The sequence below is a fragment of the Cupressus sempervirens genome, chromosome 8, assembly GCF_028749045.1.
Source record: "Cupressus sempervirens isolate cs-2001-9-10 chromosome 8, ASM2874904v1, whole genome shotgun sequence".
Classification (NCBI taxonomy): Eukaryota; Viridiplantae; Streptophyta; class Pinopsida; order Cupressales; family Cupressaceae; genus Cupressus; species Cupressus sempervirens.
This window is the reverse complement of record NC_143125.1, coordinates 236,418,187-236,490,275: the sequence shown is the minus strand read 5'-3', so window position 1 is coordinate 236,490,275 and position 72,089 is coordinate 236,418,187. Positions and strand designations below refer to the sequence as shown.

General features: G+C 33.6%; 1 protein-coding gene and 1 long non-coding RNA gene across 3 annotated transcripts; one reads left to right on the top strand and one right to left on the bottom strand.

Annotated features, from left to right (window-relative positions):
* The first annotated feature begins 23,077 nt into the window (after positions 1-23,077).
* LOC149542368 (uncharacterized) lies at positions 23,078-38,801 on the top strand. Of its 2 annotated transcripts, XR_016355458.1 has the most exons (3): positions 23,078-23,306; positions 37,772-37,952; positions 38,188-38,801. It is a non-coding gene; the product is annotated as an uncharacterized LOC149542368 (long non-coding RNA). The 2 variants fall into 2 exon arrangements; XR_016355459.1 differs by lacking the exon at positions 37,772-37,952.
* On the bottom strand, positions 24,133-64,874 carry LOC149542367 (putative E3 ubiquitin-protein ligase LIN-1). Its single transcript, XM_089797332.1, has 17 exons — positions 63,634-64,874; positions 44,297-44,765; positions 43,167-43,463; positions 42,952-43,046; positions 41,563-42,849; positions 41,125-41,269; positions 40,678-40,929; positions 39,207-39,513; positions 38,885-39,009; positions 38,503-38,625; positions 38,168-38,299; positions 37,807-37,929; positions 25,463-25,573; positions 25,066-25,212; positions 24,720-24,842; positions 24,412-24,528; positions 24,133-24,291 (listed from the first exon to the last, which is right to left on the bottom strand). Exons 1-17 carry the CDS (start codon positions 64,836-64,838, stop codon positions 24,274-24,276), a joined length of 5,076 nt encoding a protein of 1,691 aa, XP_089653458.1. The 5' UTR covers positions 64,839-64,874; the 3' UTR covers positions 24,133-24,273.
* Between the last annotated feature and the right edge of the window lie 7,215 nt (positions 64,875-72,089).

Sequence of the window (72,089 nt, the reverse complement as noted above, 5' to 3'; positions counted from 1 at the left end):
AATACAATATCACAGGTTTTGTTACTTCTTCTTTCATTCCACTCAATAAATGTGTGAGCCATACAATGTTTGTGCAATTGACTGCAGCTGCCACATATTCTGACTCTGCAGTGGACTGTGATGTACATGTTTGTTTCTTGCTAGTCCAGGTAACCAGCCTTTTGCCTAGAAATAATGCACCTCCACTTGTGCTTTTTCCATCATCAATGTTTCCTCCTCAATCTACATCTGTGTATGCATTGAGCTCAAATTTTCCATTCTTTTTGTAGTATAGACCAAAGTCATCAGTTCCTTTGAGATATCTCATTATTCTTTTTACTGCTATGAGATGATTTTCTTTAGGATTAGCAGAGAACCTAGCCACTATTCCAACTGCTAATGCTATGTCTGATCTACTGTGTACAACATATTGTAGTTTTCCAATCATGGATCTGTACATTGTTTGATTGACTTCAGCTGACTCATCATTTTTGGATAGCTTATTTCCTGTGGCCATTGGTGTGTTGACTGGTTTGGATTCCTCCAATCCAAATGTTTTAAGAATTTCTTTGATGTACTTTGATTGTGTAACAAATATTCCATGTTTGAGTTGATGTACTTGCAATCCAACAAAAAATTTGATTTCTCCAAACATAGACATCTCAAATTCATGTTTCATTTTGTCAGCAAAGCCTTTGCAAAGTACTTCCTTACCTCCAAACACTATGTCATCCACAAAGATTTCAGATACAATAATGTCTTTACCTTCTTCTGCTTTGATGTACATGTTGCTATTATCATCAGTTCTTTCAAATCCAATTTGCACTAGATACTTGTGAAGTCTCTCATACCATGCTCTAGGTGCTTGTTTCAAATCATAGAGTGCTTTATGTAACTTACACACCATATCCCTATTGTTTTCATCAACAAATCCTTCTGGTTGTTCAATGTAGACTTCTTCTTCTAGTATACCATTTAGGAAAGTAGATTTTTCATCCATCTGATAGACTTTAAAATCTTTGTAAGCAGCATATTCAAGTAAAGTTCTTACTCCTTCCATTCTAGCAACAGGAGTGAATGTTTCTCCATAGTCTATTCCTTCTTCTTGAGCATAACCCTTACATACCAGTCTAGCTTTATTTCTGGTTATCTCACCATTCTCATCTAGTTTGTTTCTGAATACCCATTTGGTGTCAATCACATTCTTGTCAGTTGGTCTAGGAACCAAACTCCAGGTTTTGTTTTTTCTTATTTGATCAATTTCTTCTTCCATAGCTTTATACCAGTCATCATTTTGTAATGCACCATATACTGTCTTGGGTTCAGATTTACTGATCAGACATGATTCATATCTTAGTTTGTTCCTTGTCATTGGTCTTGCATCTTTGTCACCAATTATTTGTTCAGCAGGGTGATGTCTTTTTACATATTTGGATAACCTTGGCTCTGTCCTTATTTCCATGTTTGACCTTTTAGATTCAGGATCACTATGCACTTCGTTGTCAGGTTGTTCTTCATCATGTATGTTGTCTTCAGAATCAGATTGTGCATTTTCTTCATTTTGCAACTCGGCTTCTGAATGCAACTCGACATTCACTGGTTGTGAAACGGCTAAAACTGATACTTGTTGTTGATTTCCAATTTGATTGACATCATTTTCATCAACAGTCATTCCTTCATAAGAATACACAAAGGTTCTATACTCTTCCATTTTCTTTGGTTTTTCAGCTTGGACTTCTGTGTGCTCATCAAAATTTACATTTGCACTTTCCACAATTTTGTTAGTGTTATTATTCAAACACTTATATGCCTTACTTCTAGTGGAGTAACCAAGAAATATGTCTTCATCACTTTTTGCATCAAATTTTTCATTTTTAACATCTTTAAGGATAAAGCATTTGCAACCAAACACTTTGAAATGTTTTACATTGGGTGAGTGACCATACCATAATTCAAAAGGTGTTGTATTTGTACCTTTCTTGACTTGTACTCAGTTCAGTGTATGAATAGCTACACTTACAGCTTCTCTCCAATATTTTAGAGCAACATTCTTTTCCATCATTAATGTTCTGGCATAGTCAATCACAGATCTGTTTCTTCTTTCAGCAATTCCATTATGTGGGGGAGTTCTAGGAGCTAACATTTGTCTTTTGATTCCATTTTCATTACAGAATATCTCGAATTCATTTGATGTAAATTCACCACCTCTATCCGATCTTAGGCATTTCAAGCTTTTTCCAGTTTCCTTTTCAACTCTAGCCACATACCACTTAAACATTTGAAAAGCATCAGATTTTTGTTTTAAGAACATAACAGTCATCATCCTAGAATAGTCATCAAAAAATAACATTATGTATTTATCTCCTCTATAGCTTTGTATTTCCATTGGACCACATAAGTTAGTGTGAACTAACTCAAGTATCTCTTTAGATGTATAGTTTTTGCTTTTGAAACTTGATTTTGTCATCTTTCCTAGCTGACATTGTTTGCACATGATATTATCAGGCCTCTTCAATTTTGGTAAACCTCTGAATTTTTTCATTTTACTAATGTTGACTAGATTGTCAAAGTTGACATGACATAATCTTCTATGCCATAACCATTCATCATCAAATTTTGCAAATAAACAAGAAACATTATCCATATCAAGGTAAAACAAATTTCTCTTTGTTTGATCTCCTTTTCCTATCAGTTTTCCATCAGTATTATAGATTTTTGCAGTTTTGTTTCCAAATTCCACTTTGCAACCTATATTGCCTAACTGTGAGACACTCAGTAAATTGTAGTTTAATCCTTCAACATAGTATGCATTGTCACATGAAATTTGTTGTGTGAGCTTAATGGAACCTTTTCCTTTGATTTGACATGGAGCATCATTACCAAATCTAACACTATTTCCATCATATTGAATAAAGTTAACAAACTTACTTTTGTCTCTTGTCATGTGATGTGAGCATCCACTGTCTATGATCCATCTGTCATTCTTGTTTATACATGTTACCAATGTTGTGGTCTCTTCTTCATCAGATTAGTCCTTCATGGCTACATAAACAACTTCATCATCATTATCATCAGAATTTTCTTCAACAATATAACACTTCTTACCTTTTTCTTTGTAATCTCTCCTGTCATCATCTCTTCTATTATTTTATTTGTTGCCTTCCTTGGAATCCTTTTTCTGTGGACATCTTGCAGCAATATGACCTACTTCATTGCAATTGAAACAAATGATAGGCATCTTACCTTTGAATTTTCCTTTCCCCCTATGAAATCTTCTAGCAAGCAATGCTTCCAATTGTTCCACATCTTCCTCATCAGTGCTACTATCACTAGATACATACTTCATTTTTCTTCCTTTCTTTGATTTCACCTGTTCGGCATCTTTCAGTGATAACTTGGCCTTAAAAGCAGATTCAACATTTTCAGGTTTGTAGTTGTCAAAGTTGGATAACTCAAATGCAGTGAGTCTACCTATTATACCTTCAAAACTTAGATTATTTTCTAGTATACATCTTAGCTCTTGTATTGCTGATACTCTAATAGCATAGATAGGGAGAAAGGTTCTTAAGAACTTACTATTAACAGTATCTTCATCCAGTTAACCACTCAAGCATCTTATTGCACTTACCACTTCCTTTATTCTTGCACCATATTGAGCAGCATTCTCATTTTCTTCCATTTTCATGTCATCAAACTTTCCTCTGAGACTTTCTCTTTTTGCTCTTTGTACATTCTGATCTCCTCCATAGATGTCTGATAGGGCTTTCCACATTTTGTATGCAGTGTCACATCCTTTGATGTCATCAAATTCAGCATAGCTGAGTGCAGAGGCAATTTCCAGCATTGTCTGGTTGTATTCTTGCTTGTTTTTCATGTCTTCTGCAATAGGAGCACCTGTTGGATCTACATGTTTAGTAACAATTGAATTTTGGGCATAATCTCCTATGGATCCAAGATGTAGCTTCATCAAACTTTGCCATGCAACAAAGTTGTCTTTGTTGAGCTTGGAAACTTCTCTCTTTGCCATTTTGATCTTTTCTACTTGTAGTCCTTTTAAACTGAATCAGCAGTTGGGTTTGATACCAATTGTTAGAATTCTTTAGAATAATTGAGAGGGGGGGTGAATCAGTTATTCAAGGTCCAAAATTGCCTATTAATACCTTTTTACTATTTTTAATGAATCCATATAATTAAATCAATCATATAAGCAAGTTACTGTAAATCAATATGCAATGACAAAACATCCAAAATCAACACATGACACAATGATTTACGTGGAAACCCAATTTGGGAAAAACCACCAATAACATGCTACTTGATTTTTACTCTTCTGAAGTGATGCCCTGTTAAAAGCCTGCCATGTTAAAGGCTTACAACACACTATTAAATGTGACCTTGTTAGAGGATTTCACCAAACTATTAGGAATGGGCTTGGTTAAAGGTCTTTAGAACATTCACTTGGAATGTCACCCTGTTAAAGGATTTATCTAATGGCTATTAAACCAACCTAAGTCCATTGGATTTAAACTTACTGTTACAATTGCTAGAAAGTAACGATAATGGTCTTTTGATCTGATATGACTTACAACATACTTTGCAGATTTTAGATCACACTTTCAGTTCAATCCTTATGCTTGGCTTTAATCACTTCAGCTCTGACTGCTTGTCTTCCTCTCAGGTTTCGTCTCCTTGAGTCTTTTTACTCATTCTACCAATGCAATCATCCTTGTGGTCGTCTATCCAAACAGAGTTTCTGTGCCTTCTTCTCCTTAGCACATTCTTCAGCACTTCATGCTTTTATGCTTGACCACCTCTCTTTCCCTCGCTCACTCTCTTCTTCTCCTTAACTTATGTCTTCTTATATAGGAGTCTGATTTGCCTTTTTCGCTCAATTTTCCCTCTCCAATTTTAGGGTTTCAAAATGGATTAGGTAGGATACAATCTATCTACCCCATATCTTGTTTTCTTCTAGAAACTTTGCCAATTTTATTCTTAAAAGAAAAATGTTCTACATGGTGTTCTGTGCCACCAGCTCATCATTCTTATCTTCCTTTTAATTCACAAATTTCTAGATAACAACCTTGTCGGCTTAGATCTGGCGAATCTTCGATTTCCAAAATAATGCAGTAGCTCAACATTATTGAGTTACTAGTGCTCGGCACCTCTATGTTACTCGGCACCTATACCTACTCGACACTTGGTTCTGCTCGGCACTTGGTTCTGCTTGGCACTTGGTTATGCTCGGTACTTGGTTCTGTTTGGCACTTGGTTCTGTTCGGCACTTGGTTCTGCTCGACACTTGGTTCTGTTCGGTACTTGGTTCTGTTCGGCACTTGGTTCTGCTCGACACTTGGTTCTGCTCGACACCTTGATAAACTCTGTGTCAGTCGGCATTTGAACTTGCTCGGCATCTAAAGTTTACTTGGCATTAACTAGAAATTTGCTCGACTCTTACTAGCTTGCTCGGCTCCTTCGCTCTAATGAACTTAGTTTGAGCTTTACAAAAGACTTAGCTAAAACCTTAAATCTTTGATATGTTTCAGTGTGCCCATTCTTTGTAGTATGTCATCAAATACACTTTTTCATCAATGGCTTAGCTGATCCTTGTACTTCATTACAACATCATAACTTCAACCTTTCTCTAGGTGTTCTAGTTACATCTTATTGATTGCCTCCTCCTTGACAATCAACTAATTGATAGTATTTGGATCACTAAAGCAATTGTCATTCCTGCAAGTAGCAAGTTTGACATCAATGACAAAACAATGATTGAGGACATTCTTTTACCAGTTTCATATATTATTCCAACAACTCTTCTTATGATCATTTCAATCATTTCCAACATAAATAATGTTTATGATTATGTCTTAGCATTTACGATTAAGGTTCAATATTAACAATTAGGATTTAACATTTAAGATTGTGGTTTGGGTTAGGATTCAGGATTATCCATTTGTAATTAGGGTAGTGTACAAAATTAACATTATGATCGGGGCACAAAATATAATCTTTTTATGATTATGGCTAGTATTTGGCTTATCATTTAAGATTAGGCTTTAGAATTTAGAATTGCATAGGTTTAGGTTAAGATTTAGGATAAATATGGATGATAATTTAAGAAATTAAAGTTTAGCACTTAGAATTAGTGTGTTTAAAAATTTGGATTAGAATTACAATGTACATTTTAGGATCATGTGCTAGCTTTAAGGATTAAGATTTTTTATTATGGTTAGGATTAAAATTACTTTCCATTATGGCTACTGTTATGGTTAGGGCTAGGGTTTAAGTGTTAGGTTTAAGATTTGAAGTTACAATTAGAATTAGGGTTTAACATTTAGGATTGGGTTTATCATTTAAGAAATGGGCTAGGATACTTGTATTAGGGTTTGGAATTAATCATTAGGGTTAGGTTTCTCATCTGTAATATAATGGTTAAAATTTTAATTAGTGTTAGGTGTAGGCTTAGAATTATGGTGAGAGTGAGATTTTACATCAAGGTTAATACTATGTTTAGGGTTAGAGTGTAGTTTTATAAATAAAGATATGGCCATCAAATTATTGAAAATTTTATTGTAAAATTTGTCTAACTAAATAATGAAATGATAAATGGATACATATGATGACACATAATTTGGAGTAGGGGATTTAAAATTTTACATTTGATTTGGAAGTGAAAAATGACTTATTAAAAATCACAAATTGAATTTAAGAGAGTCTAGGTTTATGTCATAATTAGGGCTAAGGTTGTGTTAAGTCCATTTAGTTATGATAATTGTTTAGGATAAGGATTTTAGTTAATGTTAGGATTAGAGTTGGGCTTAGGATTAGGGTTTAGAGTTTAAATTATGGTTTTAAGGTAAGGGACCACATTAAATACTTAGTTTTATGTTTAGGATTTAGATTAAATTATTGTATAGTTATGGTTAGGTTGCTCAATTAGACTTAGGAATATAGTTAGTTTCATGGTTGAAGTTATGATTTTTTATAGGGTTAGGCTTAGGATAATGGTTTAGGTCTATGTCATGATTAGTATTAAGATTTTGTATATGTTGTTTCCCATTATGATTTAATAAATTTGTGATCACTTGAACATTTGATATATAGGTAAATAAGTTAAATTAACTAATATTTTATATATTGAATTTCAAATTAATTTTAATACATAAAGATTGATTATTTATTGTTTAAAAATTAAACTAAATTCTAATTTTATTTTTTCATATTTATCAAAATTCATACATGTCAACATATGTGAATAATTGAGAGACTGCAAAACTCACAATTTTTTATAAATTTAATACATATACATAAAATATTAAACTTACATTCAATTCAAACATACATATACATCACCTTAAACTACAAGATTAGGGTTACATGGTTAAGTTTTAGAAATAACAAATTTTAGGGTATGAGTTCATTAATCTTGCTTAGGTTTAATGTTAGGGTATGGATGTGGGTAGCTAACATTATGGTTTACATTTACGTTTATAATTTAGTGTCCAACTAAATAGTTTACATTTACATTTACTTTTTTTGTTATATGGTTTGCAAACTAATTTACAATTAAGTAAGTTATTTAATTGAAATAAATCTAAAACACCAATGTAATTACATGTTTAAACAATCTAAACATCTATCTAATCATTCATCACTTTACCTTTTTATTAAATACATCGAAACATCTAAAATAATAAATTTTAAATAAACATCTAGAAAACTAAATTTAAATGAACAGATATAAAACTATTAACTATGGAAATGTAAAATTTTACATTGTCAAAACTATTAAACATAAAAAAAAAACAATAAATTGATAGAATTATAAAGAGTAAAATTGAAAACAATATAATACAATAATATAAAACAAAATAAAATACCTGGCACACTAAAAAACAACAACCGAGGGTTAGTAGAAAACCAAAAATGGGCTTTCATTTCCAAGCTAAAATCAGGCTCCCGTTTACAATGACATTAAAATGAGCAAAAATGCACAAAAAATTGATTTATATGCATTTTCCAAATTGTGTACCTAATTTTAGAAATCGGGTACCCAATTTGTTCTAAATCGAGTACCCAATTTTTTAATATGGATCGGGTATCCGAACCATAATGGGTACCTAATTTGTTAAAATCGGGTACCCATTTCAGGAGAGGTCTCTTTCTATGGGAATTGACTTTATGATTGATAAACCATATAACTCCAACTTTGTGCATTCACCCTTAGGTAGTTTTGGATATTAGGATTCCTTGTCTAGGATTTTTTTTATGATTGATAAACCATATAGGGATCGTTAATTATCTTCCCTCGATGGTGGGAGTGAAAGCCTGACTAGATGATCACACAGTCAAGAGGTAGTGACTTCTTACCATTTGGGTCCCCCTCAGTTTGATAGATGTTAGATGTTCAGTGATGCAATTATACCATTATTGTTCTTATTCTTATCTTGGAGACTTCTATTGACTTTATGTATATATGATATCATGTATCTCGTATTTTGATGTATTTATATCTATTCTTGCATGGCCTGCAACATGTGCAGTGGATGTTATTCATTAGATGTGTTTGTTGGAAACAATTGTTCAATTGTATATTACCTTGGATGTTATACAAAATGCCAAGTCTTTACCATTCAATGCTTGTCGAGCTCACCCAGGTGATGAAGACAACTTCTAGTGTCTACTGAGCATTCCAGAGTAAACCAAGTTTAGAGACAATATGTTTCGAGCTTCACCCGAGCACCAAAGGAATTTTGCAGGAAGACAGTGTCTACCAAGTTCAGTTAGGCACCAAAGAGAAGTTGACATGGAGCCAGCGTTAACCGAACTCACTTGGTTACCAAAGGAATTCAATCTAGGATGTAGTGTTAACTGAGTTCACGCAGTTAACAAAGGAAGTTTGAAGAAAGTCTTTTCTGAGTTAAGGTTGATTGAGTTGGGTTGACTAACAAAAGATTTTCTTCAATTGACACATTTAGTTTGATGAATTTAATTGTTAAGTCTAGCTGACTTAAGGGATGAATGTTGAATATTTGTAAGTGTATTCAAGCTAACTTGACTATACAAAAGATATAAGTATAAGGTCAAGTTGTGGGATTGAATATGAGAAGGATGGGATTGTAATGATAAACCAAGGAAGCAAATTGGAAGGATAGTAGAGTATCCTGAGTTGACTGAGCCGCAAAGTTTTATCTAAATCAAGGAGGATCAAGTATTCAAGCCAGAACAAAGATCTGAAATCAGCCATACAGTTGCATCAGCAATCAGGTTGTATCATTGTTACTCTCTAATAATTGTAGCAATGTATCAAATCTCTTAACAGAGTTAGCTTAACAACTATTTTCCAAATCCTCTAACAAGGTGGTATTTCTAGATTGAAGTGTCTACAGACCTCTAACAAGGCCACTCCTAATAGGGTGATTAAATCCTTTAACAAGGTCATGCCTAACATTATGTTTTGTAAACTTTAATAGGGTTGGCTCCTAACAAGGCTCACTTTAGAAAAGTGAAAAATAGTAACTAGTTGCAATTGGTGGTTTTTCCCAAATTGGGTTTCCACGTTAAATCTTGGTGTCATATGTGTTCATGTTATTTTCTTTTTGTTTTGTAATTGAGTTAATTAAGGTTAATCACATCAAACATATAAAGAAGTAATATTTTGGTGTTTACTAAGTTATAATAATTCATAGTGTTTGCCGAGTGATTCAATGCTAACCAAGTTACAATAGTATATTTAGTTTCAAAAGAGTTTTGTTTTGATTTGTATTGACATCTAAGGGATCTAGGATTTATTTTTGTGGTAACTAATTCACCCCTTCACTCTTAATTAATCCTCTTATATTTCCAACAATTGGTATCAGAACTTCAGTGCTTATAGAGAAGGTTTCAAGGACCTAAGCTAAAGATCAGGATGTCTTATAGAAGGGACATCCCTAAGCTGAAAAAATATAACTTCAATGCATGGCAACAACTCATGATATTGCATTTGGAAACCATTGGAGACTTCATCCTAAATAACCTAGATGCCAAGCATGTGGGACCTTTTGGAACTATGACTGTTGAAGAAATTATAGAAAAGAATAATCATAATATTATGATGATTGGTATTGCTTCAAATCTCAGGTATGTTGAATTTGATGAAGTCAAAGACTATGATACTTCTCATGAGATGTGGATCAAGCTAAAATCCATCTATGGAGTAAATAATAATGTAAGAAGAGCCAAGGCAAAAATCTTAGAGGTCAATTTTATCAAATGAGAATGAGAGAAGATGAGAATATTGTAAAATATAGTGAAGGAATAAAATCCAGTGTGTGTGCAATTAGAGTTTCAGGAGGAAATATTGAAGATGAGATAGTGGTAACCAAGGTTCTCAGAACACTTCTTCTATATATGAAATCAGAGTGTCACCAATTCAAAAGATGAGATGCAACCCCAAGAATGATATAACATTGGATGAAATAGTGGGAAGATTGACAATATTTGATTTAGATAACTATGACACTAGCAATCTTAAGTCTGCATTTCAAGCCAAGCTATCACTAAAGGAGAAAGCTACAAAATCTAAAGGGCAATCTAACAATGAGGATGAAGATGGTTCTAATGAAGATCTTGAAGTCATTGAAGCATTACTTTCAAGAAGATTTACCAAGGGAAAAGGGAAGTACAAAGGAAAAATTCCTTTGATCTAGTTTTCTTGTGAAGAGGTTAGTCACATTGCTACAAGGTGTCCAAAAAAAGAAGGCAAAGAAGAAAAGAAGAATGACAACTACAAGGGCAAGAAGGAATTCAAAAGCTACAAGAACTACAAAGACAAAGGTAAGAAATCTTGTTACATTGCTAAAGATTCTGAAGGTAGTGAAGAAGAAGATGAAATGACCATCTACATTGTTGTTAAGGATGAATTAGATGATGAGAATGATAAAATGGCACTTATCTCTCATATTAGTAAGAATGATACATGGATTATTGATAGTGGTTATTCTCACCATATGACTAGTTACAAATCTAAATTTGAGAACTTAGTACACTATGATGGTGGAAGTGTTAGATTTGGAAATGATGAACCATGTTATGCAAAAGGTAAAGGTTGTATTACACTAACCAATGATCTTAGATGTGATAATGCTTATTGGATTGAAGGACTGAAGCATAATCTACTTAGTGTGGCTTAATTGAATAACATTAGATTCAAGGTAGAATTCATGAGTGGAAAGACCAATATGTTGGATGAAAAGGGAAATTTGGTTGGGACTAGCAAGCAAACAAAAGGTAACCTATTCTACCTAGATGTTAATGGAAGTTCATGTTTCATTGCTCAAGTAGAAGAAACTTGGGTATGGCATAAGAGGTTATGTCATGTGAATTTTGACAACTTGATAAACATAAGAAAGAACAAAGGGGTTAGAGGCATTCCAAGCCTAAAGAAACCTGACATGGGCATGTGTAAGAATTGTCAAATTGGTAAGATGGGAAAGACAAGTTTTAAAAGAAAGAACTATCATTCTAAAGAAGTATTGGATTTGGTTCATACAAACCTTTGTGGACCTATTGGCATAGAAAGCTACACAGAAGATCTAAGTACTTTATTTTATTTGTTGATGATTATTCTAGAATGATGATTGTTATGTATTTGAAGTACAAATCAAAAGCTTTTCAAAAGTTCAAATGGTATTTAGCTAGAGTGGAGAAAGAAATAGGAAAGAAACTGAAATGTTTGAGATCAGAAAGAGGATGAGAATTCATTTCTAATGAATTCAATGAATTCTAAAATGAGAGAGGAATAAAAGTCAAGTGTTTGTACCTAGCACGCCTCAGTAGAATGACATTGCTAAAAGAAGGAATAGGTCAACCATAGATTGTGCAAGGACTCTTATGATAGAAAAAAGAATGTTGCTATCAAATAATGGAAGGAAGAAATTAACACTGCATTTCATACCTTACACCAAGTTTAGTTGATGAAGGATTCAAATCAAACACCTTTTAAATTATGGTATGGCTATAAACCTAATGTATGTTACTCCAATATATTTGGCAGTAAATGTTATATTCTGAAGGAGTCTAGAAAAGGAAAATTTGATGTTAAAAGTGATGAAGGAATATTTATAGTATATTCCAATAATAGCAAAGCATATAAATGTCTGAATCTATCTACTCAAATTTATAGAAAGTGCACATGTGATGAGTTTTTAGAAAAGAGTGAAGGAAAAAGTAGTAAGGAACTTGTAGACTTTGTTTACTATGAGCCTAATATTGTTCCTAATGTTCAAGCAAGTGGTAATCAACATCCTTCACCACTCAAGTCCCCAAAATCTCCAGTTCAACCCAAGTTGCAGCAAGTGCAACCTGAGTCATCAGAAGGACCCAAGTTTCAGCAAGAGGAAACTAAGTCATAGTCTAAAGGACCCAAGTCATAGACAGTGGGATTCGAGCATGATTCAAAAGATTATGATGAACCTAGTTATTTTAGAAAGAAGAAGCCCAAACTTGCTGGATATGTCAGAAGGCATCATGCACCTAAGAAAATCATTGGAGATCATTCAATTGGTACAATGACAAGGAAACAATTAAAAGGTACATGTTTGCTTACTGAATTTGAGCCCAAATCTATAAAAGATGCATTAGAGAATGAAAGTTAGATTGAAGCTAGGGATTAAGAAATTGATTATATTGAAAGGAAAAAGACTTTGACTCTTGTTCCTAGACCCAAGGATAAGATTGTAGTTGGCACAACATGGGTATTCAAAAATAAATTGAATGATTATGGAGAAGTTTCCATAAACAAGGCAAGACTAGTTTGTAAGGGCTATGCTCAAAAGGAAGGTATTGACTATGGAGAAACTTTTTCTCCTTTTGCTAGACTTGAAGGTGTTAGAACACTCCTTGCATATGTAGCACACAAATGATTCAAAGTGTAGCAGATGGATGTGAAATCAACATTCCTGAATGGAATCCTAGAGGAGGAAGTATACATAGAGAAACCTGAAGGTTTCATTGATCCTAGCAAAAGGGACATGGTTTGCAGACTACACAAAGCTTTCTATGGTCTAAAACAAGCCCCCAAAGCCTAGTATGAGAGATTGCACAAGTATCTCATAAATATTAGTTTTCAAAGAACCGATGATAACAACAACCTATACATCAAAGGAGGACTAGATAATAACGTTATGTTGGCAAAAATCTTTGTGGATGATACATTAAATTTACTGGAAATGATGATTTTTGTAAAATCTTTTTTTGAGGAAATGAGTAAGGAATTTGAGATGTCAATGTTTGGAGAGATCAAATTCTTTGTTGGATTGTAGATTCAATAGAAGAAGGATGATATCTATATTACTCAATCAAAATACATCAAGGAGATATTGAAGAAGTTTGGAATGGAAGATTCTAGACCATTTGGAACACCTATAGCTACTAGACATAAGCTTTCTAAAGATGATGATTCAAAAGAAGTAGATCAGACTACACACAGATCAATGATTGGAAAGCTTCAGTATGTGGTGCATACAAGACCTGATATAGCATCAGTAGTTGGAATGGTGGCAAGATTCTCTACTAATCCAAAAGAAAATCATATGATGGAAATAAAAAAAATCATGAGGTAACTAAAGGGTACTGAAGATTATGGTTTGTGGTATAAGAAAGGAGGCAACTTTGAATTGAAAGCATTCACTTATGTTGATTGGGCAGGAAGCATTGATGATAGGAAGAGCACTAGTGGTGGAACATTCTTTCTTGGAAAGAGGCTAGTATCTTGGATGTAAGTAAGAAGCAAAATTGTATCTCTCAATCAACAACATAAGCATAATATGTTACTGCATCAGTAAAATATTCAAATATTGTCTGGTTCAAACAATTGTTCACATGTATGAAGGAAGAGATCAAGGATCTAGTTGTTGTTTTTTGAGATAACACTAGTGCAATTAACATTTCCAAGAATCTTGTGATGCATACCAAAATCAAGCACGTTGCAATTAAGTATCATTTCTTAAGAAAATTGGTGCAAGATAAGGAAGTAAGATTGGAATATGTGAATACAAAAGAACAGATTGCAGAAAAATTCACCAAGCCATTACTTAAGGATGTATTTTTGTATCTAAGAGGTTAGCTAGGGGTGATTCCCCTATCTGAAGCTCACTAATTAGATTTTAGTAATGCATCAATCAAGTATGTTGAAGATCAGTCAAGTTGATGCAATATTGTAAAGGGTAGATTATATATGAATCAATACATCAGGTGCATGGAAGTTCACTGAATGCTCTCTTTAGCATAAGATGTCAAAGAGGGAGATTTTTGTCATACATAGAGAAATTTTAAGAGTTTACTGTAAAATTTATGTTTTTGCATGAGATGTCAAAGTTTATTATCAAGTCAGATAAAGAGGGAGAATGAACTTGAGTTGACATCAAAGAGGGAGATTTTGATATTGTAGTCATGTAATTAGATTAATTAGAAAATCATTCTAGAGGGAGAGATTGATGTCAGAGGGAGCTCTCATGGATGATAATCAAAATGAAACTAAGGATATTATCCTTTTATTTTTCTATAAAATTTCATTGTATTATGACATGTTGTTTTTCCATCAATGCCAAAGAGGGAGATTGTTGAAAACAATTGTTCAATTGCATTTTTTCTTTGATGTTACACAAAATGTCAACTATTTACCAGTCAGTGTCTATCGAGCTCACTTGGGTGATGAAGACAGTTTCTAGTGTTTTTCAAACATTCTAGAGTAAACCAATTTTAGAGACAGCATGTGTCAAGCTTCACTCGGGCACCAAAGAGAAGTTGACATGGAACTAGTGTTAACCGAGCTCACTCAGTTACCAAAGAAATTTAGTCTAGGATGCAATGTTAATCAAGTTCACGTAGTTAACAAAGGAAGTCTAAAGAAAATCTTTTCTAAGTTAGTGTTGACCGAGTTGGGTCGACTAATAAAGGATTTTCTTGAATCAACATATTTAGTTTGATGAATTTAATTGTTAAGTCTACCCAACTGAAGAGATGAATATTGAATATTTGTAAGTGTATTCAAGCTGACTTGACTATACAAAAGATATAAGTATAAGGTCAAGTTGTGGGATTGAATATGAGGAGCATGGGATTGTAATGATAAACCAAGGAAGTGAATTGGAAGGATAGTAGAGTATCCTGAGTTGACCGTGTTGAAAAGTTTTATCTAATCCAAGAGGATCAAGTTTTCAAGCCAAAACAAAAGGCTTGAAATTAACAATACAGTTGCATCAGCAATTAGGTCGTATCATTGTTACTCTCTAATAATTGTAGCAGCGTATCAAATCTCTTAATAGAGTTAGCTTAAAAGTTATTTGCCAAATCTACTAACAAGGTGGTATTTCTAGATTGAAGTGTCTAAAGACCTCTAACAAGGCCACTCCTAACAGGGTGATTAAATCCTTTAACAAGGTCACACCTAATAGTGTATTTTGTAACCTTTAACAGGGTTGGCTCCTAACAGGGATCTCTTCAGAAGAGTGAAAAATAGTAATTAGTTGCAATTGGTATTTTTTCCAAAATTGGGTTTCCATGTTAAATCCTGGCGTTGTATGTATTCATGTTATTTGTTTTATGTTATAAAACTAAGTTAATTGTGGTTAATCACATTAAACATCTAAAGAAGTAATATTTTAGTGCTTACCAAGTTACAGTAATTCTTAGTGTTTGCCGAGTGATTCAGTGCTAACCGAGTTAGAATAATACTTTTTGTTTCAAACAGAGTTTTGTTTTGATTTGTATTGACATATAAGGGATTTGGGATTTATTTTTGTGGTAACTGATTCAACCCCCCTCTTAGTAACTCCTCTTATATTTTTGACAATATTGTATCAGTTATAATTATGCATTTTCTTATGAGATGATGTATCTATTATTTCCTTATGCTCATGAAATTGTACTTAAGATTTAAACTAATCAACATAAACTTCTTAAACATGACTCAACGTGAAGGAACCCTTGAGGAATAGAAATTGTATTTGTAATTGCTAAAACCTAGTTTAGTAAACATTGTAGCATGTTAGGTTTATTTCTCTTGGATTCTCGAGTAGGGCATTTTAGGTGATGCCTAGACTAAGGGAAAAAATTATGTTATGCTAAGGGTGAAATAACATTGTCTAATAAGAAAACATTAGGTAAAGGCTAGCAAAAATTTTAAAATAACAATGTACATCGGCGATTGAACCGAGATGTGGGACCAACTACATGTAAACTAATGGGTGATTGGCCTGGACTTTGGTCCCAAATTATGTGATATCTCAACGATGCAGTTGACCCCATATGTAGGTTTTATTCACCAAATAACGATTGCTTGAGGAGATGGAATTTCCAATTGACAAAGATTCACCACTAAAAAAATTGTTGTTGCACATAGTTGGGTTCCTCAACAAGATATAGTATTTGTAAAGTAATGAAATATGTATTTAGGTTGCAGCTATGAGGGATATTATAAATATACTTATTAAAATCAAATGGAGTTAAAAGGTGATAGGAAATTTTTGGTGGTCTATTTTTTAAGTTGGATAGGATAATAGAACTAATATTGATATAACAGTAGAATGAGTTCACTATAAAGACTTATGCAATTTGACTTTCTTATTAATGAAATTATCATTTATTATCGATAAAAAAAATTTAAATAAATATATTTTTTAGTAAATTTAATTTTTTTTAAAGTTCATTTAAATTAAAAAATATAAAAAAATGAATTACATAAAATTATATTTTTAAAAATAAATTTATCATCAAACGTCTATTGACTAATTATTAGAAGCACAAAAATGCAAACTACTAGTACTTTAACTCTAAATAGATATCATAAAATAACAAGAGCTCCGAAGGAGCTAGAGTCCCTACCTTTTGTTTGAAATAGAATATTGATTTATGTCTAGAATATAATGTGTAAACATTTGTGTCATGTTTAGTTAGAATAGGGTTATACCTAATTATATATCAAGTTGTGATATTGCTATCAGGATTTAACTGTGTGATTTTGAGTCAAACTCATTGACCCATGTTTCATGAGTAGCGATTCAAAATGATCCATATCTCGTGAGAATAAATGGAACACTTGGCATTCATTGGATCTAGGTGATGCTCATAGGGGTGAAGCGCTGAGACTTCCTAGGAGGTCACACATCTCCTACTTATCTATATAACAAGTTTTCAACATTAGTTTCTTCAATATTCTAGTACTCGGAGATTGAAGTTGAAGATTAAAACTATATTAAAAAATCATAAATTTGAAATCTACCAATTTAAAATATTTTTAAAATCTCAAAGATACATTTATTATATAGATTTAATTTAAGATATTATATGTTAATTACTAGATTTATACAATTTAGTTACTATTTACAATTTTCTTTCTTTAAAAAATTTCGTTGATTATTTTATATTTAGTATTATAGATTTTTATTTTATTATTTTAAAATTGACATAAGAAGTAATTTTATTTAAAATTGATTACTGATTTTACATTTAAAATTGTTTATTAATTTTATGTGTAAATGAAATATTTAATAAAGCTAATGGTTTTAAATATGTTTGACACTATTTTGATATTTAATATTTTAAGTTTAATTTTTAAAATTAACATTACATTTAACCTAATTGTATTTAAAATTAATTATTAATTTTATAGTTAAAAAAATTAACATATTTTAATTTTAAAATTGACAAGATTAATATTTATTTTTATATTGTATAGTATATATTGAAAAGGAGGTGAAACTTTTTAAAATGTAAAATTAGTTAAAAATTTATAGACATAGTTTTGTGTTATATTAATTAGTGACAAAATTGTTCAATGCTAATTTATGTAGTCAACTAAAATATTTAATAGTTTAAGAATGAATAGAATAGATTTTTGTAAGGTTAGAAGGAGGTATAATTTGGAGTGAATGTTTCACGCCTGAGAGTACGGCATGTAGAAACTTCAAATTAAGGGAAAAATTATGCCATTGTTTTATGTTTTTTTCTCCTACATACTTCCACTAGATTAAAAACAAGAGCTCTGGGTGAGCAAAAGTCCTTGCCTTGTGCAAGGTTGGAAAATATGGAATCAAGGTGCAAGGTGCAAGGTTTTGTTCTAAGTAAAAGATGGAATTAAAAGAAAGAGTGAATAAGTTAGGAATAGAAATTTATTAAATTTTACAATTTTTTCATATCTACAATTTTAAAAAATTCATATGGAAGCACCATATCAATGTAGCCTCAGATTGAGAGATAGAGGCATAGTAAATGTATTCTTCATAAATTGCTATCTTGGTTGATGTCAAACATAGGCATTTTTTATTTTTCAAAGCATTTGATCTTCATCTTCCTTTTAAAAATTTAAAGCTTCCATTTTGTGGCAAAAAGTCATCTTAAGAGGGCGCATACAAGAAATCTACTCTTATCTTAATAACCTATATAGTTCTCAAAACTTTGTAACACATATAAACATGTAGAAGCAAAAATTATTCTAATAAGAATATTAAACTTAGAATCAACCAACTCTCAAAAGTTAAATACATTGAGAAACATTGGAAGTCAGAGCCTTGCAAGTGAGTGTCATAGATTATGCTACATCTAAGACACAACATATTCAAAAAATAGGAAGATAATGTTGTACACAATTGTTGCTTTAGCCTTAGGAGTGTATAACTAAAATATTCAAGAGCATAGTTTGAGAAGTAATTAGAACATATAAGTGTTCGTTGAGGTCACATACCATGTTTTAGTCTAGTTGATGCAGTTGACTTTCATTGTTTATTTAGTTAATAAATTTGATAAGATCTAGTATACTCTAGAATAAAAACATTAAGCAACTCTTAAAAAAATGGACAATTTATAACTTTTGGTGACTCCTAAAAAAATGGAATCAATTAAGATGGCTTCTAGTTCTCATCTTCCAAAGACTTGAAATTATGGATACGATATCAAATATCAAATATCATTATGTCGTCATTAAACATTAGAAAGAAGAAAATAAATTGTTAGAATGACTAATTCACATAGAGTGGACAATACATGGATTTAAATGTTTTGTTGTTTAGTGTTGTTAATATTATATTATGATTGTATAATAACAATTTAATGATTTTATAAACGAATTATTTATTTAATCATAATATTACTATCTTGAACTATAATTTTTTTTAATTTTTAATGTTGTATTAGTATATAATATAGTATCACATTTAAGTAACATGATATTACATTATTAATCAAAAATATAATTATAATAATTAGTGGTGCATGTCCACGGGATGTACTCACAGTTTGCTGGCATAAACAATAGAACTAAACTTATGTGTGTAGAGGACAATTGTAGTGGAGAATGCCACATTTTAATCTCTGTGTTCATGTTGCCACATTTGACCATTGAGAAGTCTATGTAGAGAATGGAGGCCAACTATCTTAGGTTGGTTACCTCAAAGTAACAATACTTCCTTTTTTAACAAATTGCAGACATAATTTTGGGTGAAGAATATTTGAAGTTGGAGCTTCTTTATCATTGAAATTAGTTGAGCTTTTGTGAGCTATGTTTTGGATTTGGGTTCCAAAGAGAAAGTGCATTTGGTGACGAGGGAATGCGTGAGGCTAGAGTGTTGTGGCAGAATGAAGGTCATTTTAGAAACAACTAAGAATGAAGATTAGTAGCAACTTAGTTATGTGAATGCATTGGTGCAATTGTTTTTGAAGAATTATTTGGGAGAACATAAAGGGTCTAATCAAACATTTTAGGCATGACATGATTCTTATGACATTAAAAAAATCATTTTATGTGCATACTCACACTTTGTTTGTTAATTATTTCATTGTACAAAATGTATTTTAAAAATATCAAATTACAATGAAATTTCTTTTCTTTCAAATTTCAGCATATGATCTTCCTTATCTGCATGCCTTGTTGTAAATTCAAACAAAAAGGTGAAGAAAACAGTGGGTTTTCCAAAAAAAAAAAATTGGGAAAAAAAAACAAGATGTATAATTCACCAGTACACATGTCAATTGCATTAGCTTGAAGATTTTCAACAATCTCAACAAATAAATTTGTGCAAATCTTGTTATTAATATGTTCATATATTATGCTTCTAATAGCCTGTTCTAGGGCTCCTGATCTACACATAGGCAGAGGGAATTCTGGCAAAGGTTATAATGTAATTGCAAAATCCTAATAAATGTCTTAAGGAACTAATAAAAGGAATGGAAACAAATGTTGCAAAATGTATATGCTTTTGAAAATCCTAAGCGTAATTTGCAGAGGATATTTGTGCATGAGAAGCCTAATTTGCAGAGGATGTCATGTCTAAACCTTTAGCTTTGTCTTTTATCCTGCACTCTTGGACTACTCATATTGAGTCCCTTAGTTCCAAAGTGTTCTTTGAAGAATGAGTCATTTAGCTCCAAAGGCTTCCAGAATCTTTGTGTTGGTGGTGGTGGTTGATTTTTTATTTTATTTTATTTTTTCCAACGCCTTAACCCGTAGCAAAAATAGCATTGGCCAATCATAAAATTGAAATTTGTGTATAGAAAATACTTTTTTAAATAATAACAACACCGACTTTATGATTCTTGATTTTTTAATACAACAAAATTAATGCCCATTGGCATCTAGGGACATTAGTTCCTTGCCTTATAAATAAGGCAGGGACTAATAAATAAAAGCTCAATTTTCCAATCACAAAGCGAAGGGCACATATCCTCACGACATTCAACAATAGAAAGAATGGCTTTAGAAAGTTCACTATGACTATTCTTACAAACCATATAGGGTGATCCCACAATAATGGGTTCCACTTTTTGACCAATTTTGACACTGAAATCAATATTTTTGCAACAAACGTCAGGTTCAAGTGACTATATCTCCAAAACTATAAATAATTTCAAGATGACATAAACTAGTGATTTTGAGTACTTTGTTCCTACTTTGTAACCATATTTTTTAATCTAAAAAAAAAAATTATTTATGTCAATTTTTTTTATCTCCTTCGAAAAGTGGTACATAATAAAATTCAATATTTTAAAAAGTGACAGTCCGTTTGACACAACTTTTTTTTTCTAGAAATGATAATGAAGTAATTCTTTCGACGTTAGATTTGTAACATCAATATCCAGAGGATGCATTTGGTTTGATTTATTTTGGTTGAATATTGTATAGCTTATGAAGTTTTGAAGTGACATGAATCATAATTCAGACATACGTTCCGTTTGACACAGATAATTTGAAGTCAATTTATCATAAACCCCCTTTTTTTTTTTTGAATAGAAAGGTATCTCAATAAGCTAGTTCCTCCATGTTTTTCAAAAAAAATTTGACCTAATTTACTAATTTTTCCGAGGTGTCAAAGTTAGTTGATGTTCAATCGGTAATGAACCTATAATGAGTTAAACTCATATTTGAAAGTCTTAATGATTAAATTATGTATTAAAATTATAGTCGTTGGAAAGCTTGCTCCAAGCAGCACATTTTGACATTTTTTATTTTACATTAGGAGATCATTCTCTTGCAATTATGGAAGTCAAAAGAGCAAAAAAAATAAAATGAAAAAAAGGTTAAATTTTTTGTGATTTTGCATGTTCGTGCGAACACGTTTACCATGTTTGCGTGAACGTATGTTCGCGCGAACATACAAATCATGTTTGCACGAACATATTTATCACATATGTTCACGCGAACATACGAAATATGTTCGCACAAACATGATTTAAAAAAAGGTTCGCACGAACACAATAAGTGTGTTCACGCGAACATATGGTAAACCCAGTTTCCCATTTTGCAATTTTTTTCATTTTTGTTCATCCCACTAAAGTGAAACCCATTATTGTGGGTTCACACCATATCAAAGTTCGATGCATGTGGTCCAGTAAAGATCAACAGACCCCTTTCATTTATTTGTAATTTTTTTATTTTTTAAAAGACTAAAGTTTTGAAGACATTATTTTTAAAATCATTTATAACTTTGAAAATTATTAATTCTAATTGGCTCGTTACCAATTTCTTGGTCAAAATTGACATTTTTGAAGGTCAAAAAAAGTGGAAACTAGCTATAAGAGTGTACAACCCAAAAAAGTTGCCAATAAGATGCAATTAATTGTTTGTCAAAATGTCTTAATTGAGTGTCAAAAACTTTCGAAAATTGTAGCAATGTGTCCAAACTAAGAAGGTGAAAATAACAATCTATTGCATTAATTAATTTTTCCTTTGTTGAAGCATTGTGAGAAGCGGGAGATAGTAGTAGGCCATAAAGATTACAAGGTTTTCATCTGAAGGAGTTTCAAAATTAGGCGTGAATGTTGGCATTTTCCTACCATTTCTTACTATTTTAAGCTGAATACCATCAGTGGGGTTTAGTGTGAGTGCATGCCAGATCTGAGCTTTAATCAAATGTAATTTCTTCTGTCTTTGTCTATTTTCAAACTTGTTTTTGATAATGCTTGTCATTTGCTTCAAAATGATTTCAGGGACCCAACTTTCTATTAATGCACATCAACTATTCTTTGTGAGGATGCAACCTTCGTTGTAAATTTCTAAAACAAACCACAACAAAGTTAATAGTAGATAAAACCCCCACCACCAGGTAGTTCAATCACCACTGTGGCTTTGGAATTGCACTATCACTAATGTAAATGTTGCCACTTGTTGCGTCACATCGACCACACGCTTTGCCTTGCGCCATTCAAAACCCTATACTCCATTACACACGTGGCCATGGCCAAACCCTTATTAGGCAGTCTGACTTCTAAAGATTCCAACATGATGCAGAAGTAGTCTACTATGGCACTGACGTGGGCATTGTCAATTGCAGGTGATGTTGACGTCAAAATTTCCGATAGAACTAGTACGAACATTCTAGACATTTTATTTTCTAATTTTGTGTTCAAAAATTGATTTTACCCCTAGCAAAATTCTTATGAACCGATCAAAAATAGTAATTAGTAATTGAAAAATATTTTAAAAATAAAGTAACCTTTTAACTTTACAAACTCAGTTGTTACGGTTATAAAAATTAATTGCGACACCCCACTGAAAACATTAGGCAGGACTAACAAATGTAACACCCCTCTTCTTCATGACCTATCTTTTTAGGTTCCTCCCCCACCTTTCGTCTTTACCCATTTACCAATTTTCGTTCCTCCTATCCAAACCAACAAAGAGCTTCCTATTCCCTCAAGACTCGGCGCTCGGCGTTTCTTGTTTTAGACATCGTCTCTCCAGTTTGACAGAGGTATACACCGTATAAAACCTCCTGAAGAGGCAAACAAAATGCAAGGCTCGGCGTCTACTTCTATAATTACCTGTAGACACGATTCCGATTTTTTTTTGCATGGTAAAGGATTCAAAATCAAAGGATATAAATATGATACCAGATGTTTTTGTTGCCAGTATAAATTTTCACTCCTCTTCTAGGCAATGTGTGTTTCTAAGATTGCTGTTACTTTTTCTTTATTAAATTTAAGAACTGTCGTATTTCCATTATTATAAAACATCATTTTGTATACCTGCCTGAATTCTCGTATTCTCACCCTGTCCTCTCTGCGTTGTTTCAATTTGAAGTCCCTTTTAGCTGTTTTACAGTTAAATTCATACCAAGAATTTGTTTTGCATTGCGTTGACGAGTGCGACTGGGTAGGAATGTCTATGAAACGATGATGATAACCTCGATGCCAGAGTGTTGTAAATGACATTGATTAGAAGGAATGACCACAACTCAACCCCAGGAAGAGTCAGAAGCGCTTCACCAGCCAGAAGAGAAGTAGAATGCATCATGTGATAAAAACAACATGCCTGTCATTCTTTGCTTGATGCAAAAAATTAGCATTGGCTATCCATTTTGACTTGGTGCAGTTCTACACTTTAGCTGAATGTTGTTTATCCTACTAAATATATTTCACTGTTAAGTTTTAACAATTAAATGTGTAAATGATCACTGCTGTACTTCTTTCTTTAGTAATTTGAAATTTTATATTTTTAGGTTCTCGTAGGATCTTCTGATAACTTATGAAGAGAACTGCATGTGATACGCCAATAACCTCAATCGGGCTAAGAACCCACCTCAGTCATTTACAAAAAAATATGTTGGCTCGAGCCTCTTGCTATTACTCTGTAAAACGAGCAATGGAGATAAATAAGAAATGCCCTTCAGACATTCAAGCTCGACGCGCAATACAGACAAAATTTTATTCACAAAATATTAATCATTAGCTTTAACAAGCCATTTATATACATCCTACTTCTTCCCTTTTATTTTCCACCTTCTCTCTTGGGTCATCAGTACAAGATCTTCATGTTGTGTTCTAAATAGGAGCCCAAGCCTGACACATTAGATAAAAGATCAATAAGCAATGAGCATTATAACAAACTGAACATTTCTAAACAGGGACTATAGCCACTAAGATCATTGTTAACAGAGTCTGTTTTGGCAGTTCTTTTACCCTGATTTTCCCGTCTTCAGAAGCACTGTAAAGAACATCTTCTCCAAATGTTAATGCGGAAAGCCTGCTTTCTGTATATATCACTGCTACTTTCTGCAACTTCTCCCTCAGCCATACCTTCAATAATATGCGTCAACAACTTCAATGTCAAAAAACTATGCTACCAATATTGCACTGTCCATGAAGTTTTGATTATGCATAAAATTAATACTTCTAAAGCCATATATATAGTGAAAATGAACCTGGATTTCTTTTGTTTTTAGATTATGAAAGTAATTGAAGTTAACATAATATTGACTCACACTTACCTCAATCAGCCCAGTAGATGCATTACATCCAAGGTAAATGAAATCCTCATTCACTGCCATTGCTATAACATCTGTAATTGTGGATATTTTGGCAGCAAGGTTCTTGTTTTTCAAATTCCATACCTTCAATGCATGTGTGTACTTATCAATATAAAATCAGTCCCTATAATATAAAGGTAATGCTGATAAAAATGGCAATGGATAAGGAAGATTTATTCTAATTGGGCCATAAAGGATCTTATCCTCCAAATGCTTATGAGTGGAGTTGAGTCCTCGTGCTGATAAAAAACAAGTAGATATAATTTCTTCAACTTAAATGCAATTTTGGTAAGTTACACATACTTACTTCTGTAGATACACCTTCAACAGAGTTACCAGAAATATATAAGCAATCTTTGAACACTTGTAACTCACAACTTGTTGATCGTCTTCCTTGTAAAATACCCTGCCCTGGCTGTAAGCTCATTACTTCTCCAGTTCGTAGGTCCACCTCCTGCACACAATCATTTTGTCAACTTCAGGCATTTTCTAGTTTGTAATTCAGATTTGAAATTTATAATATAGACATCAGATTTGTTTTGACTGATTGATTTGAAATTTTGTGTCTGCCCTGGCACATGCATGACTTTTAGATTACCATCATTGGGGTTCACTGTCAAGATACGGAGTGTGTGTAAATAGATTACTATTAGTATTAATAATTGAATGATTCATTATTATTTGATAAATAGCCAACTTTCTACCTGTATGCTCCAATCTGAACAGCCACAGTAGACTTTATTCTCAGCAACTGCAACACCATGAACATGTTTGTTTCCTTGTAACATCTTTTCCAATCCAGAGTTGTCCACTGCCTGTCAGTATGAACAATATTTAAGTTGATTATAAATAACAGTAATCCTATTATCACAACATGGAACGTGTGATATTTCAATTGTTTATAAGTTATAACTGTATATCATGTTTCTTACATTCTTTCAATGATTACACTAGGAAACTGACACAAGATAAGGTTTACATGCATGTTGAGTTTTCCTTCTTGAAGTGTCCAAGAAACTTAGTATGGTTTTCCCTTCTCAATTCACAGATGGATTGGACTAGATCCGTCTTGCATGGAAGAAAAAGACTTGCTCGTTGGGCAAAGGTTTTGTTAGTTTGTGGTGACTGATTAGCAAAGTACTGTACATACTTCATAAATTCTTTGGGGTAAAATTTTTGGGCTACTATTCGCCAGTGGCTAATATTCACCAATATATGGTCAACAAGGCTAATTGGACCTCCAGAAAGATTTTCTCCTTTTTTGTATTCTATTTTACATACTGATGCTGGTGAACCTGAATGTTATGATGTAATTGTGCAGGTGGATACTAAAATTCAGTGAGTGTCTACAATGAAAGACGAAATGGACTCCTTGTTGAAAAATAAGACATGGGATTTATGCAAGTTGCCTGCAAGTAAAAGGGCTTTACAAAATAAATGGGTTTACAGGTTGAAAGAAGAGGATGGAGGTAAGAAAAGATTTAAAGCCAAGTTGTAAAAGGATTTGCACAGAAAAAAGATATTGATTTTGATGATTTATTTTCTCTTGTTGTTAAAATGACTTCTATTCGCACTGTTTTAAACATTGTGGCTACTAAAGATTTGCATTTGGAGCAGCTTGATGTTAAAACAGCCTTCTTTCATGGTGATTTGGATGAAGAGATATATATGGCTCAGCCACAGGGATTTGAGGTCAAAGGTAAGGAGAACTTAGTGTGTAGATTGAAGAAAAGTTTATATGGCTTGAAGCAAGCACTTCGACAATGGTATCTAAAATTTGACAGGTTTATGCATGAGCATGGATACAATAGGTGTCATTCAGATCATTGTGTTTACTTTAAGAGGTTGAATGATGATAGCTACATTATTTTATATTTATATGTTGATGATATGCTTGTAGCTGGATCTAACATGGATCATATTAAGGGGCTAAAATGTTAGTTAGCACATGCATTTGCTATGAAGGATTTGGGGGCAGCAAAACAAATCCTTGGTATGAAGATTTGCAGAGAGAGGAAGAACAAGAAATTGATGCTATCTCAGACTGATTATGTTGAGAAGGTGTTGCAACGTTTCTCTATGGAGAATACTAAAGCTATCAGCACACCTTTACCTGGTCATTTGAAGTTAACTAAGGAGATGTGTCCCAAGACACAAGAGGAGGAGGATAAAATGTCCAAGGTACCCTATGCTTCAGCTGTAGGAAGCTTGATGTGTGTTATGGTATGTACAAGGCCAAATATTATACATGCAATGGGAGTCGTTAGTAGGTATATGAGTCATCAAAGAATTGAGCATTGGAATGTAGTCAAATGGATTCTTAGATATTTGAGAGGAACATCTAATAAGTGTTACACTTTGGGGGCTCTACTACTGATTTATAGGGATATGTTGACTCTGATTTGGTAAAGGGTATTGATACTAGGCAGAGTACTACAGGTTATGTATTTATGGTTGGTGGGGGAGCCGTGAGATGGGTTTCTAGGTTATAGAAGGTTAATGCTTTATCTAACTACAGAGGCAAAGTATGTTGTTGCTATAGAGGCAGCCAGTGAGATGATATGGCTTCAGTTCTTCTTGGAAGAATTAGGACACCCTTAGAGCAATAATTATTTGTTTACAGATAGTTAAAGTGTCATTCATCTTGCGTTGGATAAGATACATACAGATGCCAATCCAGTAGATATGTTTACAAAGGTAGTGACAAGGGAAAAGCTAAATTCCTCTTCAACTTTGGTTGGTCTTCTAGACTGAACATGAATAAAAGAACAGCAAAGTCCAAAGCTGTTTGATCTAGTGGGAGTCCCATGTGGTCACGGTATTGCTACAAGATCAGTTTACAAGTGGGAGATTGTTGTTTAGTGTGGACTCTGATCAATCCCCAAGTGGGAGATTGTTAGTTTGTAGTGACTGATCAGGGAAAAACTGTACATACTATTTGCCAATGGTTGGCTACTATTCACCAATTGGCTATTGTTTATATTTGCCAATTTATGGCCGACATGTTGTAACTAATTTTAACCCTAAAGCGGAAAAAATACTTGTTTAAAAGGGCTTAGGGTTAGGGATTGTTTCATAAGGTGTGATGCGAAAATTGGTTCTTGCGGCAGTATTGAGCTGTAAAGGATTATGGATTGTAATCAGGTTGTAAACACTGGATCGTAATAATATTGGACTTGTTGTTTGGTGGATGTAGCCCAGGGATTGGGTGAACCATGTTAAATCTTGGTGTCGTGTTTTTTCTGTGTGATCTATTATTTTTTTGATATTGTTTATATTTGCATGTAATTGTTATTTCTGTCCTGGTTAAATCCGAATAGGGTTTGTTGAAGAATTGGCAAAAGTTTTGACAAAAAATGTGCAAACTTCTGGTTTTACTTTTTTCCTTTTCTCAAATGATTTTCTTTCCAAGATTGTTGTATGTTTTGCACATGACTTCATATCTAAATATTATTATGCATCTGTGACCAGTGTGCAATGTTGTTGATCAATTATTTATTTATAGGCTTTGTAATTTTGAACAAATATTGAAATGGTTTATTTTTTAGAGCTGAACTTAATCATGATTACAATGCTAAGTTTGATTTTATGGCATTTAATTATTGCATGGTTTACTAGCAATTGTTGATTTTAAGCTTAAAGAATTTAGGTTTGTGGTTAATTTAAGAGATGAAGTACAGTAACCCTTAGCGAGTGAAGAATGATACCATGTTCTTGGAATACATATTGGGAATGACAGGGTACATGAGGCCTTCTTTTGGGAGGGCAGAGGAGAACAATTCTAAAAGAAAGAAATATATGCTATCGATCTGCTATCCATATAATAAGCCATTCAAAATATTGATTTATATAAGAATATTACATAAAATTAGATTTGAGTCCAGGATTCACACGAATCAACATACAAATTAACACAATTTCATTTTTTTATTGTCAATATGCATATGCAACAAAAGTCTGATATACTGCAACTTAAAAAATGACAAATGTAAAAAATATGATAAATAATTTATTGTGTTACTGTTCCACCAGCTGTTTGGGACAGGGGACATGGGGATGGAGGGATAGGTTTTGGGGTAGGGGGTCAAAGGGCCTAAGTTCGGGGACAGCAAAGGGTGATGGAGGGGGGTGGCAGGGGGTGGCGCTGATATAATAGTAGGAAAACTAGTAATGAAAATATGTATTAGAATTTCATGTCAAATGAAACTTTGGCAAATTAGTAAAGTAGCAAAATTGCAAATACTAAATACTAAGATATGAATTATATGTCAATATATGACTGCTGAATATGACTGATATTCTATGGATTGTTACTGTCATCCACTGCAGATTATATGAAACCCTCATACATTGAAATTAACCATATATGAAAATGAAATTGGATAATAAATTGTTGTATAAATATGATAGTAGCCCCACATGAATAGCAAACATGGAAACCCCAACATAGAAACCCTGGGTCTGATTTTTATTTAGGGCAGCCAGCACAATCAGCTGTAATGTATGCAAAAGCGGCTACAAACCTTCATAAATTGCCCATATTAGGGTTGAAAATGATCTGAAAATGTCCTTGAATCAGCCAAAACTATATGTATATATCTGGTTGTTCTTGCTATATATATATATAATGTAAATTAAAAAAAGAAAACAACACTTTGGAGACATTTATGTGATGATCCCAAATTAGAAAGAGGCCATGGGGTCTGCATGGTGCACCATAAAATTTTTGCTAGTGTCTACTTTTTAAAATAAATAAACTTTATTTTGGTGAGTCGGCCTTAGCCGACTTAGCAAGTTTAAAAGCTATTTTATTTGAAAGTTTCTATGTTTCCTAGGCCAACCTAGCTAGCCTTGCCGAGCACCTATTTATAGGTGATTGGTGGTTTATTTTGTGATGTTTCGTCAAAAGGGATCTGCCTGTGTGCACGATTGAGACTTGGACAATCATCTCAGGCCTCAAACAAGGTGGGGTGCTAACCCCATCAATGACATTCATTTTGCCAAGCTAGGGAAATTGCATATCTTGAACTCTAAGTACTGTTATTTCAGCTGCAAAATCACAAAAAAGTAATCACAGAGGACTCACAATGATTGCAGGAGCAACAATATGGAGTGATAAGTGCACAAGGAGGAAGTGGTGGTTTGCAGACGGAACTAGAGAGATTTGCATCATTACCAGTTGACACAATCAGAATCAATTGCAGCTGAAGACTCATCTCCCACTGAAGGAAATTATCTATAGATACAAATCGTCTACATTTGCCATCTGAAGGGAAGCAATACACAAATACCTTGCTTGGCAGTGTGTCTATGACACCTGCAAGCAAGCAACAAAAATGATATTTATTGAAGACTAGTTGTAACAGGGGATGTCACATTCCACTAAGATTATATTTACCAGTCAGTATAAACAAAATAGCGAACAAATATGTATGCTGGTGAACATTTGAAATTGATTGTGATTTTGTTTTATTTATAAATCTAGAAGTGATTCCATGGATGTTATAAGATCTGAACTGTATAAATTTGTCTGACATTATAGTTCATCTCTCTACTTTATGTGTTTCTTCAGTTTGGATTCTTTCAGTGGTATTAGAGCTACATTTCTGCTAGCCAATGGGTATTGTTGACGAGTGAAAGAGAGCAAAGGTACTTGTACAAGGAAAGGAAAAAGGGCACCATGAGTGACACAGTTGATCATGCAGCAAGGATATTCTTTAAGAGGTCAGAGGAGTTTCACCTTAGCATGTTTGAAACATTAAAAGAAGTGGTCCAAGAATTGAGAGGGTTACACTAGAATCATGGTGGTGATAAATTAGAAACAAATAGGACCTGAAGCACTGCTATGAACAAAGAATGGTTTGCTAATAATCGTGAAAACAATAATTCCAAGGGATAGATCTCAATGAAGACATCCAGGGCTAAACTTTTGACTATCCCTGGTATGGACATGGACATGGAAATAGTTTTTGGGGTGCCAATGGCTGCATAAAATTGATAAATATGAAACCAACCACTAAAAGAAGGAAATCTCCTTGGTACATAATGGGAAAAAGATAGTATTACATGGATTGAACAACAAAGGGACGATTACGATAGTTTTTTTCGTAAAGGGCAGGTAGCATGGGTAACTGAATGTGTAATCACTAGCAAAAATGCTGCTAAGAAAGAAGATATTGTTGACATGTAGATTCAATTTATTTTAGATAAATATAGTGGGCTAATCAAGGATATACCACTGGGATTGCCCTCTAACAGAGGTTTCAAACATATCAGTGAGCTTGAAGGAGGGGCAATAAAAGAATTGTTGGAAATGGGGCATATCAGACCTAGTTCTAGCTCTTTTGTATCTTTAGTAGTGCTGGTCAAGAAGAGATGGATCTATGAGGATGTGTATAGATTATTGGGCTCTCAACAAGAGAACTATCAAGAACCACTATCCAATTCCACAAATTGACAAACTAATTCATGACTTCCATAGGGCAAGGTACTTCTCTAAGATTGATTTGTTAAGAATACCATCAAATCAAAGTCAGGGATGAATATGTACATAAGACAGCTTTGTGGTGCCACTATGGGCACTATGATTTTTTGGTAATGCCCTTTGGTTTAACAAATGCACCAACAACTTTCCATTCATTTATGAATCAGGTCTTCATCTTACAATTTAGGAAGTTGCTTTAATTTTATTTGATATATCATAGTTTATAGCAAGACATGGGAAGACCATTTTAAAATATTTGGACAAAGCGTTGGGTATCTTAGAGAAGCAATACTTTTGTGCCAAAGCATCTAGGCATGAATTTGGGTTGCAAGAAATCTTGTATCTGAGTTTTAAAATTGGTGAGAAAAGTGTAAGTGTTGATGGAGAGAAGATTAAAGCCATCCAAGATTGGCCTAGGCCCAACAACTTAACACAGCTGAGAGGGTTTATAGGATTATGTAACTATTATAAGAGGTTTGTAATTTGGTTTTCATAGCTAGCTACCCCCTTGGCCAACCTGACCAAGAACGGAGCATTTGCAGGGACTCCATTAGCTCAACAAGCCTTTGATAAGCTGAAGGAGATAGTAAGTTCAACCCCTATTTTGGCAATTCCAGACTTTTCACATCCTTTTGTTTTAGAATGTAATGCCTCCAACAAAGTAATATTAGTTGCTTTTATTTAAAATAAACACCTTATAGCATATGGATGTAGGAAGCTCAAAGAGGCTAAGCGTAAACTCTCTATTATAATAAAGAGATGCTAGCTATACTACACACTTTGATCAAGTTTAGCCAATATTTGGTATACAACAAATTTTCGGTTAAGATTGTTCATAATAGTCTGAAATACTTCCTTAGTCAAATGAAATTGAATATCTGAAAACAAAAACGGGTAAGTAAAATCCAAGCCAATGATTTTGTGATTGAGCTTGGTAATGGAAACAACAATGTGATGGTGGATGCATTGTCTCAAAAACCTCAATTACACTCTATTTCAGATATGTTTTGTTGAATGGAAATCATTAATCATTATGTTAAAAACCAGTTTGCTAACGATATTGTGGAAGGCAAGGTGCAGGATGAGAGGTTTAAGGTGGTTGACGAGTTGATTTTATACAAAGGACGAGTCTATCTCATAGCTGATTCCAAGATGAAGAAAAGGATCTTGAATGCTTGCCATGACAATCCACTAGTAGACCATCCAGGTTTCTACAAAACACACAAACAAGTAAGAGAGCATTTCCCCTGGAAAGGGCTAAAGAAGCATGTAATTCAGTATGTAAGGGAATGCAAAGAGTGTCAACAAAACAAAGTGGAGCATGTTTTTCCAGTGGGTTTTCTACAACCTTTACCCATCCCAAATCAGAAATGGGAAAGTATATCAATGGATTTCATTCGGGCTTGTGTAAAGTGCAAGGTAAAGATTGTCTATATGTTGTGGTAGATATGCTTACAAAATATGCTCACTTTTATGCTACATCTTCAAAGTTCAAAGCACCATAGGCAGCGGGTTTATTCTTCAAAGAGACATTTTAAAACTTCATGGCTTACCAAAGACAATTGTGAGTGATAGAGACAACAAATTTCATATTTTTTTTTGGTAAAGAACTTGGCATAGAATTAACACCCAGCACAAGCTACCATCCACAAATAGATGGACAAACGAAAATAGTGAATAAGTGGTCTGAGGGTTATTTGAGGAATTATGTTACATGATGATAAACAACATGGATTAAATGGCTACATTTGGGGTTGTATTGTTATAACACCACTCACCACATATCCATTGTAATGTCTCCTTTCAAGGAACTCTATGGTTATGAGTCATGATGTTACTTCTTTTGTGGATTTAATCTTCACTAAAAGTACAGTTCCTAGTGCAAAAGATATGGTCCAATAGAGTAAGGATATGTTGGTATCTCTTAAAGAGAACTTGCAGCATGCTCAGGGTCAACAAAAATATGACATCGAATACAAATGTCTTTTGAGGAGGGTGATTTGGTATTTCTGAGGTTGCAATCATATAGATAGTCATCCATTAAGGAGAATGTAGAAAAGTTGAAACCACATTTTTGTGGCCCTTATCTGATGATAAGGAAGGTCGGGCAGGTTGTGTATGAGCTAGAATTACCACCCTACAACAAAACTCACCACACCTTTCATGTTTCTTTCCTTAAAAAGGAACTTGGACAGAAGATTATGCCTTTTGTGGAGTTGCCACAGTTAGATTATGAGAGCAAGTTGATATTAGAACCCAAACAAGTGCTAGTAGTAAGAGAAGAAACTGAAAAATAAGATAATTCCCAAATATTTAGTGAAATGGAAAGTATTTCCAATAGAAGATGCTACTTGGGAAGGGATATAGATTTTTGAACACCCAAGTCTGCAATGCTTGAGGTCAAGCAATTATAGGACAGGAGGACTGCAATCATCTTGAATTAGAAAGAAGCCACGGGGCCCACATGGTGCTCCATACCACCCATTTAATTTTTGCTAGTGTCTACTTTTTTTATACAAACAGATTAATTAATAAATAAACTTTTTTTGGGAGAGTCAGCCTCAGCCAACTTAGCAAGTTTAAAAGCTATTTTATTTTTAAATTTCTTTGTTTCTTGGTCTGATCTAGCCAGCCTTGTTGAGTACCTATTTATAGGTGATTGGTGGTTTATTTTGGGACCTACAAATTTACCTATGTGCACAATTGAGACTGAGACGATCATCGTAGGCCTCAAACAAGGTGGGATGCTAACCCCATTGTTGACGTTGATTTTTCCGAGCTTTGGAATTTGCATATCTCTATTTCTGAGAATTATTATTTCAGCCACAAAATCACAGATAAGGAATCGTAGAGGTCTCATAGTGATTACAGGAGAAGCAATAAGGAGTGGTGAGCGCACAAGGAGGAAGTGGCGGTTTACATAAGGAACTAGAGATATTTGCACCATTTTCAGGTGACACAATCAGAACTAATAGCAGCTCAATACTCATCTCCCATCGAAGGAAATTTTCTCCAAATACAAATCGTCTACATTTGCCAGCTGAAGGGAAGCCATACACAAATACCTTCCTTGGCACTGTGTCTACAACACCTGAAAGCAAGTAAAAATTGGTATTGATTGAAGACTGGTTGTAATGGGGGCTCTCACTTTCCACAAAACTCAGATATCTTGTATAAGTTTATATTTACCAGTCACAGTATAAATATATAAAGAATATGTATCTATGTTGGTGAACATTTGAAATAGATTGTGGTATTGTTTTGTTTATAAATCTGGAAATGCTTCCATGAATGTCATAAGATTCTGAATTGGATAAATTTGTTTGACAGTATAGTTTTTCTCTCTACTTTATGTGTTTCTTGAGTTTGGATTCTTTCAATTTAGGGACAGGACTCAGGAGTTCTAGAACTCCCCTAGACACTTAGGCGACTTGTGGGCATCTCTAAGTTGTCCCAAAGACTGGCCATTTCTAGCTGTCCCAGGGGTGGTTGTGGGATGGCAAGGGGATGCCTAACTTCAGTCCCTAACTCCCCGAGATGTCCTCGTTTCAAAATGCGGGGTTCTGGGGGAAAATGCACTCTCTTGTCTTGTACTCCTAGTTTAGGATACTTTTCTTGATTAGGCATTTTTTAAGTTGGCAACCATACCTTTCGCTTTGAGTCACTTCTAATTTTTATTGAAATAAAGTTTTTTAATCCTGAAGCAACTGATAACCATGAATTACCTACTTTGGTAATGCAATATCATTGGCCTAAAATCCTCCATAATGTACTCCACCGGTAATGAAGAGTAGCAAAGCAGTAGAGTTTGCTTCAGATCTTTATAAAGTCATATTAATGAACCAGCTGTACATGAATGAACCAGAGAACTCTGGTATACCATGCAGAGTGAAACATTGTAAATTGGTTTATGGACCTTTATCTGCTACACAATAAAACTCAACTTTTAGCCATGATGACATCACATTCACAGCCATTATTAGGAGTATGATGGCAACAACAGGAACAGCAAATTAAGCTAGGTGGCATATGGATATGTATCTAAATAAAGGCAGTCAACAATTTTCCATTACTTCATATAGTGGTTAAATTGTGGTACATAGCATACTAGTATACTATATAGTATATAGTATTGTCAAATTGATCAAAAACTCATTTAAGGACATTAGTCTGTTTTATGTTTTAGTAAACATTGATTGCTTTCCAAGGATGACTGGCTTTCTTGAACATGCCTCGATGGCTGTGTTGTTTCTGGGATATTTCCAGACAGTAAGAGAATATTGGGAATGGTATGTTCCCCTGTCTTTTAAACTTGAGAGGTATAGGGATGACCAAAAAGCCCTGGAACTTGCCCCCATGTATACTTGTTTATGTCATTCATTTTATTCCTTATGAATATGGTCATGAACCCTACCTATGGATCAATTTTCACACATTATTTTAAGCTGTACAAGCCTAGGGTGTTCTTGGTGAGTTGACAATATTTTAAGTGGCAGGACTATGCTGTGGTTACTTAACATTAATATGATATACTAAATGCCCTTTTCATTACCAAAGTAGCATTTATTTGGATATACTACAGCACACATTCAAGGCCTTGAATCATTCTTTCCTTGTTTTACACCTATCTTTTAGACATAGAGACTTTATGCATTTGCTACTGGCTCTATGCATATTATCATATGCTCACTCTGTGCAAGTTATGAGCTATATAAGAATTGTACTTGAGAAAACTCTCTCACAAATCACTAGACGCATACTTATAGTGTTATACAATGTAACCCCTTACAATTTCACACACTTTTGTGTCCTTTCCTTATTGTGCCCCCTCTTTGCTCTTTCAAAGACTATTTCTTGCCCCTTCATTGTCAAACTGTTATCATATGCTAGTGTGGAGATTAAATCTTCTGTCCAGAAATAAGCATGCATCATTTGTCAGTCGCAGCCCATTTTGGGTGGACTAGGGCATTAGGTGCCATAGTCTCAATGGCATCATTGTTCCCCCAAAATAGGCCCATATTTGAATATGTTGGTATGTTCGTTCCCGCCAGCTGTTATTTCATCTCAATATTTTTATGTGACCGTTGGAGGTCAGCCTAATTTATGAAATACCTTGGGACTTGGGAACCCTCTATAAGAGCATCCTTTCCTTATTCATTTTTATCCTCAAGCATCTCATTCACTTCTTAGAGCAAGCATTGTGTACAAAATTCTTAAGATTCAAGCAATAAAGAGCAACAAGTTGCAATAAGCTTCATGCCAGGGAGCTTTTATAATTGATCTTATTTTGAGGTGTCATGTTGTTGCATCAGCACTTGAGGGTGTTATTCAAAGAGCATAGCAGTCATCAACATATCAAGTTTGAGGTATAATCTTGTGATACTCAGCATTATGCTTCAGATTAAGCTTTATTCCTAGTCATCATTGTTGTAGGGAAGGTTGAATGCTCCCGAGGCTTGACTAAGGCAAGCCTATATACAACACAGGCACCATTTTTCTTCTTATTATGTCCAGGCTTTCAAATCTAGGAGGGGAAGGTTGCAGATCCAAGATGAGCAAACTGAGACAAGGAAATTTAGATCCTGTTAAAGTCTTAATTATTGACATAGTCCATGGTTACTGAAATAGTTTGGTAAATTCTCTCTCAAACGTTAAGGGAAGGATTAGAGCAGCATCTTGAGTTTGAATCTGTTTAGAATATCAGCTTCAGACATCACTTTGACTGCCACCTACTGACACTGTCTAGCACTTTTAGGCCCAATTTCTGTGACAGGCTCCTCTATGATTCCTCTTTCCATACCTGTATTCAAAGTTGGCATATTTGATATACAGCTTACTGTTTATGCTGATTATAGTCAATTTTACATCATTTACCTTTGTTCTCTATTCTAATCAATTCAATCAATCAAATCAACACAAAAGAAAGATAATTCCCACCAATAGCCCCCAACTCTTTGCAATGGGATTAAATTTGGGCCTCTTTAATTATCCTTCAATGCGAGTTGATGTGCTTGATTCCTAGTATAGACTAGTGGATCCTATTCCTTACCACATGATACTAGACCTCTACCCTTATGAATGTAATGCATGTCGAATATGAAGAAAAATAAAATGTGGAACCAATTAAAATCTAAGAATTCATGGCATGCTAAGAAAAGAGTGTTTATATTGCACAACTTTGTTTTTGAAAGGACACAATCAGTGTTGAAAATCTTGAGACCTGCTAATCACTTCTGTATGTGTAAGAAAGTCCTAGGTTGATGAGATGGAACAAAATTTAACTTTTAAATTTATTGGAGCATCTAGGGTTAATAACTTTCTGTATTTGATCACTTCATTTGTTGATTTTTAGCATATTCTGCTGTTATCTACATAGTTTGATATCATGATCAAGAAGTTGAGACTGTGCTTAGTTGCTACCAACCAGATTTTTTGGCTTTCACAGAAAATTCTCTTGTGCCAATATACGTGTCAATGGTATGATTTAAGTATTTACTCATCAGTACTCAAAAGGAAATTTTTTGTGCAGGTCATGCAAAGCTTTCTAATTTCAGTCTTACTGACCTTTATGCCATACCCTTCTGAAATTATGAATGTCAAAAGAGCATTTACAGATATTCTTTGCACTACTTCGTTTGTTTGCACTACTTGCATACAAACAATGTCTTCAGAACCCAATTTCCAAACCTGTCCATTAACAAAGATAGATGGTGAGTGCCGATGAAGTTACAGTACTTTCCAAAAAATGAATTCTTTCCATCATTTATATGAAATGAAGATTTTAAACTTTAGGAAATGAGAGCCCATTGTTTGGATAATCACCCTAGTATAACCTGCTGTAAGCTCGTTCTCAGTAACCTATTTTTTGTAATAATTATTGCCATCTATAATTCTTTCCACGTTTCTTGGGAAAAATGCTTCTTACCATGATTGATTTGTCTGCAGATGCACTGAAAAGTTTCTCTGATGATTCTGAGATAGCCAGACACATAACTGCATTTTTGTTCTTCCTGACCTCAGTAATCAACTTTGGTTGCTGGTTCCTGACATCCCAAACCTTTAAAAGAAAAAAATTGCAGAAACAGTGAAACATCAGGGCACATGACACACTGAAAAGTGATGTTTGTGATACATGCAATCTTGCTGAATGATTTTCTGTAAGCACAAAGAAATATTAATTGTACTATTTGTGTGAATCTCAAGAAATGTTAAGGTAGTACTTTAGGAGAGGTCTAAGTGATGACAAGGGTGCTAAACAACCTTGATTGTGCCATCTGAATGTCCACTATATAATTTTCTTTTTCCATATGTTAGCGCTTCAGTTCTTCCATTAGCAGAAGCATCCATTTGTGCTACTTCACCATGTACAAAAATTTCTGCATTCTGATATATTTCCATTCAACAGTTTTCTGTAAGATTCAAAAACTATCATTCTTTTCTATGTGTAACCTGAATGACTCCTAGTCAAGAAAACATATATACTATATTTAATACTATTTACAATTCACTCAAAAGAAGTTTGAATCTATTAAGGAATTTAACTGTAGTTCTTTCAAGCATTTCATGTTATCTTTGTATTTTAGCTCCTAGTGTGTGATAGGTCAATTTATATTACATTCCTTTTCTTGTGGCATCAACGTACTGATTTCAGAATAGAATCATTTGCAATGACATCAAGAAGCTCTTTTGCTGTCCATGTAAGCCATTTGAGTCTTCGTAGAGGACCGATTATTTCTTGTGCAAAAGTTGAAATCAATTGAAGGCATTCTGTATAGAATTTTTGGGTTATCAAACAAGGTCTGTATAAGTACCATGCTTCCACATATAGAACTGTACACTGCTTTCATATTATGGAGAAAAATGAGATAAAACTTCAATCTTAAATGTATATGCTGATCATATGCAATTAAAATATAATCGTTCCAACTTTGATTACATATTATGCATTGTGGTCCATCACTCACCTGGATTTTGCATGTAACTATGAAGTGAAAGGGTGGCCAATATCCTCTCTTCAACTTGTCTGTCATACCGTAAGCATCCTACAAGCTGAGGAAGTAAAATTGAGCATGCAACAAGTTGCATACCAGTATTAGGCATTGATGCAAGTGCACAGTTGAGCCATGTGGCAGTCACAAGGCAAGGTTTTGCCAATTCAGGTACTCGACCTGATAAAGACTTGGCCAAGGCTTCAAATAGTGGCTTGCCTTTAGTCAATAGAACACTAGTAATTTTCCTTTCCCATTCATCTGTGGCCGTCTTCTCTTCATCCTGAACTTGCAAGTAGTCATTAAGTGATTAAATAATTTATTCGTAGAAAATAATCATTAATCAACTATCTACGACATTTCAAATACAGCTAATTAGCAATTGGAGTGCAATATTTTTAATAGATAATAATATTAGGAAAACAGTCTGGACCAAACCGTGAAAGACCAGTAAACAGATAAAGTAGACTGAAACACATCAAGCAAATGCAAAGATGGAATCACTAAATTCAAATTCCAAAGTTTAGAAGTTGTGCAACTCAACAACCAAGGATTATTTTCTACTCTACAAGTTACCTATCTATACATTGAAGTTGATTAATAAATTAATAATTAGATGAAAGAACCAAAGCTACAGAAGCACGAGTCTAAGGTTAAAATAGAGGGGTTATTTAGTTAAAAAGTGTTCAGAATACTTGTATTCATATCCTTCTAAGGATAACCCCTTGTTATTTGATTGACCACCACCTCCTCTGATCTTTGGGACCTACTGTTAAACACTAGCCCTTATTTGCCAATATGCTGGTGGAAAAGTTGTCAATGAAATATGCCCCCTGCTTCTAGAATTCTGTCTTTTGTGCATGTGCACAATATTAATTTCTATTTCTAATCCTATTCAAATCTGACATTTTTCAAAGAGTATTTCCAGCATCTATAAAGGAACATTTTGAAAACCAAGCTACAGTTGTCCTTTAGTGAAACGGATGTTCAAAACACTTGAATTCATAACTTTCTAAGCATCACCTCTTGTTATCAGATCTACTAACACCTCCGTTGATCTTTGAGAACTAATTCTACAATAGTAGCCCTATTTTACCTGTATAGTAGTGCAAAAGTTGTCAATAAAATACGCCCCTCCTTGACTTCTGTCCTTAGTGCATGTGCACAATTTTTTTTTAAATATTTCTAATCCTATTCAAATCTGGTATTTCAATGAATGTTTCTAGCATCTGTATAAGAACCATTTTGAAACAAAGCTGCAGTAGTCTAGTCACGTGACCCAAAAGAGAACAGTTATCTAATGCATGCTGAGCTCATTTTTAATTAGTCTACAGAAAATCATTCAATCTATTTTTTCTTTTTAATAAAGCTAAATTGCTTAGAAAAATAGAGCATAAATAACATCTGAAACAACATTTTTAGTATCATTGATGTACAATGAGCATACCCATCTCTTCATATCATCTTGTAAAGGATCATCTTCTTCTATTAAAGAATCAATAGTATCATTTTCAAGTCCAGCTTGTTTAAGCAGCCAAGCTTCTAGTAAGGTCTGACCCAGATATGAGAAGCGTCCTCCCAAAATCAAAAGAGCTTTGGATGCTTGCAATTGTGCCTTTTTATCTGTTTCACAATTTAGTGCAGCTATTATGGCTTCCAGTGCCTCTTCTCTATACACACTGTATCGCCGTGGTTGCACCTTTATTTAATCAACATTGCGTTAAGTAAGGTATAAATTTAATGTATATGACAGATAATGCTTATTGTTTGTACAAGTTACCAGAGAAACAATTTTTACAAGATGATATGGATTTCAGTTTGAGAACGTAAATAAGTTAACTAGTTTATAGAGAAAATGACAAGCTTTCTAACCTGCAAAAGAAGACTGACATACCAGAAGTTCTAGCTGTAACAGCAAGATTGCAGCCATTGGTTGTTGCTCAAGTGATGCTGTTTGAAGGTAAACCAAAAGGACATGCATAGTATTTAGGAGCCCTTCCTTTTGCAATTCACTCAAGAACTTGCTAATCAGAGTCCTCCTGATAGATGCAGAGGAAAGCAAATGAATTAGATGGACATCTCATTTTTAACTTAGCATAACTGGATGCAAGCTTTAAAAAATGGGGAATATGACTACAAGATCAAAATGTGGGGCATGCACCAAACACCAGTACTAGAAACAAAACTATAGCAACCTTATTTTACATAAGGTGGCTGCACTTATCAGACAGAATGCTCTGAGATTACTCCATAAATTTTCTATTAATTGCACGAGCAAGTTTTCATGCTAAAATAAGGAAACGCATTTAGCTGGAATAGCATTAACTTGTACCTGTTAAGACAAAGTAGTTCTGTGAGAAAGGCAATGACAACAGCTCTGGACATTCCTTGGTTGCAGTGTAAGAGCTCTACTAAAGAAGCTTTTTTTATGTCTCTTATTAAAATATGCCTGCTGTTTCCATCTGCTTGCATGCAACAGCAAAGAATTGATGCAGTACTTATCTTCCCTCTGATATTACCCGATTCCAATCTGCGTAAAAGAAATGGAATTCCTCCTAGAGATATTATTTGCTCTGCATTTTCTCTATTTTTAGTATGATCTAAAACAGAGAGAAGCTGTTCCAACAATAAAATTGCTGCTTCTTGAGGTGTACATGGGCTGAATTTTAAGCATTGTAGGTCAGAAGTGTTGTCGATAATTGCAAGCAGCAGTGATATCAAGTCAAGAAAAACTAATTTTTTTGGTGGGGGCTTTAACAGATACAGTAGAACTATAGCATGTGGGAAAATGTTGCTTGTGACAATTCGCATAATAATTTCAAAATCTGGGTCTGCCCTAAGGATTGTCTTTCGATTTATGTCACTTTTAATTGCTAGCTCTGCTAAAATACAGACGACTTTTTGTAGCACCTCTTCATTTTCAGAAGTTGAAAGCAACTCCATCAATTCATCAATGACGGCAACCTTTGAGAGGCTGGTTTCTACTACAGGGTTACTCTTCGATTCTAGCCAAATATGAGCAATTGTTAGGGCTGCCTCTTCACATTCAATCAAGTTGTTTGAAGTGCATAGGATGGCTGTAGCCTGCTTTAAATTACTTAAAAGATCACATGAAATTGGAGCAATAGAATCAAGTGATTCTTTATCATTCTCAGAAAAATGTCTGGTAAGGAAACCTTTTTGGTTTGAACTCTCCAAATTGCTGTTTGCATTCGGGTAGTGTGAGAATTGTTTAGGTGATTGCTCTCTAGGGCTGCTTAGATCAGCATAGCTTTCTGGAATATGTTGGAGTGGAACTGTATCTTCCAATTGTGTGCAGGCATGACCATCCCCTGTCCAAGTTCCTGAATGTGAAATTTTCCAAGCATCGACAGCTTGCTTGAGTGAGGAATTTGTCTTTGGCAGTGTCAAACTTTCCAGCTTCTGCCGAGTTATTGGACATATTATATTGCCATTATCTAACATCTCCTGGATTGCTGCACGCTCATAGGTTTGCCCAGTCTCTATTGTTACTGGATCCTCAAACAACTGATCTGTAAGAGGACAGACAAAATCTTTTGGGATTCTTATATTACCTGATTGTTTAAAATATACAGTGTTCTGAGGTTTGAGTCCTGCACTGCAGTGAAGGACAACTGAAAGATATGAGTATTATTACTAGAGATGGAATCACATCACACAATTCTCTGAACATATGATCAAAGCATCCCATAGAACCTACCTGTCTGACACAGAATTGTTATGTACAGATACAGTGTTGTTTTCTTTGGTACATTCTTCTTCTAGGTTGGGACTTTGAGAATTCTCTGTTTCTATCTGTCCATGCATAGACAACATTATAAATTAGAGCAAGAGGGCAATGCTTGAGGTACGTTGATATAAATTGCCCAATTCTTTAATGGCAGTATTACTGTGTGATATGTACATTACTAATACCTCTGAATCAGGTGGTGGTTGATTCATTTCTGAAGAAGATAGTGGGCTCAAAGGGGAGTAGAAATTTGCATTAGATCGTTGCACACTGTGTATAATTTTAGCAAACTGTTTCAAAGTCACTGCATTCCCTTTCCTGTCCGAAAGCTTGCAAATAATGGAACACTTATCATCAAACGTAGTGAACTTCGTCATATGCTCCCATAACTTTAGCATCTCTTCCTCGTTAAGCTCTTTTCCTTCCAGATGTATACTTTTTTTTGATATACTTGCATCTGCTTCTTTTACCTGGTTTCTTGTCTGTCAAAAGCAAGTACAACAGGCAAAAAGTATTTGTGATTGTCTCAACTGAAAAAGAGAGAGGTTCATAAATATCAACATCACCTAATAGAATAGTTTCTTGCTTGGAGTGAATGATGTCAATGACCATCCTTATTGGAATGTAAGTTTTCTATATCCATGTTCTCAAACACATAATTATATCTGTTGTAAACATTGCAAAATATTTAATTGATGTCAAAATCAGATCATTATATGTCCTCATTTGATAGCGTGAATAGAACTATAGATGTGTAAACTTGGGGATGGATTGTTCATTCTGTTTTCTACAGAATAAATGTGCACTGTTGTCTTCAAAGATAATCAAGAATTAAAATGATACATAATATTTCTTTTGCTGATTAAAATCATTTCCCTCACCTTAGAAATTACAATGGCCTTAGCAGTTTGAGAGAAAACAGCTAAAGGCTGCTTGTAAGTTATCAGGTTTACAATTTCATTTGATGATGTATCTATTGTATCTGTGATTGACTGAAGAGTAGTTATTGCACAAGTACTTAAAGTTTATACTAAATGGAATCTATATGAATTGAGTAGATTCTTTCCTTTTTTGAAATTATTAAATGACTTGCATATGTTTATAACTTTATATATTTGATGAAATTACCAAAAATCAACACGTTTCTGCCAAATCATGTGAAGCAACAGAAACAAATCGCGGAAACAGTTGGTCATGGATTACAATCAATGATAAATACAACTCACCCTTACAAGATTTTACACACGTGCATTGAATAATATTGGACAGAATTTTCTATTGCATTCTAAATGAGGGAATCCAACATAATTCTAACCTTTCCAAGAGAGCCTTCTTGAATATAGCATGCATCATTTTCCACCTGGTGATCATTAGGTCTTATTTCGAGCTCCTGATCCTTCAAAGCCACATTTGTCTCTTGTGCTTGAGGCATTGATGTGATAGATTCATGTGTTTCTGCATTATCCATTCCCATAGTTGTTTTATCAAGCTTTCCAGATCTTTTAGGTGTATCGAAAACAGATTCAGGCCTGGCATCAAGCTTTCTACTTCTATTAGGTGTATCAAAGACCGATTGAGGCTTGGAATCAAGCATTCTACTTCTGTTAGGTGTATCAAAAACTGATTCTGGCCTAGAATCGAGCTGCGTACTTGCGCCGGGTGTATCAAAAACTGATTGATGCCTGGAATCAACCTTTCTGCTTCCATTGGGTGTATCAAAAACAGATTCGGGTCTGGAATCAAGCTTTCTGCTTCTGTTGGGTGTATCAAAAACAGCTTCAGACCTGGCATCACAAATCAGTTTAGTTAAAACTTTACATGTACGCTAACTACTGCCTGTAACTTATGTTCCTAGAATTGTGACTGGGTGTAGCTTATTTATAGCATATACCATATACTGATCAGAAAGAATTATCGTTCGAGCAGAATCTTATACTCTCAGAATATCAAGGTTTTATTTAAACTGCTTAATATTTTATTAAAAATGAAAAACTCTGTTCCATGTGAAAGTTGTTCCACAAGGGCACAGACAAAATTATGCAAGGTTGAACTTTAACATGGAACCGTAAAAACTATCTAATTTCGGAATAGAAAAGGCTTCAATATTATGGCACTTAATTGTTAGTTTTGTTAGCTTTGGACAGCTGTTTGTCCATTTGCTATTATTTAGCAAGTAATTGTTTTGCTAACTAATTGGTTAGATTAGAAACAAATATTTGTTAATTAATTGACCACTTTTGGAAACAACTAGAAACCAACTTGGTTAGGGTTGTTAAGTTGTTTTAATCTCAACCGTCGATTGTAAATCAATCTCGGCCGTTGGTTCACCAACAAGAGTAGTATAAAAGGAGGTCAGGGGGGCATTTGGAGAATATGAAGTTTGGAGAAACGTTTGCAATGTTAGCAAGGGCGCAGTGTTAGCGTGGGAATAACAGTGGGGAATATCAGCGGGATAAATTAGGAGGTTGTCGAAATTCTGCTAGTAAGAGGCAAGGAATTTTGTATCTTTTGATTTGCTGAAGTTTAATATAATTTCTCATCTGTAGAACTGGTTTTCCCTTAGGGGTTTTTCTAGGAACAATTTGTCCGAAAATATTGTGTTTATTGTGTTGCGCATTTCTTTCCGTATTTTATAAGTGAAGTTGCAGTTGTGTTATTTTTCGATATTAGCTGGGAATTTATTTTCAGTAGTTTAATAATCGGTTATGATAGGAGATTAATAATCAGTGACTGCAATAGTTAAATTTTTCACATGGTATCGGAGCATTGTTAAGGTTAGAAGAGTTTTGCCCTAGGAAAGAAATTTTGATCTCTTTAGATTTATTATTGCTTTAAACCCTTGAGATGGCTTTAACTGGTTTGAGAGATCAGGATAGATTGGATGGTGCCTCAAATTTTGGTGTCTGGAAGGCCAAAATTTCTTTATTGTTGGAAGAGAATGGTATCAAAGATTATGCTACTAATGTTGTACCTGTATCAACGGATGCAACACAGCTTGCAGCATATAGAAAGGATGATGCCAAAGTGAGGAGGATTATTCTTGATGGTGTCAAGGATCATATTGTTCCACATATCGCAGAGCTAGATATGGCGAAGAAGATGTGGGACGCCATTCTGAATCTATACCAGAATGCTACCACCAACAGGAAGTTGATTCTCAGAGAGAAGCTAAAGAATACTCGAATGAATTAGGGAGAAGACGTCACAAGTTACCTTACCAAGCTCAGACTTGTCAAAGACGAGTTAGCAGCTGTTGGAGATAGTCCTAGTGATGACGAGCTAGTGAGAATAGCCCTAAATGGGTTTACTAAACAATGGAGTGTCTTTGTTCAAGTTGTTAGTGGACGAGATACTTTACCGAGTTGGGATCGACTATGGACTGATTTCACTCAGGAGGAGTTTAGACTAAGTCTTGTCAATGGGGCCAACAAGAGTCAGAAAAATGAGGTGGAACAAGAGAACGTTGCCCTAGCGGGTAAAAGGAAAGCAAAGAAGGGATCTAGCAAAGGATCGAATTCACAAAGTGAAAAGAAAAATAAGGACCTTTCTAAGGTCAAGTGCTTTGGATGTCACGAGTTTGGCCACTATGTCAGTGATTGCCCAGAGAGGAAGAAGGGTAAGAAGCAGGTGGCAGCTTCAGCAAGTGCGAAAGAACTCTCCAGTAGAATGGAAGATGAGTTTGCACTCATAGCTTGTATGGTTAGCTCAGCCTCACAGTGTGTTTGGTATATGTATAGTGGGGCATCATTTCATATGACAGGAGTTAGAGTGTACTTCTCCAGTTACAAGGAGGACACCAACATCTAGATTTCTATGGGAAACTTGTCCAAACTCAACCCTGTTGGGAAAGGGACTGTTCAATTTCAGAGGGAGAATGGAAAGATAATTCCACTCCATGATGTGTTATATGTGCCAGGCTTAGGTATGAATTTGATTTCTGTATCTGTTCTTCAGGATAAGAGGGTATAATGTACTCTTTAGAGGGACAAATGTGTTGATTAAGCACAAGGATTGGAAATCACCCATAACTATTGGAGTTAGGAGTGGTCGCCTTTATAGATTGCAGTTTGATACTCCTACGGCACTTATGAGCAACAGTAATCTTAGAGATCTTGGAGAGCTATGGCATAGGAGGATGGGCCATATTCATCATGGAGCACTTAGATTGCTTCGTGAGACAGTGACAGGTGTTCCAGAGGTGAGCACAGAGCATGACGATGTATGTAAGGGATGTGTGTTGGGGAAGTTTGCGAAAACATCTTTTCCAAGGAGTGACACCAGATCTAAGGGTGTTCTTGATCTAGTACATTTAGATGTTTGTGGACCAATGTCGACGAAATCTCTCAGATGATATGAGTACTATGTTACTTTTATTGATGATTTCTCTAGAAAGACTTGGATATACTTCTTGAAGACTAAGGATGAGGTTTTCAGTCGATTTCAAGAGTTCAAGGCTCTTGTGGAGAACTCGACAGGAAAGAAGATAAAGGTTTTTGGTCAGACAATGGAGGTGAGTACAAAGGAAATGTCTTCCAAGAGTTCTGTACCAAAGAAGGAATCAAGAGAGAATGGACTGTTCCTTACAATCCACAGCAGAATGGAGTTGCTGAGAGGAAGAACCGTTCTATATCGGAGGCAGCAAGAGCTATGCTACATGACTAGGACATGCCCGTTACTTATGGGTAGAGGCATGTAATACAACAGTCTACATCTAGAATAGAGTTCCACACAAGGTGCTAGGGAAGATGACACGAGAGGAGGCTTTCACAGGGAAGAAGCCAGATGTTAGCCACTTTAGGATATTTGGGAGTTTGGCATATTGCCATATTCCTGGAGATACACGTACAAAGTTAGATCAGACTGCAAAGAGGGGGTACTTTGTTGGGTACAGTGAGACCTCAAAGGCATACAAGATTTTCATTCCGAGGACTAAAAGAATTATTGTTAGACGGGATGTCAAGTTCATGGAGGACAAGGCATTCAAGAGATGCCATCAGATGATCAGAGTGAGTAGCCAACAGAAGCTCCAACACCAAGTCAAGAGCAACAAAGCTCAAGTATAGTTACCAGTACGAGTGTAGACTCAGTTAGTGAAGATTCACAGAGTATGGAGCAACAGGTGCAACAGGAAATGCATCTAGAAGACTTAGAGGTTGACATTTCATCCTCTACGGTTGACGGCAGGAACCAAGTGGTTCCAGATACACAAAGGGATACTCAGGAGTTTGTGGGAGCTCCTAGGAAGAGTACTAGACAACAAAGATAACCGACCAAGTTCAATGACTATGTGGCATTAGTTAGTCAGTTGGTAGATAGTGAGCCTTCTAGCTATTAGGAAGCTGCAGAACATCAGGTATGGCGAGATGCTATGGTTGAGGAATATTCTTCAATAATGCAGAATGATGTATTGGAGGTAGTACCTAGACCAACAGATAGGGCTGTAGTTGGATCACGCTGGATCTATAAGATAAAGCACGGTGCAGACGGTAGCATCGAGAAATACAAGGCAAGGTTCGTGGCAAAGGGGTTCTCTCAGAAGGAGGGAATAGACTATGAGGAGACATTTGCTCTAGTTGCTAGGTATACTTCTATACGAGCTGTAATCTCACTTGCAGCACAGATGGGATGGAAAATCCATCAAATGGATGTCAAGACAACATTCTTTAATGGTGAGTTGAAGGAGGAGGTATGCATAGAACAACCAGAAGGCTTTGTAGCACACAACAAAGAGACCCACGTGTGCAGATTGAAAAAAGCATTATACAGACTCAAGCAGGCTCCTAGAGCATGGTATGAGCGCATTGATACATACTTGCAGAAAATGGGCTTTGTGAAGAGTGAAGCAGATGCTAACCTCTACTACTTGGTGGTTGGGGGTGAGATTCTCATTCTTGTTCTTTATGTGGACGACCTATTTCTTACAGGTTTACTAGGATTCATAGTGGATTGCAAGAGGAACCTTGTAGAAGAGTTCAAGATGAAGGATTTAGGAGTTATGCACTACTTTTTAGGCATGGAAGTGTGGAAGACAGATGGGGAGATTTTCGTTGGTCAAGGGAAATATTGCATTGAAATCTTGAAAAAATTTGGGATGGAGGATTGCAAAGCCATGTCTACACCCATGATCACGAATTGGAGGAAGGTAGATACAACTAAGGAGAAAGATGTAGATCCCACTTTATATAGACAGTTGATTGGTTCACTTATGTATTTGGTCAACACTAGACCAGATATAGCATTTGCAGTTAACTCTCTTAGTCAGTTCATGGTTGAACCAAAGAGAATGCATTGGATAGCGGCTAAGCATGTGCTACGTTACTTGCATGGTACAATTGAGTATGGGATCAGATATGTTCGAGGTGAAGGTATCAGATTGATAGGCTATACTAACGCAAATTGGGCAGAAAGTACAACAGACAAAAGGAGCACTTCAGGGTGTTGTTTTAGCTTGGGATTAGGAGTTGTATCTTGGTTCAGCAGGAAGCAGAAGTCTGTGGCTCTAAGTTCAGCAGAAGCAAAATACATAGCAACTAGCATGGTGACATATGAAGCTATATGGCTTCAAAAGTTGTTAGTAGCCTTGTTTGGTCAGAAGGTTGAGACTACTGTGATACATTGTGACAATCAGAGTTGCATCAAGTTGTCTAAGAATCCAGTGTTTCATGATAGGTCTAAACATATAGATATTAGATATCACTTCATCAGAGATTGTGTACAAAGGGGAGTTGTTCAGCTACAATACATACCCACAGAGGAGCAGGTAGCAAACATTCTGACTAAGGCATTGGGGAAGGCAATTTATCTTCTTCAGAGATAAGTTAGGTGTCCTGCAAAACAACTTCCTCGCTAAGAGGGAGTGTTAGTTTTGTTAGCTTTGGACAACTGTTTGTCCATTTGCTATTATTTAGCAAGTAATTGTTTTGCTAACTAATTGGTTAGATTAGAAACAAATATTTGTTAATTAATTGACCACTTTTGGAAACAACTAGAAACCGACTTGGTTAGGGTTGTTAAGTTGTTTTAATCTCAACCGTTGATTGTAAATCAATCTCGGCCGTTGGTTTACCAACAGGAGTAGTATAAAAGGAGGTCAGGGGGGCATTTGAAGAATATGAAGTTTGGAGAAACGTTTGCAGTGTTAGCAAACAGTCTTGCAGTGTTAGCAAGGGCGCAGTGTTAGCGTGGGAATAGCAGTGGAAAATATCAGCGGGATAAATTAGGAGGTTGTCGAAATTCTACCAGTAAGAGGCAAAGAATTTTGTATCTCTTGATATGCTGAAGTTTAATATAATTTCTCATCTGTAGAATTGGTTTTCCCTTAGGGGTTTTTTCAGGGACAATTTGTCCGAAAATATTGTGTTCATTGTGTTGCACATTTCTTTCCGTATTTTATGAGTGAAGTTGCAGTTGTGTTATTTTTCGATATTAGTTGGGAATTTATTTTTAGCAGTTTAATAATCGTTTATGATAGGAGATTAATAATCAGTGATTGCAATAGTTAAATTTTTCACATTAATAACATATAAATGAGAGAGCAGTGTCCAAGCACACACAAAACGGTAATGACTGTAAAAAGTTAGAAAACTTGGGATAAAAAAAATATCTATATGAATATTTTTCATTTTTTATCATATTTCATGAACCATTCTGATGGTGAATCCTCTATTTCTTTCACAGGTTTCCTTGAAGCACAGTTTGACCTAAGTATTCTAGGAATAAGTTTATGTATGTTGTAGATAAGAATCTGTAGGATAAGTGTTGTATGATTAACATGTTAGTCTAGAGGTGATCTCATTTAGTAGTTGGAATGCATATTTTGAAGAATGGTTGAATTTTATAGAGCAGAAAAGATTTTTTGATCTACTTAATTTATTCAAATTTAAAATTTTTTCCCTAGGCTTTTCTTTTTCTTTTTATCGATGATGTTAGCTACTATTTTTGTGCACATGCTCTGGGAATCATTTTTTCTTTCAATTACATACGCTGCAATGATTCCTGGTGTGTTGTTATCTCCATGGAATAACCTCTTTCTTGCATGCCATGCAAAATAACCACTTATAGACTAACATAATTTTGTATCTAATAACTCATTGCTTGCACGTTATTGTCACGGACAGCTTGAGTGCTTAAAAGTGTTGGAATTAATAATGATATCTCCCAACGACAGTGAAGACTGACTTTGTAGAAAATCTGGTTTATGTTTATATACAAGTCTGTAAACTGCCTCTTTCACCGACCACATGAGATAAACTTGCTTGGCACTACCATTGTGTCATTCCATATATCTTTAGGCAACTCTGTTATAGACTCGACCACAAAATCACAGATCTCCGAGAACTCTGTAGAATTCTGTATTTGTATTTTTTATTAACCGTCAGTAGAAATTTATTTTGTATGCTGTAGCATACGTTTGTCATCACTCTCTTCTATTTTTCTTTTCAATACTCTGTTTTGTTGTGATTCCCCTGCATCCTCCATAAAGAACTCACACACATCACAATGTTAAATTAGTGGGTTCAGATAAAATATATCGTAACGCATTTTATATCCCATGTTTCGTTTTTAGATGAAGTTTTAGCAACTTAACCTTAATCTTCATTTAAAATTGTACATTTTTCTTCTCGAATTCCATATGCTCTAGAGTCTGCAGGATTTCATTTCAACCGTTTCCAACAACTAAGAGCTGGGAAAGGAGTCCTAGAATGAGTTTTTCTAAAGAAAAATAAAATTATTATACTAACATCTGCACGAAGAATTGTTATGACACCAAAAGACCAAGACTGCAATCTGAACACAGAAGAGAGAACCAAAGTCAAACTTGAAGCACTTTAATTTTCGGACCTTCTAGTATAGATTCTCGTGAGAAATTTTCTTGCTTTTTGCAAGTCTCGTTCTGGAAAAAGAAGGTATCAAATCAGCTATTAGATTATTTTCTCTAGTACTGCTCAAAGCGCAACATAGATGTTCTTTCAGTTGGCTTTCTGAGTGTACAATTGATTTCTATCACCGTCTACTTTTGTTGATAATCTGAGTTTTGAGTTCATTAAACCTGTGATTAGCCTGATCGTTTGTTATGCGTCATGTAGTACGTCTACTCCTTGCCTTTACAAATTTGTGATAGAAAACGCCAGATGTACGATATTTTGACAATCATAGACAAAAGGATAAAGCTACTTCTCGGGGATGTTTTCAATAGATTTTGATAATTTGTACTTTGAAATTACGTTGCAGATGTTAAAGTTCAATTCTATATTTTTTTGGTAGGATTTGTGATTTTCTATTTGGCTAGGTAGGGGAGAGGATCCGGTACTTGAACACCTTAACTTTGCGCTTATCAAAATCTTACGTAAAAATTTCAAATCGCTCTCAATTTTTTTACATTAGCTTATTTGGCGAGTCGTCTACTTATAACTAAGGTTTCAAGTCCACATCACCCGTTATGATGCCACATCAGCATGCTTTTTGCCAAATTGTCCAAAACAACCCAAAAAAAAACTGAGACCAATGGTCGTGCATAAAGAGTACCCATAGTTGAACAGTTGATGTGGCATCACATCATTGGTTGATTTTTATAACTAAGGGTACATTTTATTCAATTTTGGGTAGTTAACATTGTGTTAACAACTTTAAAGTAACAAGTATTGGTACAATGTTATCAAAAAAATTGGACATTAAGTCACTAAGTGTAGGTATTAAGTGAACAACTCCATTCACAACTATTGGAACGCATTCAAGTATTGGGTCCTCTCCCCTATCTTGTTAGTAGGATTGAATTATTTTTATCTATTTATGTTGGGGACGAGCTTTTAAAATTGGGGCATAAATTTTAGTGTGGACTCCATGCCTTTTAGGATTACCATGTTTATAGATTTGGACAACTTTGTTGTCTATTCTAAGGAAGAGATCTTTCAATTTTAACCTCACCTAATAAGAGTTAGAGTTAGATTAAAAATCTGATTTTTTATGTATGTATATATATATATGTATTTAATGAATTTTAACCTCACCTAATAAGAGTTGAGTTATATATATATATATATATAATGAATGTACTTATGTATAAATACATTTACATAATGATTTATAGAAAAATAAAATAATTATTATAAAATTTAAAATTTAAAAATATATATTTTTAATTAATATATAATACAAAGAAGATACTTTAAAATAGTTTCCTTTAAAATGTCTCTATTAATAATGAGATATTTATATTTATTAAAATATTATATAATATATTATTAAAAATGATTAGGCAAGAGTTTCCAACGTGGGAGGTCGTCTTGTGTTTGAGTCTATTTGAGTTTAATAAATTATAATCATAAAAATAAAAATGATGTTATTATAATTGATATACTAATTTTATACTAAAATATTGATGATAATAATATGAATTTAATTATAGGATATTATATTAAGAAAACTAAATTATAATAATAAATATAATTGTAATGCATTTTTATCATATTATATGAATATGATTAACTTAGTATACTAATATCCACTCATGAAATCCTTTAATAAGTTCCCTATCTGGATCCGCCTTCTTAATCTTCCGTTACATCTTTGGCAAGATTCGGTTTTTGAAACTATTGGAAATGCTATTGGCAATTTCCTATATGTTGATGCTGACACTTCGGATATTCTCCATTCAACTTGTGCATGCTTTCTTGTTGACTTGGATGTTTCTAAGGGCCTTCCTGAGGCGATTTTCTTGGATTCCCCGAGGGGTTCTTGGACACAATTGTTGGATTTTGAGGGTATCCCTTTTTGTTGCAAGAATTATCTCTTGACGGGTCACATTGCTACTCGTTGTGCTGTTGGGAGATCCAAATCTAGGCGACCACCTTCTTGGTGGTTAGGGACCTCCTCTGAGCACTACACGGTTAAACAGCCTCGGGCTACTCCTTCGGATTCTGTGACTGAGGCTAGCATCTGTTCTGAGCTGATGGTTGAGGAGGATGCTGTGGTGGAACATTCCTTGGATGTTCCAGCAAATTCTATGGCTGAGGATAACGTTCATTCCGAGCCGGTGGTTGAGGTGGATGTTTTGGTCTCTCTCCCAATTTCAAATATTCCTCCTAGGGGCCAAATGTTGTCTAATTCTCATAGGGAGTTTGTTGCGACTTCTGCATCCCCTGGGTTCCATGGGTCTTTGTCTTCCGAGGATTGGGTTGCTGAGGCAATGAAGTCAGAGGATGGTTGGATTGCGGTTAAAAGGAAGAAGACTAAGTCTTCTGCTCCCCCTTTAGATATGATCCTTCGGTCGCGAAAGGGAAACTTCAAATCAAAAGGAAAATCCTATGTTCCCTTTTGCTGACTAGTTTTATTGTGATGGTAAACTGGATGCGTTTCTAGTTTGCTAGATACTGGTTTGGGTGGTTTTTCAGGCTGCTTTGCTCCAGTCTGTGGACTGTCCAGGTTCCTGTGTTTTTATGGTTGTTTTTTCTGGTCACATCTGTTGGTCACAGGTCCCTGTAAAACTTGGTTTAGTTATTTAGCTGGTTTCAGGTCCTTTTAAAAACTTGGTTGTGCTTAATGGTTTATCTTTCTCTTTGATGTAAAGGGTTTCGAGGCCCCTTCAAAACCTGCTTTTACCTTAATCTAAAAATTAATATACTAATAAATATATTAACAAAAATACATTAAAATTTTTGATCTAATATTTTTATGTCCACCTCAATCTTGTTTAAAGAACATATTAATATGATTTAGAAGTTATTAAATATTGTTTTGGCATTACCATTTCTAAAATTTTATTTATACTTTTGTAAAGTGATGCATTTATAAAGAGAATCTTTATAAATTAGAATTGTACATTTGTAAAAAAAAATGGTATTCTATTATTATTTAGAATAAATAAATACAATTTCTACATCATATAGTAAAGAAATAATTAAAAATTAAATGCTTTATTTGATTTTTTAAAAATAAAATAAAAGTCAATTATGTGATTAAATTTCAAATATTAATTTTTTTTTTTTTTAAAAAAAAAAATGATAATTTTCTTTCTAATAAAACATAGTTAGGCAAAATTTTAAATTGAACTGATTTTGAGTATGAAAATGATGTGATCTATTAAATTCTATTAGGTGAGAAATATATAGAAAAATAAATATTCTTAACTTTTCTAATAAATCATCAATAATAAGACTATTTTTTTGATATAAATATATTTTTAACTGTCTTTTCTTTTTCCCTAGATCTTTAAGTCTTAGACAATAAGAATGTGAAAGTTAATCGCATAATAAATTAAATTATATAAGAGATATGTGTATTATTTTGATTGTATAATTGCTTGAAACTTGTTGGGGGTGACTCTATACGTGAGGCATTGTACGGTGGCCTTTCACCATACAGATAAGTCCAACATATGAAAAGGTTCAGCGTTGCGATATGCCAGACAATGAAGCTAGTAAAGTGAGTCTATACGAGTATCACAGTAGAGTATAATACCAATTTTGATATGCAAGGTGTCATTTTTTGTATGATGAGTGCTCCATGTGGAGTATGGGTCACATAGTGCTCAGTTCACCAGGCGATGACGATGAATATGCGTATAATGAACACAATATAGCAGAGACAATACGATGACGTCAATGAAGCTAGTTCCAACATGGTGGAGATGGTATAGGGTATAGGTATGGTGAGAATGGTATGGTATTAGTAGCAAGTACAATGTCAAGTATGTGCCTCTGGTACAATGCTAGTTTTGACATGATGAGGAACAACGATGTCCATGGAGTTGTTAGTTTGTGGTGAATGATTAGGAAAGTACTGTAAATACTTCATAAATTCTTAAAAATTTTGGGCCCTATTTTATTGAGATTTTGAGCCAACATGTAATTATTAATTATATAACCCTAAAATGGTAAAAATACTTGTATAAAAGGGCTTAGTGTTAGGGATTGTTTTAGTGTTGTGATGCGAAAATTGGTTCTTGTGGCAATATTGAGCTTTAAGGGATTACAGATTGTAATTAGTTTGTAGTCACTAGATTGTAATAATATCAGACTTGTTGTTTGGTGTACGTAACCCAGGGATTGGGTGAACCATGTTAAATCTTGGTGTCTTGTGTTCTTTTCTATGTGATCTATTATTTTATGATATTGTTTATATTTGCATGTAATTGTTATTTCTGTCTATGGTTTAATCCTAATAGGAGTAATGTTTGTGGTGGCACACCATTCTATTGTGACCAACAATTGGGCTAGTGGAAGCTGGTAGACTGTTTTGTAATGTGATGGTTGATATACCAAATTTCATAATGAGTTGCAGAGTGTATAAATGCTTGCAAGATTCATCAAGAATGTAACCTAACAGAGTGTCAAAGTGGCATAAAGTGAGGTTGATTGTAATGCAATCAAGCCTGTGCAAAATTATATTGTTGTTTGTATGGAACATTGGTTACTATGGGGGCTTTTTGGTGGTGGATTTTGCTCAAAAGAGTTTTCCATGTAAATTTGATCTCCGATGTTTAATTTGTTTGTTTGTTATTTTCTATGTTCTTGTTACTTTCTAGGGACAAATTTTATTATTATTTAAATTTATTAATAAATTATCAAATATTATTTAATAATGTAAATATATATGATATAAAAATAAATTTAGATTCTTTTACACTATATATTATATTATATTATATTATTATATTATTATATTTTATAGGTAATCAGTTAACCTAGATTATTTATTATTTACTGATTATTATTGTTAAGATTAATTTTTATATATTTATAACATTGTATTTAAATTAATTTAGAATATTTTAAAATAAAAAGAAATTATGAACCAATTAAGAGAGACATGAAGATGCATCTGCAAGAGATTAAGTCTCTTATTGTTTATCGGTTGTGAAGTTCATTATGATTCTAAATTAAAATAAAAATAAATTATGAACCAATCAAGAAATATTTTTACAAATATTACTAAGTGGTGCACTAATTTTTTCACTTACTTTTCTAAACTTCAATATTAAAAAAAAATTAATCACTTTAATAAATACGAAAAAAGAAAAACATTTGCACTACAAAACTCCAATCTAAAACAATAATATAAATAAATTAGCACAAAATATTTATCTCAAGTTGTAAATAACAACTCGTTCTCATATCTTCATGATTTGTTCTTTCATGCCAATAAACTGTTAAAAATATTGGAAGTTCTAAGATTTAAACATCTAAAATTCAGAATGTAGTTTGGGTATCATGCCTCTCACAAGGGAGAACAATCTACATAGAAAATTTGACCCAAGAATGAATAGTAGGTGAGCACAGCTAAACCATTTTTTTTTTTTTTTTATGTATTACACATTCTTGAAAGCTTCATCTTTAGATTTTCATACCTTTGTGTGGGGTAAGTTTTGAATAAAAAAAATTAAGCTAAGTTTATATTAATAGTCTCGTGGTTGTCCTTGTTAAATGTTTCCATTTGTGGTACCCGAATTAAATTTTATGACTGAAATCATAGAATTTGTAAAGTTCAAAATTCAATTTATTTTTAAATTAATTTTTGTTCAATAATTTCTAATTTATGATTGGTCAATAACATTTTTGACAGGGGTAAAACTTATTTTTTGGTGCAATTTTTTTTTAAAAATCACTTTCAAAATGTCGAGAAGATTCTAAAAACATAACACTATCGCACGAGAAGCCATTTGCCCAATTTATTGACAAAATTCATGGAAAATGAAACAAATCTTGGGAGATCATTGTTGCCCAATATCATCTTAGAAAACTTGAGGCAAGCTACCTAACTATGCTAGAATGAAATCATAGTGTGTTATTATTGAGGGCAAGATAGTCAAGCTCCTTCATGGTGCCAATGGACTCGGGTATCATTTTGACTAGTTCCAACAGAGAAAGCCCCAAGCTTCTTAAACACTAACCCTAGAAAATACACATGTTCGACAAAGCTTTGCCAAGTGGACTCCTACTAAGATGAAGATCTGCTAAATTTGGTGTTTTAGTGAAAAATGAGGGCATGCCACCTGAGGGCTTATTATGACTCAAATTTGAGGGTTTTCAACTAAGCTAAACCATATCAAATAGTGCCATACAGATAGTTAAAGCTTAGGTCAAGCTTAGGCAGAGACCCAAGCCTGGAAATCCATAACGATATGCCTCCTTGAGGCTTATTGCGGTTGAGATCCAAAATACTAGCTCACTTAGGCTTCCTAAAGAATGTCCCTAAAAGCAACCTCTAGTAAATTCAAAAGTTATGAAACCTCCAAAGCATGCCCAATATGACCAGTTGAATCCAAAAAAAATCTCTTCCTGCACAACATATGACAATTTATCCTCTAAACAACAGATGTCTGCAAAGAATAGAAATCGCCACTCTTTGAAAATTAATAACCAAGATCAAAGAAATCATCCACTATTACTGTAAAGAAACTTAAAATTTCTCACATTCAACCAATTTAACCACCTAATTTAAATGATTCCACTAATAATTAGTCAAAAAATTGCATTGTATTTTAGTTTCATTCATCAACATTTGGAGTGGTGGAAAAATTCAGGAATAGCATTGGAAGCTTTAAAAATTCCGATGTGACTAGTAGCTTAGCTCCTCCAATAACCTTTGCATAGTCTTCATTTCCTACAAATCTATTATATGTTTTAGTCGATGTAGTATACATGCTTCTATAGCATTAAATTCATAGCTACCAATATTGAATTTGCTAAGATCATATACTACATTGGTAGGTAATTTTCTTTATTGAGGCATTGCAAATATTTAGTTCTTTAAAAGGGCTTGTTTGCCTGCAAGAATTGCTGAATGCGACATTCATCTATGCTGGAATAAGCTCTCTTTTGGTATTCGTGCATTCTTAAAATAAGTTCTAGAATATCATTTGGACCTGTTTGGTTGCCCTGGAAGAGGAGTCGAAATATGCATATTCTATATTTGGTTGCAATAATTGAAAGAAGTATTGGAATAAGTTTTGTTTTAAACTTTTAATAATAATTTTTTTTTTTTTTTTTTAAAAGTTTGGTAATATTTTTTTATTAATTTTTAAAAAAGAGAAATTATTCTTATTAGACTTCATTTTACTTTTAAAATTCACTTTATAAGTAAAAGATATACCATAACCTTTGAAATTCAAAGTACATTATATTGTATATTCTAAATTTAATTCTAAATTAAATCAAATTAGTTTGGTAATATTTTTTTATTAGTTTGGTAATATTTTTTTATTAATTTTTAAAAAAGAGAAATTATTCTTATTAGACTTCATTTTACTTTTAAAATTCACTTTATAAGTAAAAGATATACCATAACCTTTGAAATTCAAAGGACATTATATTGTATATTCTAAATTTAATTCTAAATTAAATCAAATTATTTTAATGAGTATAAGATCAAAACTAAAATAATCATATTTTTAAATATATTAAAGAAAGTATAAAATACAAATAAGTTGAGATCATTAATATGATATTTAAATCATATTTCAACATATTTTCAGTTATAAGACTAAACGCAAGATTTATTTGTAAAGATAATTTTATGAAAGTTTAGAAAATATATCAAATCTGATATTAGTCTTTTTGACATTTAAAAAAATATATATTAAACATTAAATAATGTTGACCTAGTTGATATCTTATGACGAAAGAAGAAAATAGTCCAAAAATGCATTTGAGTGGCAAAATAGAATCAAATAACAAAGTCACAGACCTGCCAACCCATCAAATTGAGTTTATTAAAAACTAGAATAAGAATAAACTATTCTTATTCCATCTTTTTTAGGATTTTACTATGCTCATTTTGGTGTCAAATTAGGATAGACGAATTCTAATTCCAATTTTGTATTTCACAAACAAACGTCAAATTGGCGAATGCAAGTATTTAGATTTTTCTATTTTTTCCCAACTCCTACAACCAAACAGTAAGTAATATATAGACAACAAATTGGAAATGGATATGATAAATAATAGATGTTTCAAGAATTGCATTAAATTTAGTAATATATCGAGTTCAATGCATTTCTATCTCACTTGCTTTATAATATAATCTTAATTGTCCGTTGGCCTCAACATGTTTATGTTATTTTTCACTTCTATTATTTTTTCTATTATGAAATTTCTATTTATATAATTCTATAATTTATCTTATATTTTGAGATTATCATTTTAACTCTTCAAGTTTTTAGCCGATAGGCTAGATATGTGGGAACTTTATTCCCGTAAAATTATTTTTCTTGTTGGAAAACTGTCAGCCTTTGATTGAAAAACTGCCAGCCCTTGCCGTTAATTATTTTCCAACCAGTTTTATCTCACTCCAACTTTAACTCTTGTTTTTTTCCTATTTATTTAATTTAATTAGTTATTATATAAACTTTAACTCTTGTATTTAATTTATAAACTAGTATATATATATATATATATATATATATATATAAAATAAGTCGAGAGATATCCTTCTTGAGTTCATCATCACATATTTATGCGAATCTCTTGATTTGCCTCATTATTACTTCCATTTCTTTTCTCTAATTTTCACGATTGATTATATCTAATTTATTTCTATTTTATTTTTCTGACATATAAATGAATGTCAATTTTTTTTTCAAATAGAAAATGTTTACATTGAAGATTACTGCCACTGTAGAAAGCCTCGCAGCTTAATTAATTTATCTATATTTTCAACTCTTATTTTTAATTTATTTATTTACAAAATTATTAGTTGTTATCTCCACTTTAACTAATGTTTTTCTTTCTTTTTATTTAATTTTAATTTTTAAAATTGATTGAAGTTATAGTTTTTAAATTATGTAAATTAATTTTTTTTTCTTTTTACTTCAAATATTAATCTTTAGTTTAGTCAATAGAATATTTGTGAGAGGAGTTTTTATTTTTTTACAATATTTTTTATAGTTTTCATATTAATTTTTTTTGACAACATTGTACCAATACTTGTGACTTTAAAGTTGTTAGTACAATGCTAACTACCCAAAATTGCATAAAATGTACCCTTAGTTATAAAAATGAACCAATGATGTGATGCCACATCAATTGTTCAACTTGGATACCCTTTATGCATGACCATTAGTCTCACTTTTTTTTGGGTTTTTTTGGACTTAGCAAAAAAATGGTGTTGTGGCATCTTAACGGGTGACGTGGACTTGAAACCTTAGTTATAAATAGGCGACTTGCCAAAAAAGCTGCTGTAAAAAATTGGAGCGATTTGAAATTTTTACGTAAGATTTTGATAACCACAAAGTTAGAGTGTTCAAGTGTTGGGTCCTCTCGCCTATTTTACTATTTTTTTTTGGTGCTAGTACATTTTGTGTCAGATTAGCCAGTCCCATCAAAAGCGGATGTAATGGAAAGAAAAATTAATGACCACTAACTATTAGTACAATCAACATCTGTTTGACAGAAGAAAAAGCCAAACCTGACGTGGGACAATCTATTGGAAAGCTCTGTAACATCTTTGCTCATGCTTTGACGATATTTAATGTTTCCCAGTTGGAGAAAGGACTGGATTAGGTGTATATGTGCCTTGTTTTTAGCTGTAAAAGGCTGAGCAGAGCACATGAAAATATGGCTGTGTTTTCGACTGGAGCGAGAAGAATATGGAGTGGATATGGACAAACATGACCCACATGAGAATGGCAGGACGGTCTCGGGGATTTCATTTATTAAATTATTATTTCATTTTTTTCCGTAGTCGAAATTTGTATTAACTTCAGCAGGACTGTTAATTTCATATATTAAGCACCTCACGTGACCACTCGACTATCGCCCTTACAACAAACAAATCTCAGCCGACTGTATTTGTTTTTTCTTCAGTCTGGATGCGCTCTGCCAATGCATCTCAGCTGCCTCACTGTTTCTATGTCTTCAGACTGTTCGCAGACGCAGATTTCAAAGCATGTAAATTTACGATCTCTAGACCTATGGTTTCCCACAAACCTGCTTTTACTATTCTATACCAACGTAGACGTAAGGCCTTCTTTACCAATATTGGAGAAGATTTCGTTCTGGATAAGTTTTTAAATCGGAAGTAGATTTCTCTTCTATAACAATTTATATTCCTTGTCGAACTTTTCTGGGGAATTGGTGTACAAAATGTCTTGGAAAAGTCGAAACGGAAATTTATAAAGGTAGTTATCTGGTGCCATCACTAGATTGATAATGCCAGACCTGCAAAATCTATTCCTTATCTATTTGGACAACATGAGATCTAATCATATTATTTTATAAAGAATAAGTAACAATTAAAAAAATATTTTTCACTAATATCATAATAATCGTTAGACAAGAGTTTACAATTGTGAGCTTTTATTTAGGAGCTCTTGAAATAGAACCTATCTTAATAAACAATAATAACTAATCACAACACATAATAATTTAATATATCATTATAGAAATTTATTTTTCATTGTATCTAAGTGATTTTTATTAGAAATGAGTTAGTGTGACCTACAATACATAAAACATGAGTCAATAAATTTAACTCAAAAACAAAAAAAAAAGTATTCAAAATTCTGATAACAATTCAGTTATAAATTTTTTATTTTTTATTATTCAAGTTCTATAATTGATTAAAAATATATAAATATCATTTTCTTAAATATTTTCCAATAAATTATCAAATAATATACAATTTAAATAATTTAAAATAATTTATTATCATTTTTAAAATGACTATGAATATTACATTTTCTTTTCCTATTTAAATATCAAAACCATCCAAAAAAACATTATGATATAAAATATTACAACTTCCAAAATTTACAATGGACTTGTAATGTCCCTATCTTGTTTTCATTCATATCTAACAAGAAGGAAAAGTAATTTATATTAAAATAGACATATATTATTGTCACTCGTATTTAACAAGAAGAAAACTAATTTATAATGTTTGCATTGAAATTCATGTTGTCCACCTCGTTTAATAAGCGAGATTTTAATATGTGACAAACATATCTAAGATTAACATTTATAATATTTGAATAAATAAATAAGAGCTTAGATGTTTTATTGATTCATGAATATAACTAATATAGTTTTATTATATATGTCATTTTTATTGTCTTAAAGTTTTATTTTATTATGGATTTATATGTATTAGTATGCATTATTAGTAATATAGTTTAAATAGGTTAAAGAGATATCTTTTTCAAGGTGTATATTGTATTTTTTATGGAGAAGATCATTAAAAAATACGTATTTTAAAAAGCATATCGTTACATACATATATATTATTATATTAATTGATTTTAGTTACCACCTTCACTATTGACCATCGGATTTATTCAACCAGGTAAATATTTACAAATATTTTGACATAATGACATTAGATTTCCACAATCTGTCAGGGGGATCTTTTGCTTGAGCTAAAACAAACCATTTTGAGGGAAGGCCCGCCACTACATTTCGAAGTTTCATCTCGATTGACACATTCTAAAAACTGAAATCTGATACTCCAGTTTATAAGAAAACCATATTCCAGGTATAAAATTAACGAATGCATTAATCAATCAATCAATACGGGTAACACAACATTGTTAATGGCGCGAACATGCAAAAACCAGAGGAAATTTTATCGACGAATGATTTTGGCCGATGAATGGAAAGAATACAAAACAATCTATTTTAACAAACGAAGGACAGAAAAAGAAGAAGAAAGGGCACTCACAGGCTTCTTCTGAGCGGAACTTGTGGAAGCGAAGACACATGTTTCTCGGAAAGCACTGCAAAATCGAGGTCCTCTTCGAGTTGCTTGAGCAATTTGGAGGGAGGTTTAATCTCTGGAGTCCCACGAGCTTTGACGCCGATCATGAGCCATTCCTTATAATACATTGCAAATTGATGAGTCCCCTCATCCACCTGCTTATTATACAACTTCCTCAGCTTTTTCAACTTCCTCGACCTCTCTGGACTATATTGATCCTTATTATAAGCCCCGTCGATCAAATCATACTGTTCGTTGTACCACACTTTGAGATGCCTCAGATGGGGAAGAAAAAGGTTGTCCCATATCTCGTTACAGAAATTCAAACGCCCCTCTGACGGCGACGCGCAGAACACCTGCAAGACATGAATGGCGGCCAGGCGGTCGTTTTTAAGGAGCTTGTAAGAAATCGCGAGATAAAAATAGGCGCAGGCCGCAAGGCAAGAGTTTTTGAGCCCGCACGTGGAAGAATCCCTCAATCCGTCGACGTCAAGAGACGCCGCCACGCTGAGCATTCTGGTGCTGTTACGCAGAGACTCTGCAAAACCGTCTGAGATATCAACGCCAGCGGCCGCCTTTGCAATGGCGGACTCTACGCCGTCCATTCCCCAATCCAGATTCGCCAGAATCGCCTGCTCTGCGTGGTATTTTAGCGGCTGCGGCTTCTTGTGCTCTTGCAGTGAAGAACTGCACTTCTTGTGCAGACTTTCTCTCAAATCCTTATCCATGACGAACCGTTTGCAGAAGCCCCCAATCATTGATATCACGGCCTTCACCGCCGCCTCGTCCAGTGCCATTTCCTTGTTCAGCTCCAGAGTTGTGGGATCGAGGGATTTCTTCTCCAGAGTTGTGGGATTGAGGGATTTCTTCTTCTCCAGAGTTGTGGGATTGTTAGATTTCGTGTCTGATTCGGAGTTATATCTCGTTCTGGTCTTGCTCGACTCTGCTGTTTCAGAGCTTCTAGAAGATGATCGGTGTGGGCGGCGCAAGCTCTCTCGGCCGGCTTTCACGAGCTGTCCCGATGGCGGAACGGACTTGATCTGCCTCATGGGATTCATGTCTTTGCAGATGTTGTAATTCAGGGATTTCGATTTCTTGATATTTGACGCTGCTTTCTTTGATCCTCGCCTGAACCCATCTCCTTCCAGCAGTTCTTCCAGCGACGCCATGATTTACATGAGCTACCTGTTTTGAAGATGTTTAAGGGCTCGTTAGGGGCTAGAGAAAAAAGGAGCCAGTTTTAGAGTAATGCGAAAACGAGGGCCGGCAAGGACAAATTACACGGAGACAAAGGAAAGCTGGCGGATTCGAAGATAAAGATTAGTTTTTTATTAGATTAATCACCACAATTTCAGCTCCCCCATTGGTCTCCACGTTGTGCTCCTCGAGTTGAATTATGGAATTTCGCCTTTTGTTGCGGTCACGGATTAGCATTGATTGCATCATTGGGACAGTACATTGACGGATTTTTTTTTGTTTTGACGCCCCGTGACGGTTATTCATTTTGTATAATTTTGTTTTGAGAGCCCTTTGTTTGACAGTCCGTGTTCTTCTTAATCATGGGAGCTTCCTGTCGTTCAAAAAATGCAAAAACTTCGGTATATTTTGAACGGCAGCTCATGATTTTGGAGGGAAGAGGATCCTGTCCTTTACGACGCTTCAGATCCGCCTGTGCAACCGGCTGGTTTCAATACTTTGACCGCTCATGAAACTCTCTACAATCTCTCATTCGGATTTATTCCTTGATTTATCACTTTGCGGTTTTGTTTTATGGAAAATGTTTCTAATCAACCCACATTTAAAATTTAAAAATTATATTAATATTATGAGAAAGGATATATTTAAATTATAAATTGTCACTGAGTTTTTGGTCTGTTAGTGAAGTTTACTAATAAGTTTTATCATTTTCAAGGATTCAACAATATGACATATGATCATTGATTGTAAGAATGAGTACTTCATATTCTTTGGCTCTTAGTTGAAAAAGGTGTAGAAATTAAGTTTGGTAAAAATAAGTCAATTTTGACTCTTTAACGCTTTTAGTCTACGAATCAAGCCTTAGTGTGTGATGTTTAAGACATCCCTTAAGGTTGGTGCTTTCACATAGAATAGGTAAAAACGGTTTCATCTTTCAGTATGGAGTAGTCAAACTGACTTTGTGGATGGAAAATATACATCATCTTCAACTCAGTAGTCACATCTTAGAGACTTAATTTGTTAATGTCATCCAAAGGTCGAACCCCTTATTCCTTGACTCTTAAATGAAGAGGTTTTACCCTAAGATTCACACTCTCATATCGAGTAGCTAAAACTACGTTGTTTATATAAAGTGTAAATCACTTATGATTAAGTAGTCACACACAAACGATTCAACCTGTGTTAAGATCACTGCAGAGTCGACCCCCTTAGTCCTAGGTTCTTAGCCAAAGAAGTTTTGCTTGAAATTTGTACTCCAATATGAAATATGTAAACTAACTTTGTGACTGAAAAAAATAAACCAACTTCCTCTAAGCAACATGTAAGAAAATTAATTTGTTTAAGTTAATGAGAAGTTGAATGTGACAAATATGTCTCCAAGATTTCAAACCTAACATCACATAACATCACTCTCACCAATTATAATCAATCAATTAAACATAACACTTTCACAAATCTATAATCTTATTCTATTTGGAAAGCAAATTAAATTATATGTTATTACTTAAATTATTTGTTAACACTGCATTGCACTAACAAATCAAAACATATTTTATGATTTGAATAAAGAAAACAGCCTATTTTATGCTTTACACTAAAGAGAAGAACCATATTTTTTGAATCTTACTAGGTAGTATTTTATGCATTGTGGGAGATGACAAGAGAAACAAGGGAGAGAATAGGACGACAAGAATTACAAGGTGAGATGTCGATGTGCCAGATTTCCATGAGATCACAACCTTATTAGCCATATCTTCCAAGAAAAGACATTTGTGGTAATTCTTTTATATGAAATAGCGTATATTGGGCGAAGACTACGTCTAGTACCCTTGTCTGTTTTCTTTCGCAAAAACGGATTCCACTCTGTTTTATGTGTATTGGATTTTTATTAAGAAATTCGGATTGCACTTTTCCAGCGGGCCCATCGTTTGCCAGTGCTTGATTCATCTTTATCATCGGAGCTACCTGTCCTTCACATAATACGAAAGGATGTTTGTAGTTTGGCATATTTTGAATGGCTGTCCATGATTTTGGGTGGACGAGGATTGTGTCCTTTGTGATGTCGCAGAACTGCGTCTGTAGCCGTCTGCTTCCTCGTTTGACCAACATTTTGACCGCTTATGAAACTCTATACAATCTTTAATCTACCATTCACCTTAATTCCAAAGCCAGGCTTGATCATCTCCATGCGATTTTGTTTGATGGAAAAAGTTTCTAACCAACCTACATCTTCATGGAAATTTTCTTTATATTTTAAAATATAACATATCTTATATAAAAAATCATAATTATTTGATTAAGCATTTGTCTAAATAATAAGTCTTAATGGGTTTGTGGTTTTAAGTTGAATACTTTATAAGGGATCCAGACCTATAAGGTTCCAATTATTGGAAAATGTGTAATCTATGGATTAAGATGTGCTAGCCAAGAGGGGTTAGAAGCTTAGTTGGTAGAAGCAGCAAATGAAGGTTCTAGATTCAAGTTCTAGCTAGTCCAATAAGCGACAACTCTAACAAGTGATATTTGAGCTAGTATAGGAGTGTCAAACACTAACAATAAGTCTTAAAGGGGATTGGGGGTGTTAGAAATAAGTCACACTCGGGCCAAAGATGCGTCGGCAAAGAGGGACTAGTAGCTCAATTAGTAGAGCACTCCAATGACAAGTGTAGGGTCCTAGAATTGAGTTCTAGTTGGTTTGATGAGTAGCAACATCCTAAGGCTTAAGATCAAGATCTTTCCACAAAAAAACTGGTAGGTTGGATACCCCTTTGTTCTTGGCCCTTAGAAAAAAAGGATAGTCCTTGGCCGTTAAAAGAAAGGATAGTCCTTAGCATTTGGAAGAATGGATACTCCTTAATGGTTGACTCTTAGTTGAAGAGGTTTTAGTCTAAGATTCATGCTACATATGGTGTAGCTAAAATAACTTTTGGATGAAAATATAAATCATCTTTGACTAAGCAGCCACATGCAAGAAAATCAATATGTCAAGGCTAGACCCAGTTTGAATTCATCTCCAAGACAATGTTTTCAAACGTGTCAACTAAATAGTGATGTGCAAAGAGATCCAATCCATTTGAGTCACTTAAAGATTGAACTCGATTAAAAACATCTCCAAAATGGTGAATGTTGCACTAGATACCATCATTCTTTCTCATTGATTGTGGTCAACCAATTGAACTACAACATTTTCACAAATTTATATTCAAATTTTATAACATTTAAAATAAATAAATTATATTTTAACATTGCATTTGACTAATAAACCTAAAAGATACACTATTATGATAACAATAGCACTTACCTTAAAAAAATTCTAAAAGATAATTAACTATCAGTTTTTAACATTGCATTGGGCTAATATTTTCTAATTTTACAATCTAAATATTTTATGTATTATGCTTGCTCTGCACAAATGGTGAACAATGAAATAGAAGGTCAAAATCACAACAAAAAATGTGTGAAATAAATAATATATTTTTCCTAGCTAATATATGGAAAAGCACTTAACAAGAAAGAAAAAATAGAGTCCTCTACATCTTTGTTCTACAACAACAACATCAATGCCCTAAATTAAGTCATCTCACATAAGGGAACATATCAGAGCTCCCACAAGAAGAAGAAAATCAATATAAGCACGATCTTCTCAAATCGATAAATCATCCACATCCATGGAAAAATCAAGGTAGTAAGATGGATAGAGAAAATAAAGAAGAGAAGGGATGGATAAAAAATGAAAAGCATTACAAACCAAGTAAGACAAATCACAATGAAAGGGCATCAAAAAAATTCACCCAGTTCCAAAATAACATATGAAGTCACATGGAAGCAAAAAAAATTGAAGGAAAATGATCTTAAGAAAACGAAACAGGTCGTAGAAAATGTAAAACCCATTTCTAATGTCATAAAAACTCTAGATAAAAACTCAAAAGTTGTTAAATAAAAAAGCAAGGAAAATCTGCATGGGCTACCCCTACCTCCAAATAACCATAATCAATGGAAAGCAACAAATGAAACCTTGGGAAAGCAATAGGGCTTTTACTCCAAAACCAAGTATGCTAAAAAAGAAAAATCTGGATGATCTGTTATAAACATATCAATACAATGATCAAAGATAGGAGAATCATCAAAATATGTATGACAAGATAGAGGTAAGTAACTTAGACCAAAACTCATTTTTTTGCAAAGAAGAGATTAAATGTCTAGATAAATTAGGGCTTAAATTTGAAGAAGGAAATAAATGGTTAAAAAGTAACAATACCCTCAACAATTTCAACAACAATCCTAAACATGATGTAACAATCCACAGAATAATTCAAAGCTAGATATTAATAATCTAGATTACTCTTATGTAGACATTCGTAATCATGCATCTAACTCACTTATTTCCATTATCAATAATGCGAAAAAATCCTCACAACTAGTAGAGGAACCTCCATGTCATGTAACAAATCAAAAACCATGAAAAATGAAACATTTAAAGCAATATTCCCTTCTATTCTAACACCCTTAGGAAGAAATGGACTAAAAAATCAAAGGATTTAAGGGCCCATAAAAAAATGCAAACCAAGAACTATTTCCAAAACATGATTAACCTTAAAATTCCAAGATATTCTAGGATAGATTCTAACTTCCAATATCAACCTATAGAAATGTTAAATTGCCATTCAAATCTAGATAGAAATCCATTTACTAATCATAATATTAATAGAAATAATATAAGAAAGTAGCTTGCAAATTACTCTTATAATGAGCACAAAAACAAGAACACTTTAATTATTAGTAATGAACATTGTGAAAATCATTGGTTCAAGTATGAAAGATATGGAATATTTTCTTTTTGGAATGGATCCAAGACAATAAAATCAAATTTGGCAAAATGGTTAGAATATTCTTGAAATGATCAAATAAGTATTTCTACTCTTTCAACCAACTATTATATTCGAACAATGTAAAAATAACAATATTAGAGACATTTTTATCTGGGTCTCTTTGCTTTTATAAAGGGTATACTATGAGTTTCTTTAGATGGAGTCCTTATCTAAATGATAATTCAATAAAAGAATTATGTACTCCAACATGGATAATATTTAAAATCCCTACCCATAGAACTAGTTCATTGCCACATATTGGAACGTATAGGCTCTACAATTAGAGAATGTAGGTTTTGAAGATAACTTGAAAGGAACTAACAATATTAAAATCTTAGGTAAAACTAAACCAAAAAAACTAGACTTTAAACCCATGTCAAAAATTTAAAAAATAGATCTATCTATAAGATTAATGATATAAAATACATAGAACAAGTCCATAATGTAAGCATCTTGGAATCACAAGCTTTAAAATCTTTAAGAGAAATTCTAACCTAAGAAAGTTCTTCCCTACAATTTATAACTTAAACAACGAAAAGAAAAGTGGAATCAACATATGAAAATAATATGATCCACCTAAACCCACTCAAGATAACACAATTTGCATCCAAGAAGGAATTATGGAAGAAGGGGAAATATGGGAGGACACACTTCTGGAACATGAAAAATACCAGGAGTTAATTAACAATGAATTTCCTAAACTAGATCATCTAATAAAAACCTCAAAGTACAACAATAAATTTTCTCTTGAATATAAATCTTTTGCAACTTAGAATGTCAATAAAGTCCAACATTGTGATTAATGTAGCCATATTGTGTATATTGAAGATATCAATGAAAACATGAGGAAATATAGGCAATTGGTTCAAGATATTTCCTTTATCCAAAATGACACAAGATATAAAAAACATTATTTGGGAAGAAGTACAAATAAATGATCATCAAATAAAATCCCAAAATCCTTTTAAAAAGGACATGCAAGGAAAATGAAAAATAACAAATCTGGTAAGTGAGCCAACCATACTATCGGAATATAATCCTATCACACAAATAAAGAATCAATAGTATCACCCTATAAAAACATAACAAAAAATTATCTAGAAACTATATGGAAAGAAAAAATAGCTATACAAGATAATCCTAAGAATCAAGAAACAACTTATGATCCAAACGCCTAACAATATTAACATATAACTTAACAACTATATGAATAATAACATATCTTCTAAAGAATAAATAGTAAAATAAAGTTTAAATTAAGAAATTAAGTATGTCACACCTACATCAGATATGAAAGAACAACTTGACAAAACTGCAAGCAATAAACCTAGGAAAAAGAACAAAAGAAAAATAAAAGAAACTTCACAATTTTGGCAGACACCTAAATGAGGTAATAAGGAACAAATATCCTGATGGGGCTATGAAATAGTATAGTTTTATGGATTTCATAGTTATTTGAAGGGTCTTTTCCTTGAAAATTTAAAAGACTTTTTATTATATATACTCTATATAAACATATAATTACTATGCTTTGCTATGGTTTTGAAGACATTATATGGTTTCATAAATATAATGCTATAGTTAGAACTTATATGTGATAAATGAGATCATGTGTGTATATATGTTGGTAGATAAAATACTTTCTTCCTTTAAAAATTTTATGGGGTAGGTTCATGTAGCCATATATTGTAAGAAATGATTAGTTTATCTGTGCATTTAATGTTTTCTATGAGTTATTGAGATGAATATATGTTTTGATATTTGGCATGTGTACTAATCTCTTGTAGGAACATGTCAACAAGAATTATTAGGAGCACAATCAAATGAATTAATGATAGATTCATGTGGCTTCCCTATGCCAACAGTTCAGCTGAGATCAGGTCATTGCAAGTATCAATTGCTCAAGTGAAAATCCATATTTATGGTGTGCTACATTTGATTAAGATTTGTGCAATCAACAAGGACATGTTCTATGCTGATGCATTCCATTAATGATGTTGCTAAATCCTTATTGTTGAAAGATCCTAGATTTAGGGAAGATAGTTTTCCTTTGATGTCATAAATAAGTTGTTGATTCGAACCTTTGGAGTCAGTTAAGAAGTGATTGTAATTCATAACAACATTCAATATATACTCTATTATTTTTAGTTTGTACTGTTAATGGTTTCATTTGATAAAATGACAATGTTACCTTTCAAGAATTTATCTTGGGTTAATATTCGTTCACTCTTCTAAGGGGGCCCACTTGGTGAGTGAGTTTATTAGTAGAAGTAGTTTTCATCATTCTTAGAATAGATAGAGTTCTTTTGCTCCTGTTTTTGTTGGTAACAAAACTATTGGTTATTCCTACATAAA

Excerpts from the sequence above, each read along its gene's own strand:
- LOC149542367 (XM_089797332.1), bottom strand. The coding sequence starts at position 64,838 with ATGGCGTCGCTGGAAGAACTGCTGGAAGGAGATGGGTTCAGGCGAGGA. Across the intron at positions 41,270-41,562 it reads GAACTACTTTGTCTTAACAG|GAGGACTCTGATTAGCAAGT; the intron begins GTACAAGTTAAT and ends TGCATCTATCAG. Across the intron at positions 38,300-38,502 it reads ATTCAGATGGCACAATCAAG|GTTTGGGATGTCAGGAACCA; the intron begins GTTGTTTAGCAC and ends TTTCTTTTAAAG.